The 72089-nt window shown below is 39.6% G+C and overlaps 3 non-coding genes across 3 annotated transcripts; 2 read left to right on the top strand and 1 right to left on the bottom strand.

The window, feature by feature from the left end:
• Window positions 1-2540: 2540 nt before the first annotated feature.
• On the top strand, window positions 2541-2648 carry LOC130977570 (small nucleolar RNA R71). Its single transcript, XR_009085256.1, has one exon. It is a non-coding gene; the product is annotated as a small nucleolar RNA R71 (small nucleolar RNA).
• Window positions 2649-13344: 10696 nt separating this feature from the next.
• On the top strand, window positions 13345-13448 carry LOC130978445 (small nucleolar RNA R71). Its single transcript, XR_009086088.1, has one exon. It is a non-coding gene; the product is annotated as a small nucleolar RNA R71 (small nucleolar RNA).
• A 25782-nt stretch (window positions 13449-39230) lies between these two features.
• LOC130977689 (small nucleolar RNA R71) lies at window positions 39231-39337 on the bottom strand. Its single transcript, XR_009085372.1, has one exon. It is a non-coding gene; the product is annotated as a small nucleolar RNA R71 (small nucleolar RNA).
• Window positions 39338-72089: the final 32752 nt, after the last annotated feature.

Here is a 72089-nt window from a genome sequence, read left to right as displayed (position 1 = left end):
TACCACACCAAACTTAAAAGGTTTGCTCGTCCTCGAGCAAAAGAAGAAAAAAGAGAGTAGAAGAAGAAGAAATGAGGAAGAAGGAGATGGCTTATGTGTTCGGCCAAGGAGGGGGGAAGTTTAGGTTGTGTGAAAATGAAGGAATGAAGAAGGGTATTTATAGGAGAGAGGGGAGATGGGGTTCGGCCATTATGGGTGGGTTTGGGAGGGAAAGTGGTTTGAATTTGAAGGGTGAGGTTGGTGGGGTTTTATGAAGGATGGATGTGAGTGGTGAAGAGAAAGATGGGATTTGATAGGTGAGGGGTTTTGGGGAAGAGGTAATGAGGTGATTGGTGAATGGGGGAAGAAGAGAGAGAGTGGTGGTGGGGTTGGTGGGGATCCTGTGGGGTCCACAGATCCTGTGGGGTCCACAGATCCTGTGGTGTCAAGGAAAAGTCATCCCTGCACCCAATGTTGCTCAAAATCACGTTTTGAGCCATTTCTGGCGTTAAACGCCGGGCTGGTGCCCATTCCTGGCGTTTAACGCCAGGTTCTTGCCCTTTTCTGGCGTTTAACGCCAGTCTGGTGCCCCTTTCTGGCGTTAAACGCCCAGAATGGTGCCAGACTGGGCGTTAAACGCCCAATTGCTAGGCTTACTGGCGTTTGAACGCCAGCAGAATCTTCCTCCAGGGTGTGCTGTTTTTCTTCCTATTTTTCATTCTGTTTTTGCTTTTTCAATGGATTTTGTGACTTCTTATGATCATCAACCTACAAAAAACATAAAATAACAAAGAGAAATATATAAAATATAATCATTGGGTTGCCTCCCAACAAGCGCTTCTTTAATGTCAGTAGCTTGACAGAGGGCTCTCATGGAGCCTCACAGATACTCAGAGCAATGTTGGAACCTCCTAACACCAAACTTAGAGTTTGAATGTGGGGGTTCAACACCAAACTTAGAGTTTGGTTGTGGCCTCCCAACACCAAACTTAGAGTTTGACTGTGGGGGCTCTGTTTGTCTCTGATTTGAGAGAAGCTCTTCATGCTTCTTCTCCATGGTGACAGAGGGATATCCTTGAGCCTTAAACACATAGGATTCTTCATTCACTTGAATGATCAGTTCACCTCCATCAACATCAATCACAGCCTTTGCTGTGGCTAGGAAGGGTCTGCCAAGGATGATGGATTCATCCATGCACTTCCCAGTCTCTAGGACTATGAAATCAGTAGGGATGTAATGGTCTTCTACTTTCACCAAAACATTCTCTACAAGCCCATGAGCTTGTTTTCTTGAGTTGTCTGCCATCTCTAGTGAGATTCTTGCAGCTTGTACCTCAAAGATCCCTAGCTTCTCTATTACAGAGAGAGGCATGAGGTTTACACTTGACCCTAAGTCACACAGAGCCTTCTTGAAGGTCATGGTGCCTATGGTACAAGGTATGAAAAACAGGGTCTTGTCTCTTTTGAGGTAATTTCTGCCTAGACAAGTCATCCAGTTCTTTGGTGAGCAAAGGAGGTTCATCCTCCCAAGTATCATTTCCAAATAACTTGTCATTTAGCTTCATGATTGCTCCAAGGTATTTAGCAACTTGCTCTTCAGTGACATATTCATCCTCTTCAGAGGAAGAATACTCATCAGAGCTCATGAAAGGCAGAAGTAAGTCCAATGGAATCTCTATGGTCTCATTTTGAGCCTCAGATTCCCATGGTTCCTCATTGGGGAACTCATTGGAGGTTGGTGCACGCCCATTGAGATCTTCCTCAGTGGCGTTCACTTCCTCTCCCTCCTCTCCAAATTCGTCCATATTGATGGCTTTGCACTCTCCTTTTGGATTTTCTTCTGTGTTGCTTGGGAGAGTACTTGGAGGGAGTTCAGTAACTTTCTTGCTCAGCTGTCCCACTTGTGCCTCCAAATTTCTAATGGAGGACCTTGTTTCATTCATGAAACTTTGAGTGGTTTTAATTAGATCAGAGACCATGGTTGCTAAGTCAGAGGGGTTCTGCTTAGGATTCTCTGTCTGTTGCTGAGAAGATGATGGAAAAGGTTTGCCATTGTTAAACCTGTTTCTTCCACCATTATTATTGAAACCTTGTTGAGGTCTCTCTTGATTCTTCCATGAGAGATTTGGGTGATTTTTCCATGAAGAATTATAGGTGTTACTATAGGGTTCTCCTAGGTAATTCACCTCTTCCATTGAAGGGTTCTCAGGATCATAAGCTTCTTCCTCAGATGAAGCTTCCTTAGTACTGTCAGGTGCATTTTGCATTCCAGACAGACTTTGAGAAATCAAATTGACTTGTTGAGTCAATATCTTGTTCTGAGCCAAAATGGCGTTCAGAGTGTCAATCTCAAGAACTCCTTTCTTCTGACTAGTCCCATTGTTCACAGGATTCCTTTCAGAAGTGTACATGAATTGGTTATTTGCAACCATTTCAATTAGCTCTTGAGCCTCTGTAGGTCTCTTCTTCAGATGAAGAGATCCTCCAGCAGAGCTATCCAAAGACATCTTGGATAGTTCAGAGAGACCATCATAGAAAATACCTATGATGCTCCATTCAGAAAGCATGTCTGAGGGACATTTTCTGATTAATTGTTTGTATCTTTCCCAAGCTTCATAGAGGGATTCTCCATCCTTCTGTCTGAAGGTTTGGACTTCCACTCTAAGCTTACTCCATTTTTGAGGTGGAAAGAACTTTGCCAAGAAGGCATTGACTAGCTTTTCCCAAGAGTCCAGGCTTTCTTTAGGTTGAGAGTCCAACCATATTCTAGCTCTGTCTCTTACAGCAAAAGGGAATAGCATCAGTCTATAGACCTCAGGGTCTACCCCATTAGTCTTGACTGTGTCACAGATTTGCAAGAACTCAGCTAAAAACTGATGTGGATCTTCCATTGGAAGTCCATGGAACTTGCAATTCTGTTGCAGTAGAGAAACCAACTGAGGCTTAAGCTCAAAGTTGTTTGCTCCAATGGCAGGGATAGAGATGCTTCTCCCATAGAAGTCAGGAGTAGGTGCAGTAAAGTCACCCAGCACCTTCCTTGCATTGTTGGCATTGTTGTTATTTTCGGCTGCCATGAGTTCTTCTTCTTTGAAGAATTCGGTCAGGTCCTCTAAAGAGAGTTGTGCTTTGGCTTCTCTTAGCTTTCTCTTCAAGGTCCTTTCAGGTTCAGGGTCAGCTTCAACAAGAATGCCTTTGTCTCTGCTCCTGCTCATATGAAAGAGAAGAGAACAAGAAAATGTGGAATCCTCTATGTCACAGTATAGAGATTCCTTGAGGTGTCAGAAGAACAAAAAAATAGAAGAAGGAGGATAGAAGAATTCGAACTTGATTAGATAGAGTTCGAATTGTGCATTAAGAAGGAGTAGTACTCCATAAATAGAAGGATGTGGGAAGAGAGGAAGGTAATTTTCGAAAATTAAAAAGATTTTGAAAACATTTTGAAAAACACTTAATTGATTTTCGAAAATAAAAGTAAGAAAGAAATCAAGTGATTTTTGAAAAAATTTTGAAATTAGAAATTAAAAAGATTTGATTTTGTGCATTAAGAAGGAGTAGTACTCCAAATAGAAGGATGTGAAGAGAGGAAGGTAATTTTCGAAAATTAAAAGATTTGAAAACATTTTGAAAAACACTTAATTGATTTTCGAAAATAAAAGTAAGAAAGAAATCAAGTGATTTTTGAAAAAATTTTGAAATTAGAAATTAAAAAGATTTGATTGAAAACTTATTTTGAAAAAGATGTGGTTAAGAAGATATGATTGAAAGATTTGATTTGAAAACCATTTTAAAGATATGATTTGAAAATATTTTTAAAAGATTTGATTTTAAAAATTAATGACTTGCCTAACAAGAAAGATATGATTCAAACATTAAACCTTTCTCAACAGAAGGCAACAAATTTGAGATGTTCAATCAAATCATTAATTGTTAATAAGTATCTTTGAAAAAGGAAAGAATTGATTTTGAAAACATTTGATTGAAAAGATATGATTTGAAAAAGATTTGATTTTGAAAAACTTTGAAACTTAGAAAATTGATTTTGAAAACAAAATCTTCCTCCTAGCACCATCCTGGCGTTAAACGCCCAAATGTATCCATTCTGGCGTTTAACGCCCAAATGCACCCTTTTTGGGCGTTAAACGCCCAACCAGGTACCCTGGCTGGCGTTTAAACGCCAAGTCTGTCTTCTTCACTGGGCATTTTCGAATGCTCAGTTTTTTTCTGTATAATTCCTCTGCAGTATTTTCTAAATCTTCAATTCTTTGTATTATTGACTTGAAAAGACACAAATTAAAAATTTTTTTGGATTTTTAATAATCAAAATGCAACAAGAATCAAATAACAATGCATGCAAGACACCAAACTTAGCAGTTTGTATACTATTGACACTATATGAGACACATAAACACTCAAGTCAAAAAAATTCAAAGATCAGAGTAAGAAATCATCAAGAATTACTTGAAGATCCTTAAGACACATGAATGAATGTATGCAATCGACACCAAACTTAAGATGAGACACTAGACTCAAGCAAGAAACATCAAATATTTTTGGTTTTTATGATTTTCTAATTTTTTTTGTGCTTTTTCGAAAATTAAGTGGAAAAAGGTATCAAAATTCTTAATGAGAATTCCAGGAATCAGTGCAATGCTAGTCTAAGACTCCGGTCCAGGAATTAGACATGGCTTCACAGCCAGCCAAGCTTTCAAAGAAAGCTTCGGTCCAAAACACTAGACATGGCCAAAGGCCAGCCAAGCCTTAGCAGATCACTGCTCCAAAAGCAAGATTGATAAGCTCTTGTGATGACAAGTTGAAACCTCGGTCCAATGAAATTAGACATGGCTTTACAGCCAGCCAGATTTCAACAAATCATCATGAAACTCTAGAATTCATCTTCAAGAATTTCAAAAAAAAAAATAAATACCTAATCTAAGCAACAAGATGAACCGTCAGTTGTCCATACACGAACAATCCCCGGCAACGGCGCCAAAAACTTGGTGCACGAAATTGTGATCACTACTTTGTCCATATTCAAATAATCCCCGGTAATGCTCCAAAGACTTGGTGCTCAATACCATGGCATAACACAACTTCGCACAACTAACCAGCAAGTGCACTGGGTCGTCCAAGTATACCTTACGGAGTAAGGGTCGATCCCACGGAGATTGGTGGTATGAAGCAAGCTATGGTCACCTTGTAAATCTCAGTCAGGCAGACTCAATTGGTATAGTGATAAACGAATAAAGCATAAAGATAAAGATAGAGATACTTATGTATCATTGGTGAGAGCTTCAGATAAGCGTATGAAAATGCCTTCCCTTCCTCTCTCTCTGCTTTCCTACAGTCTTCATCCAATCCTTCTTACTCCCTTTCCATGGCAAGCTCGTGTAGGGTTTCCCGTTGTCAATGGCTACCTCCCATGCTCTCAGTGAAAGCGGAATTCACTGTCGGTTCTCGGTCAGGCCGGCATTGATTCTTTTGCGTCTGTCACTAACGCCCCGCCTGCTAGGAGTTTGAAGCACGTCACAGTCATTCAATCATTGAATCCTACTCAGAATACCACAGACAAGGTTAGACCTTCCGGATTTTCTTGAATGCCGCCATCAGTTCCTGCCTATACCACGAGGATTTCGGTTAAAGAATCCAAGAGATATTCACTAGAGCCTCGTATGCTTGTAGAACAAGAGTGGTTGTTAGTCACTTTGTTCATAGGTGAGAATGATGATGAGTGTCAATCATCACCTTCATCAAGTTGAAGAACAAGTGATATCTTGGACAAAGAACAAGCGGAATTGAATAGAAGAACAATAGTAATTGCATTAATACTCGAGGTACAGCAGAGCTCCACACCTTGATCTATGGTGTGTAGAAACTCCACCGTTGAAAATACATAAGAACAAGGTCTAGGCATGGCCGAATGGCCAGCCTCCCAAATGATCTAAGATAGCATAAAATTAGAAGATAGCTACCAAGATGTTCAATACAATAGTAAAAAGGTCCTACTTATAGAAAACTAGTAGCCTAAGGTGTACAAAGATGAGTAAATGACATAAAAATCCACTTCCGGGCCCACTTGGTGTGTGCTTGGGCTGAGCAATGAAGCATTTTTCGTGTAGAGACTCCTCTTGGAGTTAAACGCCAGCTTCTATGCCAGTTTGGGCGTTTAACTCCCATTTAGGTGCTAGTTCCGGCGTTTAACGCTGGGATTTCTTGAGGTGACTTTGAACGCCGGTTTGGGCCATCAAATCTTGGGCAAAGTATGGACTATCATATATTGCTGGAAAGCCCAGGATGTCTACTTTCCAACGCCGTTGAGAGCGCGCCAATTGGGCTTCTGTAGCTCCAGAAAATCCACTTCGAGTTCAGGGAGGTCAGAATCCAACAGCATCTGCAGTCCTTTTGAGTCTCTGGATCAGATTTTTGCTCAGATCCCTCAATTTCAGCCAGAAAATACCTGAAATCACAGAAAAACACGCAAACTCATAGTAAAGTCCAGAAAAGTGAATTTTAACTAAAAACTAATAAAAATATACTAAAAACTAACTAGATCATACTAAAAACATACTAAAAACAATGCCAAAAAGTGTATAAATTATCCGCTCATCATTGGGGGTGAGGAGCTCTGCTGTGTCTCGATAGATTAATGCAATTACCACTGTTTTCTATTCAATCAAGCTTGCTTCCATTCTAAGATATTCATTCGCACTTAAACATGATGAATTTGATGATCCGTGACACTCATCACCATTCTCAACTTATGAACGCGTGCCTGACAACCACCTCTGTTCTATCTTAGATTGAATGTGTATCTCATAGCCTCCATTCCGAAAGATTAGAATCTTCGTGGTATAAGCTAGGATTATTGGCGGTCATTCCTGGGATCCGGAAAGTCTAAACCTTATATGTGGTATTTCGAGTAGGATCCAGGAAGGGATGACTTTGACGAGCTTCAAACTCGCGATTGTTGGGCGTAGTAACAGACGCTGGTGGGCGAAATCGTGATCACTACAACTTCGCACAACTAACCAGCAAGTGCACTGGGTCGTCCAAGTAATAAACCTTACGCGAGTAAGGGTCGATCCCACGGAGATTGTTGGTATGAAGCAAGCTATGGTTGATGCCAAGGCATCTTAGGCTAGTTCCACTAGCATTTTTTTGTTAGTTTTAGTTGTTTTATGCATTTTCTTGAGCTTAAAGTAACTAAGAATGGTTAAATGAACAACAAAGTAATGAATCATCCAAGCAGTATAATTTTGATGCAAATTCCATGAGTTTTAGTTATATTACTTGAATGCTATGAATGGAAGATTTCTCATGAAAATTTGCAAGACTTTGATGCAATTGTTTGGATGATTTCAGGGAAGAAGAGGCTAGGCAAAGAAGCAACAAAATCAATAAAGGAAGCTTGAAGATCACATGTGCCAAGCCATATAATGCTGAAACTGGCGTTTAACCTCCAGTTTAACCTTAAACTGGAAGTTAAACGCCAGAACAAGAAATGCACCAAAGCTGAAAGTGGCGTTTAACCTTCAGTTTAAGGTTAAACTGAAGGTTAAACGCCAGAATCATGAAAGCTGAGAAAAGAGGAAACTGGCGTTTAACCTCCAGTTTAACCTCAAACTGAAGGTTAAACGCCAGAATGAGAATTGAACCAAAGGAGTATTTCCACGTTTAACCTCCAGTTTAACCTCAAACTGGAGGTTAAACGCCAGAAGCATTATGCACCCAGGAAGCCATTTCCACGTTTAAGCTCCAGTTTAAGGTTAAACTGGAGCTTAAACGTGTTCGACATTCACACTCCAGGGTTGCTTTCTTCAATTCCACGTTTAAGCTTTAGTTTAACCTCAAACTAAAGCTTAAACGTGTTCGACCATACCACACTCCATAATTGCTTTCTTCTATTTCCACGTTTAAGTTTCAGTTTAACCTTAAACTGAAACTTAAACTTCAACTTAAACGCAACCTTTTGAAAGGGTTTCTGGGCCAAATATATTGAAGTTTAAGTTAGCATTTGAGCACAATTATTAACTTAAACGTATTATGGTATGAAACCCAATTGAATATCATGGTTTATGGGATTGGGCTTGAAGAATTGATGAGTCTGGAGCATCCAATTGTTGAGTCTTGTGTCATTACTTGTTTATCACTAAGTTTGCTCAATGAATGTTACAGATTTGAATCACAGCCTCATCAGGATTATGGACCATAAACCCAAAAGCAAAAGGAATTCAGGGAAAGGCCTCAAAGCCCAAGAAACACAACAGAAGCTCAATTTAGAAAGTGTATAAATAGGATAGAATTTAAGTTAGTTGACACTTTTGACACTTCGGAACTTTTTTTTCATCTTTGTAATTGAATTCAGAGCTATGACTCACTAAACCCCTTTCATTGGGTTAGGGAGCTCTATTGTAATTCAATGAATCAATAATAGTTTTATCTTCTTCTTCAATCTTTTCTCTTGAATTTTGTTAGAAAGCTTCTCGATCTAACTCCATTGGGTAGTTGTCTTGGGAAAGAAACTACCCATAATTGGAATCCTTCGGAACCTTGGGAAAGGAATGATGGATTCATGCTAGAGAAGCTTTCTCACAGTGAATTGAATTGGGGTTTGGATGGATATTGTGACATGTAATCCTACCAAATTGTGGTTCATGAAACTGTGTGGTATAATCAGTGATCGAGCATCATCTCTTCTTATGAACATTTAAACCAAGGGATTGGGAATTTGTTTGTTTTTAGAGAGAATTGGTGAGCCAAGGGATTGGGATCCAATCATATAAGATTGCCAAGCAAAATCCAATGAATGCATTGGTTGAGTAAGAGATAAAAATGTTTTGATTCGGAGATCTCAATATCTCCTAACACCCAATGAACTCCCCATTTCTGATCTACACTTTCTATTTACATTCTGCAATTTCAATTCATGCAATCACCCCATCCCTTTTTTAATTTCAGCCATTTACCTTCTCGCACCTTAATTCTCGCAATTTAAGTTTATGCAATTTCAATTCCTTGCAATTTACGTTTCCTGCCACATTTACTTTATGCAATTCACATCTAAAAGTTGATTCCGCTCAACTAATCAAACTTCTAATTCGAATTGCTCATTCAACCAATCCTTGTGGGATTCGACCTCACTCTATTGTGAGTTTTTACTTGACGATAACCGGTGCACTTGCCGGAAGAAATTTTGCCGTTTGTGCAATTTCCTAAAATCGTAGCATAACAAGTTTATGCGCATCAATGGTCACCTTGTAAATCTTAGTCAGGCAGACTCAAATGGGTATAGATGATATATGAAAAAAGCATAAAGATAAAGATAGAGATACTTATGTAAATCATTGGTGAGAGCTTCAGATAAGCGTATGAAGATGCTTTCCCTTCCGTCTCTCTGCTTTCCTACTGTCTTCATCCAATCCTTCTTACTCCTTTCCATGGCAAGCTTATGCAAGGGTTTCACCGTTGTCAGTGGCTACCTCCCATCCTCTCATTGGAAATGTTCAACGCACCCTGTCACGGCACGGCTATCCATCTGTCGGTTCTCAATCAGGCCGGAATAGAATCCAGTGATTCTTTTGCGTCTGTCACTAACGCCCCGCCCTCAGGAGTTTGAAGCACGTCACAGTCATTCAATCATTGAATCCTACTCAGAATACCACAGACAAGGTTAGACCTTCCGGATTCTCTTGAATGCCGCCATCAGTTCTTGCCTATACCACGAAGACTCTGATCTCACGGAATGGCTGGCTCGTTTGTCAGGCGATCAACCATGCATCGTGTATCAGGAATCCAAGAGATAAACATTAGAGCCTTGTTTGCTTGTAGAACAAAAGTGGTTGTCAGTCACTTTGTTCATAAGTGAGAATGATGATGAGTGTCACATAATCATCACATTCATCAAGTTCTTGAGTGCGAATGAATATCTTGGACAAAGAACAAGCGGAATTGAATAGAAGAACAATAGTAATTACATTAATACTCGAGGTACAGCAGAGCTCCACACCTTAATCTATGGTGTGTAGAAACTCCACCGTTGAAAATACATAAGAACAAGGTCTAGGCATGGCCGTGAGGCCAGCCTCCCAAAGTGATCAAAAGATCTAAAGAACAAAGGATTCCAAAGATCCGAAGATGAAAATACAATAGTAAAAGGTCCTATATATAGAAAACTAGTAGCCTAGGGTGTACAGAGATGAGTAAATGACATAAAAATCCACTTCAGGGCCCACTTGGTGTGTGCTTGGGCTGAGCAATGAATCATTTTCGTGTAGAGACTCTTCTTGGAGTTAAACGCCAGCTTTTAGGCCAGTTTGGGCGTTTAACTCCCATTTAGGTGCCAGTTCCGGCGTTTAACGCTGGGAATTCTGAGGGTGACTTTGAACGCCGGTTTGGGCCATCAAATCTTGGGCAAAGTATGGACTATTATATATTGCTGGAAAGCCCAGGATGTCTACTTTCCAACGCCGTTGAGAGCGCGCCGATTGGGCTTCTGTTGCTCCAGAACATCCACTTCGAGTGCAGGGAGGTCAGAATCCAACAGCATCTGCAGTCCTTTTCAGTCTCTGGATCAGATTTTTGCTCAGGTCCCTCAATTTCAGCCAGAAAATACCTGAAATCACAGAAAAACACACAAACTCATAGTAAAGTCCAGAAAAGTGAATTTTAACTAAAAACTAATAAAAATATACTAAAAACTCAACTCAAACTACTAAAAACATACTAAAAACAATGCCAAAAAGCGTATAAATTATCCGCTCATCACAACACCAAACTTAAATTGTTGCTTGTCCCCAAGCAACTGAAAATCAAATAAGATAAAAAGAAGAGAATATGCAATGAATTCCAAAAACATCTATGAAGATCAGTATTAATTAGATGAGCGGGGCTTTTAGCTTTTTGCCTCTGAATAGTTTTGGCATCTCACTCTATCCTTTGAAATTCAGAATGATTGGCTTCTTTAGGAACTCAGAATCCAGATAGTGTCATTGATTCTCCTAGTTAAGTATGATGATTCTTGAACACAGCTACTTATTGAGTCTTGGCCGTGGCCCAAAGCACTCTGTCTTCCAGTATTACCACCGGATACATACATGCCACAGACACATAATTGGGTGAACTTTTTCAGATTGTGACTCAGCTTTGCTAGAGTCCCCAATTAGAGGTGTCCAGGGTTCTTAAGCACACTCTTTTTGCCTTGGATCACAGCTTTATTTCTTTCTTTTTCTTTCTTTTTCGTTTTTTCTCTTTTTTTTTTCTTTCTTTTTTCGTTTTTCTCTCTTTTTTTTTGTATTCACTGCTTTTTCTTGCTTCAAGAATCATTTTTATGATTTTTCAGATTCTCAGTAACATGTCTCCTTTTTCATCATTCTTTCAAGAGCCAACATTCATGAACCACAAATTCAAAAGACATATGCACTGTTTAAGCATACATTCAGAAAACAAAAAGTGTTGCCACCACATCAAAATAATTAAACTGTTATAAAATTCAAAATTTCATGCAATTCTTCTCTTTTTTTAATTAAGAACATTGTTTATTTAAGAAAGGTGATGGATTCATAGGACATTCATAACTTTAAGGCATAGACACTAATGATCATAAGACACAAACATGGACAAGCATAGAGCATAAATTTTCGAAAAGCCAAGAAAATAAAGAACAAGGAGATTAAAGAATGGGTCCACCTTAGTGATGGCGGCTTGTTCTTCCTTTTGAAGGTCTTATGGAGTGCTTGAGCTCCTTAATGTCTCTTCCTTGTCTTTGTTGCTCCTCTCTCATGATTCTTTGATCTTCTCTAATTTCATGGAGGAGGATGGAATGTTCTTGACTGTGGGGGCTCTGCTTGACTCTGATTTGAGAGAAGCTCTTCATGCTTCCTCTCCATGGTGACAGAGGGGTATCCTTGAGCCTTAAACACAAAGGATTCTTCATTCACATGAATGATCAATTCACCTCTGTCCACATCAATCACAGCCTTAGCTGTGGCTAGGAAGGGTCTGCCAAGGATGATGGTTTCATCCATGCACTTCCCAGTCTCTAGGACTATGAAATCAGCAGGGATGTAATGGTCTTCAATCTTCACCAAAACATCCTCTACAAGTCCATAAGCTTGTTTTCTTGAGTTGTCTGCCATCTCTAGTGAGATTCTTGCAGCTTTTACCTCAAAGATCCCTAGTTTCTCCATTACAGAGAGAGGCATGAGGTTTACACTTGACCCTAAGTCACACAGAGCCTTTTTGAAGGTCATGGTGCCTATGATACAAGGTATTGAAAACTTCCCAGGATCTTGTCTTTTTTGAGGTAATTTCTGCCTAGACAAGTCATCCAGTTCTTTGGTGAGCAAAGGAGGCTCATCCTCCCAAGTCTCATTTCCAAGGTATTTAGCAACTTGCTCTTCAGTGACATACTCATCCTCTTCAGAGGAAGAATACTCATCAGAGCTCATGAAAGGCAGAAGTAAGTCCAATGGAATCTCCATGGTCTTATTTTGAGCCTCAGATTCCCATGGTTCCTCATTAGGGAACTCATTGGAGGTCAGTGCACGCCCATTGAGGTGTTCCTCAGTGGCGTTCACTTCCTCTCCCTCCTCTCCAAATTCGGCCATGTTGATGGCCTTGCACTCTCCTTTTGGATTTTCTTCTGTATTGCTTGAGAGAGTACTAGGAGGGAGTTCACTAACTTTCTTGCTCAGCTGTCCCACTTGTGCCTTCGAATTTCTAATGGAGGATCTTGTTTCAGTCATGAAACTTTGAGTGGTTTTGATTAGATCAGAGACCATGGTTGCTAAGTCAGAGGTGTTCTGCTTAGAATTCTCTGTCTGTTGCTGAGAAGATGATGGAAAAGGCTTGCCATTGCTAAACCTGTTTCTTCCACCATTATTGTTATTGAAACCTTGTTGAGGTCTCTCTTGATTCTTCCATGAGAAATTTGGATGATTTCTCCATGAAGAATTATAGGTGTTTCCATAGGGTTCTCCTAGGTAATTCACCTCTTCCATTGAAGGATTCTCATGATCATAAGCTTCTTCCTCAGATGAAGCATCCTTAGTACTGCTTGGTGCATTTTGCATTCCAGACAGACTTTGAGAAATCAAATTGACTTGTTGAGTCAATAATTTATTCTGAGCCAATATGGCATTCAGAGTATCAATCTCAAGAACTCCTTTCTTCTGACTTGTCCCATTGTTTACAGGATTCCTTTCAGAAGTGTACATGAATTGGTTATTTGCAACCATTTCAATTAGCTCTTGAGCTTCTGTAGGCGTCTTCTTCAGATGAAGAGATCCTCCAGCAGAGCTATCCAAAGACATCTTGGACAGTTTAGAGAGACTATCATAGAAAATACCTATGATGCTTCATTCAAAAAGCATGTCAGATGGACATTTTCTGATCAATTGTTTGTATCTTTCCCAAGCTTCATAGAGGGATTCTCCTTCCTTCTGTCTGAAGGTTTGGACTTCCACTCTAAGCTTACTCAATTTTTGAGGTGGAAAGAACTTTGCCAAGAAGGCATTGACTAGCTTTTCCCAAGAGTCCAGGCTTTCTTTAGGTTGAGAGTCCAACCATGTCCTAGCTCTGTCTCTTACAGCAAAAGGGAATAGCATAAGTCTGTAGACCTCAGGGTCAACCCCATTAGTCTTGACAGTGTCACAGATTTGCAAGAACTCAGCTAAAAACTGATGAGGATCTTCCAATGGAAGTCCATGGAACTTGCAATTCTGTTGCATTAGAGAAACTAATTGAGGCTTAAGCTCAAAGTTGTTTGCTCCAATGGCAGGGATAGAGATGCTTCTCCCATAGAAGTCGGGAGTAGGTGCAGTAAAGTCACCCAGCACCTTTCTTGCATTGTTTGCATTGTTGTTGTTTTCGGCTGCCATGGTTTCTTCTTCCTTGAAGAATTCGGTTAGGTCCTCTACAGAGAATTGTGCCTTAGCTTCTCTTAGCTTTCGCTTCAAGGTCCTTTCAGGTTCAGGGTCAGCTTCAACAAGAATGCCTTTGTCTTTGCTCCTGCTCATATGAAAGAGAAGAGAACAAGAAAATATGGAATCCTCTATGTCACAGTGTAGAGATTCCTTGAGGTGTCAGAGGAAAAGAAAAATAGAAGGAAGAAGAATTCGAACTTAATTAGATAGAGTTCGAATTGTGCATTGAGAAGGAGTGGTACTTCATAAATAGAAGGATGAGGAGAGAGGAAGAAATTTTCGAAAATTAAGTTAAAAAGATTTTTAAAAACATTTTGAAAAACTTTAATTGATTTTCGAAAATCAAGAGTGGGAAAGAAATCAAGTAATTTTTGAAGAAGACTTTGAGATTAGAAATCAAAAAGATATGATTGAAAACTGTTTTGAAAAAGATGTGATTAAAAAGATATGATTGAGAAGATATGATTTGAAAATAATTTTAAAAAGATTTGATTTTAAAAATTAATGACTTGCCTAACAAGAAAAGATATGATCCTAACATTAAACCTTTCTCAACAGAAAAGGCAACATACTTAAAATGTTGAATCAAATCATTAATTGTTGGTAAGTATCTTTGAAAAAGGAAAGAAATTGATTTTGAAAACATTTGATTGAAAAGATATGATTTGAAAAAGATTTGATTTTGAAAAACTTTGAAAACTTGAAAAAAAATTGATTTGAAAACAAAATCCTCCCTCTTGTGCCATCCTGGCGTTAAACGCCCAGAATGCTGCACATTCTGGCGTTTAACACCCAGTGCACTACCTTTTTGGGCGTTAAACGCCCAACCAGGCACCCTGGCTGGCGTTTAAACGCCAGTCTGTCCTTCTTCACTGGGCGTTTTGAACGCCCAGCTTTTTCTGTGTAATTCCTCTGCTGCATGTTTTGAATCTTCAGTTCCCTGTACTATTGACTTGAAAATAGAACCAAGATCAAATAAACAATGCATGCAAGACACCAAACTTTAAAATTAGACACTAGACTCAAACAAGAAACATAAAATATTTTTGGTTTTTTTTATGGTTTTGTAATTTTTTTGGATTTTTTTCGAAAATTATATGGAAATAGAAGATAAAGGTTTCAGAATTCTTAATTTGCATTCCAGGAATCATTGCAATGCTAGTCTAAGACTCCGGTTCAGGAATTAGACATGGCTTCACAGCCAGCCAAGCTTTTAAAGAAAGCTTCGGTCCAAAACACTAGACATGGCCAATGGCCAGCCAAGCCTCAGCAGATCATTGCTCCAACAGCAAGATTGATAGAAATCAACAAGCTCTTGTGATGATAAGTTGAAACCTCGGTCCAATAAGATTAGACATGGCTTTTCAGCCAGCTAGATTTCAATCAGATCATCATGAAACACTAGAATTTATTCTTAAGAACTTTGAAGAAAAGTACCTAATCTAAGCAACAAGATGAACCGTCAGTTGTCCATACTCAAACAATCCCCGGCAACGGCGCCAAAAACTTGGTGGGCAAAATCGTGATCACTACAACTTCGCACAACTAACCAGCAAGTGCACTGGGTCGTCCAAGTAATAAACCTTACGCGAGTAAGGGTCGATCCCACGGAGATTGTTGGTATGAAGCAAGCTATGGTCACCTTGTAAATCTTAGTCAGGCAGACTCAAATGGGTATAGATGATATATGAATAAAACATAAAGATAAAGATAGAGATACTTATGTAAATCATTGGTGAGAGCTTCAGATAAGCGTATGAAGATGCTTTCCCTTCCGTCTCTCTGCTTTCCTACTGTCTTCATCCAATCCTTCTTACTCCTTTCCATGGCAAGCTTATGCAAGGGTTTCACCGTTGTCAGTGGCTACCTCCCATCCTCTCATTGGAAATGTTCAACGCACCCTGTCACGGCACGGCTATCCATCTGTCGGTTCTCAATCAGGCCGGAATAGAATCCAGTGATTCTTTTGCGTCTGTCACTAACGCCCCGCCCTCAGGAGTTTGAAGCACGTCACAGTCATTTAATCATTGAATCCTACTCAGAATACCACAGACAAGGTTAGACCTTCCGGATTCTCTTGAATGCCGCCATCAGTTCTTGCCTATACCACGAAGACTCTGATCTCACGGAATGGCTGGCTCATTTGTCAGGCGAGCACTCGGTTGTCAGGCGATCAACCATGCATCGTGTATCAGGAATCCAAGAGATAAATATTAGAGCCTTGTTTGCTTGTAAAACAAAAGTGGTTGTCAGTCACTTTGTTCATAAGTGAGAATGATGATGAGTGTCACATAATCATCACATTCATCAAGTTCTTGAGTGCGAATGAATATCTTGGACAAAGAACAAGCGGAATTGAATAGAAGAACAATAGTAATTACATTAATACTCGAGGTACAGCAGAGCTCCACACCTTAATCTATGGTGTGTAGAAACTCCACCGTTGAAAATACATAAGAACAAGGTCTAGGCATGGCCGTGAGGCCAGCCTCCCAAAGTGATCAAAAGATCTAAAGAACAAAGGATTCCAAAGATCCGAAGATGAAAATACAATAGTAAAAGGTCCTATATATAGAAAACTAGTAGCCTAGGGTGTACAGAGATGAGTAAATGACATAAAAATCCACTTCCGGGCCCACTTGGTGTGTGCTTGGGCTGAGCAATGAAGCTTTTTCGTGTAGAGACTCTTCTTGGAGTTAAACGCCAGCTTTTATGCCAGTTTGGGCGTTTAACTCCCATTTAGGTGCCAGTTCCGGCGTTTAACGCTGGGAATTCTGAGGGTGACTTTGAACGCCGGTTTGGGCCATCAAATCTTGGGCAAAGTATAAACTATCATATATTGCTGGAAAGCCCAGGATGTCTACTTTCCAACGCCATTGAGAGCGCGCCAATTGGGCTTCTGTAGCCCCAGAAAATCCACTTCGAGTGCAGGGAGGTCAGAATCCAATAGCATTTGCAGTCCTTTTCAGTCTCTGGATCAGATTTTTGCTCAGGTCCCTCAATTTCAGCCAGAAAATACCTGAAATCACAGAAAAACACACAAACTCATAGTAAAGTCCAGAAAAGTGAATTTTAACTAAAAACTAATAAAAATATACTAAAAACTCAACTCAAACTACTAAAAACATACTAAAAACAATGCCAAAAAGCGTATAAATTATCCGCTCATCAAACGCAAAAGGATCACTGGATTCTATTCCAACATGATCGAGAACCGACAGATGATTAGCCGTGCGGTTACAGTGCACATGGACCATTTTCACTGAGAGGATGAGAATTAGCCATTGACAACAGTGACACCCTACACACAGCTTGCCATGGAAGGAGCCTTACGTGCGTGAAGAAGAAGACAGTAGGAAAGCAGAGATTCATATGACAGAGCATCTCCAAAACTCTAACCTGTTTTCCATTATTGAATCACAAGTACCTTTTATTTCATGCTCTTTTATTTTATTGCAAACAAAACCCTTCTCATTGATAATCTCCTGACTAAGAGTTACAAGGTAACCATAGCTTGCTTCAGGCCGACAATCTCCGTGGGATCGATGACGTTAGGATTTTTGCTAGTAAAGAATTTTATAAAAATAGTCGCATTGTAGATAATGATTCTAAACCAACAGAAATCCCTTCGTACAAACATTTTGGTTGTCACAAGTAACAAACCCCTTTGAAATTGATAACCGAGTATTCAAACCTCAGGTCGTCTTCTCAAGGAATTGCAGGGAAGTATGTTCTTATTATTGGTTATGGAGATTGTAAATTTGGGGTTTCAAGAGTGAGGAGTGAATATGGCAATGAATTTAAATAGCAATTAGAATAAATAAATACTGTAAAGCAAACTTTTGGTAAGGTAGGAGAAATTGGAAATCCAGACTTAGTTATTCTTATAAATAATAATGAAAGTTGAATCTTAATTCCACTTAGTTATCCTTTACTAAAGCAAAAGAAAGTCAAGGGACTAATTAGTTGACCTTCGAATCCTATTTATTTCCTAAGAAAAGGTTGGGATTATTGAAGTTCAGTCCGATTAGCAAAGATAACAGTTATCAATTATGTTGAGCTAAGATAACTCCTGAGTTACTGATTTCTTAACCAAGACCAAAAGGAAAGAAAATTGTATCTACTGGAATAAAAATTGTCTTCAGATTGGGGATAATAAAAAGGAACAATCATAAACTGAAATACCTCAAATATCATTAAATAAGAAAATCATCATGAAAGTGGCATAGGCCAAATAGGCAACATAACTAATACAAGCAATAAAGTATCTGAAAATAGGAAATAAATATAAAGTAAAAGAACATTGAACCTGGGATCGAGAGTTACTCCTAAAACTAAGAGAAGTCCTAAATCCTAAATCCTAAAGAGCGAGAGGAGAGAACCTCTCTCTCTAAAAACTACATCTAAAGCTAAAATTATGAATTATGAGAGCATGATCATGAATGGATGCATTCCCCCACTTTATAGCCTCTAATCTGTGTTTTCTGGGCCGAAAACTAGGTCAGAAACAGCCCAGAAGTCACTTCCAACACTTTCTGGCCCGTACAAGTCGCGGCCAAGTGACGCGGAGGCGTCGCCCACGCAGCCGCGCGGATTAAAGTTCGCAGATGCGATGCGTCCGCGTAAATCACACGTTCGTGTCGCCGAGCTTTAGGGCAACTATGGCATATTATATAACAAATCGAAGCCCCGGACGTTAGCTTTCCAACGCAACTGGAACCGTGTTGTTTGGATATCTGTAGCTAAAGTTATAGCCATTTGAGTGCGAAGAGGTCAGGCTGGATAGCTTAGCAATTTCTCCAACTTCTTGTATACCTTCCACTTTTGCTTGCTTCCTTTCTATCCTCTAAGCTATTCCTGCCCTGTAGTCTCTGAAATCACTTAACACACATATCAAGACATCTAATGGTAATAAGAGAGGATTAAATATAGGGAACTTAAGGCCAAAGAAGCATGTTTTCAATCAAAGCACATAATTAGGAAGGCAAATGTAAAACCATGCAAATAGTATGAATAAGTGGGTAAAGAGTTGATAAAATCCACTCAATTGAGCACAAGATAAACCATGAAATAGTGGTTTATCAACCTCCCCACACTTAAATAATAGCATGTCCTCATGCTAAACTCAAGAGAAACTATAAAGATGAAGAGGAATGGTAGGATGTATGAGATGCAACCTATGAATGCAACTAAATGCAAAATGTTTCTACCTACTTGGTTAAAAGTAAATAAATCTCCAAGAATAAATATGAACTGGATTTCACTAATTCAAATCATAAAAATGAAGTACAAATAGACTTGTAGAAGAAAATAGCTCATGAAAGCCGGGAACAAAAAATCAAGCATCGAACCCTCACTAGTAGTGTATATCACTCTAATCACTCAAGTGTTTTAGGTTCGATTCTCTCGATTCTCTACTAACCTTGCTTTCTAAGGCTTGCTCTTCATCTAACAATCAACATAAATTTAATGCACAGATACACATATCAAGAGGTCTTTTAAGGGTTGTAATGGGGTTAGGGTTAAGGTAGGATTGTATTTGGCCAAGTAGACTAAAATCTGAATTCTTAATTAACTTAAACTTTCCCACCTAACTTAAACAATCCATGTAATCATAATACAACATCTAACCATCCATTAACCATGTTTTCCACATATTCATGCATTCTAATTTCAAGTATAACTCATATGCATTGCTTTCATCACTTACTTTGGGGCATTTTGTCCCCTTTCACTTATTTTGCTCTTTATATATATATATATATATATATATATATATATATATATATTTCTCAATGCATATGATTAAATTATTGGATGCATGAATTATGTCCCAAACATTTCTTTCACATTTTTAGAAAATTCTAACATACTCAATTTTCAAACCAAATGTTTCCAAACCCACTTTTTCCCACACTTAATTCATAAGCATTCTCACTAGTCTAAGCTAACCAAGGATTCAAATTAAGGATATTATTGTTTTTCGCTTAGAGTTAATGATGTACTAAAATAAAGAACAGAGGGGTAAAAAAATAGGCTCAAATTGGTTTGCAAGGGATAATGAAGGGTTAAGGTCATATGGGTATGTAAGCTCAGTGAAACAAAGGCCTCAATCATATAAGTGCATGCATACATTAAATAATGAAAATATAGAATTAAGCAAGATGAAGATCACAATTTTAGAGAGAAAATCACACACCAAAAATAAAATATTGGTTGATAAAATACAACCAATTCAAATAAGCTCAAAATCTCACAGGTTTTGTGTGTTCGAGCTCTAAATCATGTTCCAGTATAATATTTCTTCAAACAAGTTTAATAAAAAGTTTCAATTTAAATTAGTGAATTACTCAAAAGAATTTTCTTGAAAAAGAAAATATTACTTTAACCAAGTGGTAAAATATTCACAAAATCAGATAATCATGCAAATGCAACAACTAATCTACAAAGAAGATTTAAACATTGGTGTTGAGTCAAGAAAGTACTAACCCATGGAGATTGGTATCGACCTCCCCATGATGACAAGTCATCATATACCCATTTTTCAAGCTAATTTCATTTGTTTTATTAGTCCTTATGCACTTTCTTGCATCTTAAGTAAGTGATTTGGAATGAAAATGCATAACTTCTTTAAATCAAACAACCACCATTAAATTGATGTTAACTCATGAGGTTTAAGCTAAATTTAATTGATTTTTAATTGATTTATAAGCCTTGTGAATTTAGTGATACTTTGAGTGGTTGTTTTGATTATTTAAAGGTGAAGAAACGAAGAAAAGAGGAAGCGTGGCTTAAGAAAACGTTGCCCAAGAGATAAGAAGTGTGTCGCATAGAAGGAGGAGGCAAACATTGCCCTCCACAAGGGCACACTGCCCTCCAGGAGAGCAACATAATGGGCCAAATCATGAAGAGCATCACTGCCCTGCCCACAACAAGGGCAGAGCACAATTTGATGCTAAGAACCAAAGGGAGCAAAAACTCTGCCCTGCCTTCCTCAAGAGCAATATCGGGCTTCACTCAAGAAAAATTCAAAAGGAATTCCTTCATAATGCTTCCTATGGGTTTCGAACTCAAGGACAAAGAGGAAGGGAGTAGCGCTCAAGCACAATAAAATCAAGCAAAAGTGGCTTGCTTTCATTCTCCATGAATCGAACACGGCACCATGAGGAAGCAAGGAAGTAGGCCTTACTTTGGTGCCAAGAAAACCAAGGAAAAGAAGTAGCGTATGCCTGCACCGAGTTTCGAACGTGGGGTTTCACTTTTGGAAACATTGCCCTGCCCTCCGCGAGGGCAGGGCAGCATTTTGTGGTGCACAGCCAACGCACCAGATTGGCATGCACCAAGGACTCTCGGCAGCAGCAGCACGCATGGGCAGCAGAATCTGGCGCACCAAAAAACTCTGCCCTGCCCTTCACAAGGGCAGGGCAGCATCCTGCAGCATCTTGAACGCACCAAGCACGCACGCACGAGGGCCACACGCACCATTTTCTGCCCTGCCCTCCACAAGGGCAGGGCAGCCTCCTAGAAGCAATTTTTCATGGGCTGAAAATTGGATTAAAAATCCAATTTAATTCATTTCTTCACCAAATCAAAAGCCCATCCAAATCCCAAGATCCAAGAATAGAAAGTGTATAAATAGGAGATAGTTTGATGTAATTAGGGACTTTACCTTTTACCTTTACTTTGACCTTTCTTTTCACTTTTGACTTTTGAACCTTCTTTTGATTTTTGAATTTAGAGACTTCACTGAGATTTCTGAGAATTGGGGAGGAGAATTGATCTCTCTTCTTCCTTGTTCTTTCTTGAGCATTTTTACTTTTCTTGTTTGAGTCTTGGGTGTTAAGAATTGAGGAAATTCTGTCTCAATCTCCACTCAAGAACTCTTTAATTTCTTCTCTGCATAATTAAGTTCAATTACATTCCCTTTACTGTTTCTTCTTCAATTTCTTGTTAATTGCTTTGAGAATTTGGATCTGGGAAGGCAATTGAGATCTAGACTTTGCTATCTAGTCTCTGGAGTCCTGAGATCACATTTTCCTTTTGGTTCTTCTATGAATCTCTGCTGCAACTCAATTCCATTCTCTGTTTAAATTTTAAGTATTTCCAATTCATCTTCTGCTTTATTACTTGCTGCAATTTAATTTCCATTGCTTAAATTCTGAAATCCCAATCCTCAAATCCCTTTTCATTATTGCAATTTATATTTCTTGCTCTTTAAGTTACTGCAATTTACATTTCTTACATTTTAAGTTTCAGTCATTTAATTTCTTGTTCTTTAAGATTCAGCTCTTTTACTTTCAGTTTTCTTTAATTTCTGCAATTCATCCCTCTCCCTTTACATTTCCTGTTGTTTAATTACTGTTGGATACAAAACACTCAACCAATACTTGATTCGCTTGACTAAATCAACCACTAAACTAAAATTGCTCAATCCTTCAATCCCTGTGGGATCGACCTCACTCATGTGAGTTATTATTACTTGATGCGACCCGGTACACCTGCCGGTGAGTTTTGTGTCGGATCGTTTTCCGCACATCACCCCACACTTAAAGATTGCACCGTCCTCGGTGCATGCTGAGATGTGCAGGTGGACGGGTTGTTGCAACTGATGCTTTTCTTCAAGATTTTGCAGATGGACTTGTCTGTCTCCCCATGTAAACATCTTCCGGTTCCCTTTCGGGTGGCCATCCTGAAAGAAAAAGGGAAGAAAATAAATGAAGTATGGGTGGGTTAATGCCAAATGATAATGGTCTCATTTACATGGAAGCTTCAACATGTACGTGAGAAAACAAATGAAGCCATGGCATACTAGTGGTATAAATTTGCAACATAGGGGAGGAGTGTGGGTAATGGCAGTATCAATACAAGCTCATGTCAATGCAAATGGAGTGCAAGTATCATAAAAGATTGGCATTGGCAGATAATTAATATCATCCCACAGTGTAAAATAAGTTACCAAAATAAATTAAAGAAAAGAAGCAACAGTTGAATAAGAAAAATTTTTAACACCAATGGAGAAAATAAAAAATTCAGAAAAGAAAGTAAAAATATGCACAAAATTAAAATGTAATGAATGAAATATGCAAATAAATAAAGTAAAATAAAATGAAAGATAAAAAGAATGAGAAGAGAAAGAAGGGAAGAAGAAGTAAATAAGAGAGGAGGAAGATAGAATAATAAAAGATAGAAAAAAAAATTAGGATTAGAGAAGAAAAGATAAGAAAATTGGCATTGATCTGGATAGGTTGTGCGACGCTGGCGACACGGTCGCGTGGGTGACGCGGCCTCGTGGGGCGTAATAAGTTCAGGCGACGCGAACGCATAGGGCACGCGAACGCGTGGCCTGATTTGTGCGATTGGTGCGAGTGCAGCCTTGCGTTCGCGCAACTCTCTGTTCGAAACTCTTTTTGCCAATTTTTAGGGTGATGCAGTCGCGTGGTTGACGCGATCGTGTGGGTGGCCAAGATTGGAGGATGACGCGGACGCGTGGGGCACGCGCTCGCGTGGTAAGGCTTGTGCGTCTAGCGCCAGTCCATCCTTACTCCAGCACAACTTTCGGCCATGCACCCCTTTTACGTCGATTACCATGTCACGCGGCCGCGTGGGAGGCGTAGTTCCCATGTGACGCGGATGCATCAGCGACGCGGTCGCGTGGGTCAAATTGTGCCAAAGGCACGCCTCCAGCCATGCTTTCGTGTGACTCTCTGTTCACTTTTTCTTTTCTCCTAATGCACTTGCGACGCGGATGCGTCAGCAACGCTGCCGCGCGCGTGTGTTTTTTTTTTTTAAGCAGGAATGCAAAATGCAATGCTAATATGAATGCAGATGCAATGAATGTTATGCAAGTTTCCAGGTTCAATCAAAACTCAAGGACAAACAAAATAGACAAAAGTGAAAACTGAAAAAGGGACAATCATACCATGGTGGATTGTCTCCCACCTAGCACTTTTAGTTAAAGTCCTTAAGTTGGATATTGGATGAGCTTCCTGCTATGGTGGCTTATGTTTGAATTCGTCCAGAAATCTCCACCAGTGTTTGGAATGCCAGCATCCTCCGAGGTCCCAAACAAAGTACGTAAAGCCCTTGTGTGAGTTCAAATAGGCTTGTAGGCTCCCAGAGTATTGAATGTCAGAATAGACTCCAGGATCCCAAACTTTTCTTCTACACCCGTCTTTGTCTTGATCTACATTGGTCCAATCGAGTGATGAGTAATCTGAATTCTCACTACAGTGACCAAACAGCTTCCGAGATTCTTTAAATTGAGCTTGACACCAATCCTTGCACCTCAAATTGAAGTGTGAAACCTTATTGAACCTTGCATACCAGCTCTGAGTGCGAGTCATTTCCCTTTTGCTCTTAAAGCCGCAAAGAGCTCTAAGCTGGCCATCTGTTTCAAGTAAACCATATTCAAGTGGAAAAGTAAAGATAAAAGCTAAGGATTTTACCCACTTGATGTTTGTATTGGGTGGTAGTGGCCTTGGGATAGGTGTTTTTAGTGGTTCTGCAAGCTCTACTCCCTTGTGGTCTTCAGTGAATTCCTCCACTTCCTTGCAAACCTTTTCCATTCCAGCTATCTCCTGGTCAAAGTCTTCCATATCTTCCTCATCACTTGAGTCATAAACAGGAGGTTGAGAAAAGTCGACCTCTGCATCATCTTTGTATTCACTTGGGGAAGATTCTTCTGTCTCAGAGAATTCACTTGCGGCTACAAGTTCATCACTAGGAGGACTTGACTGGTGACTATCATCATCAAAGAAACATGCGTCTTGAGTTACTCCGTCTAGTTCTTCATAAGATATTTGCAGTGGAGGCGATGCAAAATCCTCCTCAGCATCAATTGTAACATCCTTGACGGAGTTCTCCACAACTCTGGATTCAAGTGGCAGTTTAACATCTCCTGAATCTTCAACCAACTCTTCTTCTTCTGCAATGACAGCTTCCTCTATTTGTTCTAGTATGAAGTTATGCTCTATGCTATTCACTGGAGCTTTAAGCATCTTCTTTGTACTGCGTTCTTCATCAAATTCTCCACATAAAGCCATGGGGGTCTGTTGAGGGGCTGAACGTCTGGAAGATAATTGCTTTAACTCCTCAACTATTGCTTGCTCCAGTTGATGAAGGGTTGCAGTAAATTGTTTCTTTGATTCTTCAAGGCGAACCTATGTTTCTGGTTTTGATGGATACGGGTATGGTGTATGGGGGAGTGGTGGTTCTTGGGAGTAATTGGATTGGTGTTGGGGCGGATAAGGATCGTATAGTGGCGAATGGTGAAAAGAAGCTTGTGAGTGTGGTGGTTCAAGGCTATGTTGAGAGGATTGTCTATAGGCACGGGGTGGGGCTTGTTGGTAGTTACAAGGTTGTCCACCATATCTTTCAGCTGGGTATGCATTGTAGAATGGTCGTTGTCCATGATATCTTGGAGGGTGTTGTTGCCTAAAGGGTTGATTAGATCCTCTTGACTCCATCCATCCTTGATTGGTCTGACCTTGATGCATATTCCTGCTGTGGTTTCTATTTCCTTCAACAAAGTTAGAACTAAACTCAAAGCGAGAGGGGTGAGAATTCATAGTAGTTATCAGTAATAAGGGGGAAAAAGGAGAAACAAATAAACAAGTAAAAGAAAAATATTTACAATAACCAATAATAAGGCATACGTTTGCAATTCCCCGGCAACGGCGCCATTTTGACGTTAGGATTTTTGCTAGTAAAGAATTTTATAAAAATAGTCGCGTTGTAGATATAGATTCTAAACCAACAGAAATCCCTTCGTACAAACGATTTGGTTGTCACAAGTAACAAACCCCTTTGAAATTGATAACCGAGTATTCAAACCTCGGGTCGTCTTCTCAAGGAATTGCAGGGAAGTATGTTCTTATTATTGGTTATGGAGATTGTAAATTTGGGGTTTCAAGAGTGAGGAGTGAATATGGCAATTAATTTAAATAGCAATTAGAATAATTAAATACTGTAAAGCAAACTTTTGGTAAGGTAGGAGAAATTGGAAATCCAGATTTAGTTATTTTTATCAATAATAATGAAAGTTGAATCTTAATTCCACTTAGTTATCCTTTACTAAAGCAAAGAAAAGTCAAGGGGTTAATTAGTTGACCTTCGAATCCTATTTATTTCCTAAGAAAATGTTGGGATTATTGAAGTTCAGTCCGATTAGCAAAGATAACAGTTATCAATTATGTTGAGCTAAGATAACTCCTGAGTTACTGATTTCTTAACCAAGACCAAAAGGAAAGAAAATTGTATCTACTGGAATAAAAATTGTCTTCAGATTGGGGATAATAAAAAGGAACAATCATAAACTGAAATACCTCAAATATCATTAAATAAGAAAATCATCATGAAAGTGGCATAGGCCAAATAGGCAACATAACTAATACAAGCAATAAAGTATCTGAAAATAGGAAATAAATATAAAGTAAAAGAACATTGAACCTGAGATCGAGAGTTACTCATAAAATTAAGAGAAGTCCTAAATCCTAAATCCTAAAGAGAGAGAGGAGAGAACCTTTCTCTCTAAAAACTACATCTAAAGCTAAAATTATGAATTATGAGAGCATGATCATGAATGGATGCATTCCCCCACTTTATAGCCTCTAATCTGTATTCTCTGGGCCGAAAACTGGGTCAAAAACAGCCCAGAAGTCACTTCCAGCACTTTTTGATCCGTACAGGTCGCGGCCAAGTGACGCGGAGGCGTCGCCCACGCGGCCGCGCGGATTAAAGTTCGCAGATGTGATGCGTCCGCGTAGATCACGCGTTCGCGTTGCCTAGCGTCAGGGCAACTATGGCGTATTATATATCAAATCGAAGCCCCGGACGTTAGCTTTCCAACGCAACAAAAACCGCGTCGTTTGGACCTCTGTAGCTAAAGTTATTGCCGTTTGAGTGCGAAGAGGTCAGGCTGGACAGCTTAGCAATTTCTCCAACTTCTTGTATACCTTCCACTTTTGCATGCTTCCTTTCTATCCTCTAAGTCATTCCTGCCCTGTAGTCTCTGAAATCACTTAACACACATATCAAGGCATCTAATGGTAATAAGAGATGATTAAATATAGGAAACTTAAGGCCAAAGAAGCACGTTTTCAATCAAAGCACATAATTAGGAAGGCAAATGTAAAACCATGCAAATAGTATGAATAAGTGGGTAAAGAGTTGATAAAATCCACTCAATTGTGCACAAGATAAACCATGAAATAGTGGTTTATCAATCGACCATTACTTACATAAGGCATTACTTAGACGACCCAATGCACTTGTTGGTTAGTTGTGCGAAATTGCAAGTGTGATTGCAATTTCGCGCACCAGCTATTATGTTTTCAAATTTTCCAAGATTGTTGATTAGTTCTTAAACATTTAGTTATTTCCAGTTGCATTATTCGCGGCAATAGAATTCCATCTAAGATATAACATAGGATGAGATGTGCTCCTTTGTCATGTACATTATGTATGTAATTTGTACCAAAACAGTTTTTCTTTTTTCTTTTAAATTTAGATTAAGAACTTTAACGAATTAAATTTGAAAAGTCTCCTATTTTATAAATTTCATCATCTAGTCTTTTTTTTTTCTGTGTCAGATTTCCTTTTTTTCTTTGAGTTATGATTATTTTTATTTTAATTGGTATCAAATATAAGAGAATTTTAATAGGAATAACACTGAAGCTTGTTATGCATAAATGGTCCAAAACCTAGTGTGAAATTTATATGTTGCAAGAATACTGGATGCCCAAATTTTATATTTTGGAAAAAATTGGTGCTATATCTTTCCAATTCCAAGTGATTTGAATCTTTTATAACTATCTCTCCTAAAATATTTTCCTCGTTTCAATTTTTTCATAGAATTATTTTTTTTAATAAATAGGTAATAATCAACCCAAAAAGTAGTGAATGAAATGAATACAAGTTAAGGAATAAAAAAATAGAATTTTTTTTTAAAAGTTTAACAATTCAGACAAGTTACACGAGAGGTTCATAAATCTAAACTAGAGGAATTTGGATAGTATATATTACTTACTGCTGAATAATATATAAAAGAAAAATAAAATAAAATAAGGAAGAGAGAAGAGGAGAAAAAAATTACCTTAACTTTGTAGACTGAATTCCAATTCCAATATATGGTTGGTTTCGGTTTCGATTGATGGATAGAATAAGTTCTAAGAAGTGATTGTTTTGAGTAGCACAGTGATTGGGTTGCTTGATGCTTAAATATGCTCTTTACACAAATTTAGACTCTTTCAGTTGTCGCACACTGTCGTCTATCTCTGACTCTTTAGTGGTACTATGTACCAAAATGCATGAAACTTCAAAATAAAATAAAAAGATAACAATGTATTTAACATGCCACGGAAAAAAATTAATTTAGCAAGGGTTTAGCTCATGTAGTAGTTTGAAAGGGAGAAGTCTCTCACTTAATGAGATAAAAGTTCACATTGGATGAGGGTTTGAGAGTTTCGGAGATGTTAGGGCATATCATGAAAACAGAAAATGCTTAGAATTAGGAGGGGATCAAAATATTTGAGAGATACGGAGATGTTAGGGCATACAGTGAAAACGGATAATGCTTAACATTAGGAGGAGATCAAAGCAAGATTTAACCTATGGATTTAACGTTAACCATTTCAAAGCATTCATTTTTATTTTTAGATCACTTTAACTTTGTATTATAGCTACATCCCTGTTCTTTTATTCTCGCCCCAAATATTCTTATGCTTTTACGGGATAAATTTACTAAGGTTATCTGTGGCTTCTTTTAAAAATTATATTGAACTGCTTGGATTTTTTATATGGACTTAAACTGTTAGGCTAAAAAAAGCAAAGAATATCGGTTTAGTTTGAAATATTTGTTGAATTAATCAATTATAAAAATATGTGCTTCTCAAAGGTATATAAACGTGCCACTTCAATTTAATAAACTTTACTGATAAGTAATAAAATCAGTTTACACATTTTCATCACAAATTATTTTTCAAGCATCACACACCAATCTGGTTCTTTTCCTTTTGTGTTTTTCTCTAAAGATTTATTTATATTCAACTTTGAATATTTTTTATAGAGTATTTTCTCGAACTTTATAAATAGTTTTTACATAACAATTATACGCACTCCCTATGCACCTCACCTCTGTGACTGGTTTTTTTCTTCGTGATTTAATGATTTTTTTTATCTTATGAAATTGTCTTGGTTTCACACAATGAATTTGTTTTTTTTTTCAGATTTTTGAAGGCCTTAATTTTAAACATTTATCTGCGTCTCATGCATGTATTATTTGATACCCTGTTTTATACTTGTTCTAATTTTAATCTAATTTAAATTAATTTTAAAGTATTGTTTCACCATTACTGAAAATAGACCATCTTGAACACTATATATTTTTCTTTCTTTAGTAGTAGCCTTCCTCTTAAAAAAGACATAATTTTTTTATTTTCATCATCATATTTGTAAAAAAATTAGAATGTATAAAATATTAAATATGTAAAAGAAATTTTCATTTCAATGATAAATATTAAAAATCATAATAAACGCTAATTAATAATTTGAATTTTTTACCAATACAAAGATACAACTAAAAAAATAACAAAATTCAAAATAATATTAAAAAAATAGATAACAGAATTATATAATTTTATAAAAATAATACATAACATTATAATTGTTTGGAATTTAGCTTGAAACTTAAAAGATGAAAACTTTGACCTCGTATAACACTAATAATTATTGAATATCTTAATTTTGTATTTAAAAATTTCATCTAAAAATTAATAAAACTTAAAATAATATTAAATTAAATTTTTGCCAAAAGTTAATTATCAAAACCTGTTATAATCTACTATAGTAGTTTTTTTCTTTAACATGTAAGACTTCAACTAGGTAAAATGACCAAAACCTTAAATTCATTATAATAAATTTGCAATAAAACATTACCAACTGAATGAATTATGTGAGTATGGAACACACATATTTGACGTTACTGTAAATTAGGGCAACCAAATTAGCTAAGAAAAATGTTTGAAGAAGCATTACTGAAAACAGCATCATATAAGCACCGTATTTCTGAAATCAAAATATGTTCACAACATCAGACTCATAAATGGTCAAATCAATTTTCATAACTATTTCAATAGAATCCATAGAAATATTAAAACACATCAACAACATAGTAAATTTTCCATCTTCAAAATTGATTTCACCAACAGCTTTCCAAAACCAATCCTTTGAATGGATTCACATTCAAAACAAACTCAATTTAAGGAACAGTGCATGAAAGAAAACCATCAAACAACATAAAATCCAGAAACTATAACGCCACTAACCTTCAACAGAGAGCATGATGACGAAGAGACGACGGCGAGCGGAAATACAATGGCGAGCCGCAGACAGCAGCAACCGGGTGATACGGCGACGAGCGGTGAGACGACGGCGTGCGATGAGACTAAGACCAGACTACGCCAACTAGCTTGAAGCCTCAGACAGACGACAACCATGAACAACGGCTATGACTGATGTTAGGGAATTAACCGTCGATCTAGATTTTCACAAAATAGAATTCCATCGTTGAAAGTATAGTCTAGACCAACAATTAACTCCCAAATCAAATAATCCAATTCAAATCAAAATAAACCAAAATCGAGAGTACCTCAACCTCGGGTCGTTCTCCCTAGGAACTAATGCCAACGAGTGCACAATCTTGGTTATGAGAAAGCAAGGGGGATTTTTATGATGAAACAAGCAATAAAGAGATAAAAGAACAAGACAAATTTTCAATTAATAAACTAATGAAAGAACTAAAGGACTATGTATGTAATATAAACAACTAAAGGTATAAAGTAAATGACAAAGTGGTTTAAGACATAAAAGAAACCTTAACTTGGGATGAGTTATGGAATCCCTTCCTTGCCATAACCACAACTATGATAATTATCATGAGTTAGTCTTGCCTAGTCAACCCCAACCATCGCGGGGAAAGTCATGCAAGCATAATTGACCTTAATCCATAAGTCCTAGCCAACTTACCAAACTAGTTGATAAAAGGCTAGCTTTAATGGAAACAAGAGTCAATTAACTCCCCAAGAATTACAACTAAATGTTGGACATTATGACTCTAGTAATCCATAAACTCATTTTTCCCAAGTTAAGGGGTGGAAGTTGTCCCAAAACTAAGATTGGCATTTCATCAAACACCTAATGGGCATAATCATAAAACATGGCAAAATTGGTAAATTAATGAAAGCTATGAACCATAAATGATCAAACTCAATAAAAGCAATGCAAACAAACATAAAAGAGCCATCAAACATTAAATTAAACAACTAGGAATCCAAAATTGCAAAGCAAAATAAATATTGACAAGAGAGATGAAAACAAGAGAAAATGTAGAACAAGCAATGTATTAAAAGAGACAATTAAGGGAATACTTACAATGAAAGTTTCTAGAATCCAAAATCAAACTTGAAGTATAAAATGCTACAAACCCTAACTAAAACCCTAGGAGAGAATTTCCTAATCTACACTACTCCAACTTCTACTATGTGTTTTTCCTATTCTCAGATGGCTCTCTAAGCTCTTGTGTTGTTGCTCCCTTAATATAGCCTCTTGAACTAGCCTCAAGCCATCAGAAATGGGCCAAAAGAAGCCCCAAATCACGAGTGCACGTGCATTTTTAATGAAGGCACTGGGACCTGTGCGGACGCACAGACGTGTGCGTCCGCACACTTCGCCAAATTTTCACTTGTGCGTATGCACAGATGGTTGTGCACACGCACATTTCGCGATGCTCTGGATTCGCTCTGCTTAGGTTCTTGTGCATACGCACAAGTAGTTGTGCACACACACGCATGCTAATTCCTTCTGTGCGTACGCACGTATCTTTGTGCGCACGCACGCATGGCTGAGCTCTCCTCCTTTATTTTCTTCATGCTTTCTCCCTTGTACATGCTTTCTTCCACTTTTGGCTATCCATTCTTGCCTTCAAGGCCTGAAATCACTCACAAACCATATCACGGCATCGAATGACATAAAAGTTGAATTAAATTGCTTATTTCAAGCACAAAATTGCATGTTTTCACATTTACGTCCAATTTAGGGATCAAACACAAAAGTATGCAATTATGGTGCTTAAGTGTGAGTTTATGTGATGAAATCCATCCAAATCAAGCTTTTAAATACATCGTCAAATATGGACTCATCAATTCCCCCACACTTAAACAATAGCATGTCCTCATGCTAAACTAACAAGGAGAATGCTCAAAGGGAAACAACTTATTGAATGCAACTATCTAGATGCATGCAAGTATGTATATATATTATATATAACTATATAGACTATAGTATCCTATTGGGTTGGTAAAAACAAACAATCAAATTTCCAAGCAAGTATATAGACATATAGGGCTAAGTAAAGGAATAATCCAATACACTCAAGATCTAAAGAATTGATTCAACTCATCAAAATGAAGCAACTTGCAAGAATACATGATAAGAAGTATGGAAACATAAAGTCGAGTGATCGAACCCTCACTTGGTGTGTATACACTCTTAACGCTCGGTGTTTTAGGGTCAATTCACTCAAGTCTCCTCTTAATCATGCTTTCAAGGATTTGCTTTTCATCTAACAATCAATAAATATGTGATGCATGAGTGCAAGTATCATAAGGTCTTATTAGGGTTGTAATGGGGTTAGGGTTAAGGTAGGATAAATATGGCAAAGTGGACTAAGGAATTAAATCTTTGATTAGCTCAAGTGTCCAACTCAACCTATATCAACCAAGTCATAAACTATGCAACCTAACTTCCCATTCCCTTTTTATACACATTCATGCATCTTTTTCATCCAAATCCACATATGCATTTCTTATTCATCAAATTTTTTTAGGGCAATTTTTGTCCCTTATTATTTTTCTATATATATATATATATATATATATATATATATATATATATATATATATATATATATATATATATATTCTATTTCTTTTTCTTTTTCTATGACAAATGCATATGGTTAAAGCAAATTGATACATGAATGTGCACCCATTTTCCAAAATTTTTCTTTTTCAATTCATACCCAATACAAACTTTTTCATTCACTACCAATGTTTCCCAAAAGTTCCCCCACACTTAAATGAAACACACTCCTCAACCTAAGCTAATCAAAGATGAAATTCAAGGTAATTCATGGTTTTCTACTTAGGGTTGTGATGTGCTAAAAATTAGAACAAAGGGGAATAAGAGGCTCAAAAAGGGGTTAACAAAGGTAGATGCAAGGGTAGGTCCATATGGGTGAGTGAGTTTAATACAAAAATGGCCTCAATCATGCTAAATGCATTCAAAACATCAAACATTGGAAATAAAGAATCAAGTAAAATCGAGAATACAATCATAGAAGGAGAAAGGCACACAATGAACAAAATTAGTGGTTAAAGATTGTAACCACTCATTAAAGCTAAAAAACTCACAAGGTATTTTGTTCTTTCTCTCTTCTATGTTCCATAAAAATTTATTCAAGCAAGTTTAAAAACAATTTTCCAAATCAATTCAATAGAATGCCCTTAAACAAAATTCTTGGAAAATTTGTATTGTTTTTCACTAAAATTATTTCCTATATATGTATGTATGTATGTTGTGATGGATGCAAAATTTTTCAAAATTTCCTAGTTCTTTCCTAATTTTCAACAAGCAAAAAGTAACATGAACAATTAGGATCAAAATGAACTAGGCATAAGCTATTCACATCATCCAATCACAACTTCTATCTATAAATATATACCATGCAAATGATGCAAAATGCAATAGATATAAACTATGAAGAAAATGCAATGCAATAAACAAAAACACTCTAAATATCTACAAGAAACATAGCAAAAGAAAACAAAAATTAAAGTGCAAAGTGTTCAGAAAAGAAAGTTTACTCCCCTAAAAGTGGTGAATCCTCCCCCACACTTAAGCGTTGCATGGTCCTCCGTGCACGAACATAATCCGGGGAGAATGGCTCTAAGGTCCTCCTCCTCTCCCGGCTCCTTGCTGATGACAAGTCATCTTAGCCTAGTTTCACTAGTCTTTTTCTTTTGTTTCACTTGAATTATGCACTTTCTTGAGGTCTAAGCAAGCCAACTTGGGTAGATTTTCATGCTTCCTTTGATTGAATTAACTATAGATAAATTAATGCAAATTCATGAGATTTTATGCTATAATTGTTGCATATTATGATAGATTGAATATCTCATGATTTTGAGCATAGCTTTGATGTGTTTGGTTGATTAATGATAGGTGAAGAAAGCTTGGAGAAAGGTTGAAGTAAGAAGGAATGGCTAAAAGCAAAGAGAGGACAATGAAACAAGTGAAATTGAACCATGAAGTATAAAGTTGGACTTGAAGTTAGCCCTCAAACTTTTGCACAAACTTTTGGGTAAAAAGTTAGCCTCAAAGTTAGACCCCTAACTTGGAGGCTAACGTGAGAATTTGAAAAACACTCCTGGGCTACTCAACGTTTGCGCCAACGTTAGCCCCCTAACTTGGAGGCTAACGTTGGCATGAAAAATTTGTCCATAGGTTCCTCAGGTTTGCGCCAACGTTAGCCCCCTAACTTTTGGGCTAACGTTGGCGTCCTTGGTGCATTAGGAAGGGCCAACGTTGGAGCAAAAGTTAGACCCCTAACTTTTGCACCAACGTTGGCATCAGTAAATTTGGCTATCTGATATGAAACGTTTGAGCAAAAGTTAGACCCCTAACTTTGGCTCAAACTTTTACTCCAACTTCTACAAAAATCCAATCCGGTTCAATTGGTTCACTTTGGTTCCTCTCCAAACTTCAAGAGCAATCAACCAAGGCCTCTTTCAACCCAATTCCACCAAGAGCAAAGGCCCAACTCAAGGCTTGAAGATAATTTGAAGAAAGTGAAGAATTCAAGTTATTCGGGGAGCTTCCCTTTTTAGTTCATAAGCTTTTTTTTCGGTTAGAGGGCTTACTTTTACATTCTAGCATTGTTTTAATTCTCTCTCTTCTTCCTTGTTCTTGCCAAGCACTTTTTACTTTCCTTGCTTCGGATCTTAGGAGAGAATTGAAGAAATTCTGTTTCAATCTCACCTTGGATCTTGTTTATTTTTACTGCAATTGAATTTCCATTTCTGTTACTTGCTTCTTCATCTAATTTCCTTGCAATTTACAATTTCCTTGCAATTGTTCTTGTGGATCTAGGAAGGCATTGAGATCTAGACTTGGTTTTAGTCTCTTGGGTCCTGAGATCCGGATTCCCCATTTACCACTCTCTGTTTATTATTTCCATGCTCATTTACTTTGCTGTTTAAGATCCGTTCAATCCAAGCCATTTTCTAATTCTCTGCTTGTTGCAATTTTACTTTTCCTTGTTTAATTTCTGCAAATTCAACTCCCAATTCCCTTTACAATTCACGCCATTTACTTTCTTGCATTTTAAGATTTTGCAATTTACATTTCCTGCGTTCTAAGTTTCTGCCATTTAATTTCTTGTTCTTTAAGATTCAACACTTTTCTCTTTATTTTCATGCCAATTACCCATTCCCTTTACTTTCTATGCAATTTAAATTCTGCAAATCACAAATCACTCAACCAAATCTTGATTCGCTTGACTAAATCAACCACTAAACTAAAATTGCTCAATCCTTCAATCCCTGTGGGATCGACCTCACTCCCGTGAGTTTTTATTACTTGATGCGACCCGGTGCACTTGCCGGTGAGTGATGAGCGGATAATTTATACACTTTTTGGCATTGTTTTTAGTATGTTTTTAGTATGATCTAGTTAGTTTTTAGTATATTTTTATTAGTTTTTAGTTAAAATTCACTTTTCTGGACTTTACTATGAGTTTGTGTGTTTTTCTGTGATTTCAGGTATTTCCTGGCTGAAATTGAGGGATCTGAGCAAAAATCTGATCCAGAGACTCAAAAGGACTGCAGATGCTGTTGGATTCTGACCTCCCTGCACTCGAAGTGGATTTTCTGGAGCTACAGAAGCCCAATTGGCGCGCTCTCAACGGCGTTGGAAAGTAGACATCCTGGGCGTTCCAGCAATATATGATAGTCCATACTTTGCCCAAGATTTGATGGCCCAAACCGGCGTTCAAAGTCACCTCAAGAAATTCCAGCATTAAACGCCGGAACTGGCACCTAAATGGGAGTTAAACGCCCAAACTGGCATAAAAGCTGGCGTTTAACTCCAAGAAGAGTCTCTACACGAAAATGCTTCATTGCTCAGCCCAAGCACACACCAAGTGGGCCCGGAAGTGGATTTTTATGTCATTTACTCATCTCTGTACACTTTAGGCTACTAGTTTTCTATAAGTAGGACCTTTTGCTATTGTATTTGACATCTTCTGATCTTTGGAACCTTTTCTTTAGATCTTTTGATCACTTTGGGAGGCTGGCCTCACGGCCATGCCTAGACCTTGTTCTTATGTATTTTCAACGGTGGAGTTTCTACACACCATAGATTAAGGTGTGGAGCTCTGCTGTACCTCGAGTATTAATGCAATTACTATTGTTCTTCTATTCAATTCCGCTTGTTCTTTGTCCAAGATATCACTTGCTCTTCAACTTGATGAAGGTGATGATTGACACTCATCATCATTCTCACTCATGAACAAGGTGAATCTCTTGGATTTCTGATTGCATGATGCTGTGATCGCCTGACACCGAGTGCTCGCCTGACAAACGAGCCAGCCATTCCGTGAGATCAGAATCTTCGTGGTATAGGCGAGAACTGATGCGGCATTCAAGAAATCCGGAAGGTCTAACCTTGTCTGTGGTATTCTGAGTAGGATTCAATGATTGAATGACTGTGACGTGCTTCAAACTCCTGAGGCGGGCGTTAGTGACAGACGCAAAAGAGATGGATAGCCTATGCTGTGACAGAGTATCAGGAACGTATTTCCATGAGAGGATGGAGGTAGCCATTGACAACGGTGAAACCCTACACGAGCTTGCCATGGAAAGGGTAAGAAGGATTGGATGAAGACAGTAGGAAAGCAGAGAGACGGAAGAATCTTCATACGCTTGTCTGAAGCTCTAACACCAATGATATACATAAGTATCTATCTTTATCTTTATGCTTATTCATCATCTATACCCATTGAGTCTGCCTGACTGAGATTTACAAGGTGACCATAGCTTGCTTCATACCACCAATCTCCGTGGGATCGACCCTTACTTGCGTAAGGTTATTACTTGGACGACCCAGTGCACTTGCTGGTTAGTTGTGCGAAGTTGTGTTTATGCCATGGTATTGAGCACCAGTCTTTGGAGCCATTACTAGGGATTATTTGAGATGTGAAAAGTATTGATCACAATTTCGTGCACCAAGTTTTTGGCGCCGTTGCCGGGGATTGTTCTTGTGTATGGACAACTGACGGTTCATCTTGTTGCTTAGATTAGGCATTTATTTTTTCGAAATTCTGAAGATGAATTCTAGAGTTTCATGATGATTTGCTGAAATCTGCTGGCTGTAAAGCCATGTCTAAATTCATTGGACCGAGGTTTCAACTTATCATCACAAGAGCTTATTGATCTTGCTTTTGGAGCAGTGATCTGCTAAGGCTTGGCTGGCCTTTGGCCATGTCTAGTGTTTTGGACCGAAGCTTTCTTTGAAAGCTTGGCTGGCTGTGAAGCCATGTCTAATTCCTGGACCGGAGTCTTAGACTAGCATTGCACTGATTCCTGGAATTCTCATTAAGAATTTTGATATCTTTTTCCACTTAATTTTCGAAAATCACAAAAAAAAAAATTCACAAAATCAAAAAAAAATTCACAAAATAAAAAAAAACCAAAAATATTTGATGTTTCTTGCTTAAGTCTAGTGTCTCATCTTAAGTTTGGTGTCAATTGCATACATTCATTCATGTGTCTTAAGGATCTTCAAGTAATTCTTGATGATTTCTTACTCTGATCTTTAAATTCTTTTGACTTGAGTGTTTATGTGTCTCATGTAGTGTCAATAGTATACAAACTGCTAAGTTTGGTGTCTTGCATGCATTGTTATTTGATTCTTGTTGCATTTTGATTGTTAAAAATCCAAAAATATTTTTAATTTGTGTCTTTTCAAGTCAATAACACAAAGAAATGAAGATTTAGAACATACTGCAGAGGAATTATACAGAAAAAGCTGAGCATTCGAAAATGCCCAGTGAAGAAGACAGACTGGCGTTTAAACGCCAGCCAGGGTACCTGGTTGGGCGTTTAACGCCCAAAAAGGGTGCATTTTGGGCGTTAAACGCCAGAATGGATACCATTCTGGGCGTTTAACGCCAGGATGGTGCTAAGAGGAAGATTTTGTTTTCAAAATCAAATTTTTCTAAGTTTTCAAAGTTTTTCAAAATCAAATCTTTTTCAAATCATATCTTTTCAATCAAATGTTTTCAAATCAATTCCTTTCCTTTTTCAAAGATACTTACTAACAATTATGATTTGATGAACATCTCAAATTTGTTGCCTTTTCTGTTGAGAAAGGTTTAATGTTTGAATCATATCTTTTCTTGTTAGGCAAGTCATTAATTCTTAAATCAAATCTATTTAAAAATTGTTTTCAAATCATATCTTTTAAAATGGTTTCAAATCAAATCTTTTCATATCTTCTTAACCACATCTTTTTCAAAATAATTTTTCAATCAAATCTTTTTAACTTCTAAGACCTCTATCTAATCAAGTTCGAATTCTTCTACCCTCCTTCTTCTATTTTCTGTTCTTCTGACACCTCAGGAATCTCTATACTGTGAAATAGAGGATTCCACATTTTCTTGTTCTCTTCTCTTTCATATGAGCAGGAGCAGAGACAAAGGCATTCTTGTTGAAGCTGACCCTGAACCTGAAAGGACCTTGAAGAGAAAGCTAAGAGAAGCCAAGCACAACTCTCTTTAGAGGACCTGACCGAATTCTTCAAAGAAGAGAACTCATGGCAGCCGAAAATAACAACAATGCCAACAATGCAAGGAAGGTGCTGGGTGACTTTACTGCACCTACTCCTGACTTCTATGGGAGAAGCATCTCTATCCCTGCCATTGGAGCAAACAACTTTGAGCTTAAGCCTCAGTTGGTTTCTCTACTGCAACAGAATTGCAAGTTCCATGGACTTCCAATGAAGATCCACATCAGTTTTTTTAGCTGAATTCTTGCAAATCTGTGACACAGTCAAGACTAATGGGGTAGACCCTGAGGTCTATAGACTGATGCTATTCCCTTTTGCTGTAAGAGACAGAGCTAGAATATGGTTGGACTCTCAACCTAAGGATAGCCTGAACTCTTGGGAAAAGCTAGTCAATGCCTTCTTGGCAAGTTCTTTCCACCTCAAAAATGGAGTAAGCTTAGAGTGGAAGTCCAAACCTTCAGACAGAAGGATGGTGAATCCCTCTATGAAGCTTGGGAAAGATACAAACAATTGATCAGAAATGTCCCTCAGACATGCTTTCTGAATGGCATCATAGAATTTTCTATGATGGTCTCTCTGAACTATCCAAAATGTCTTTGGATAGCTCTGCTGGAGGATCTCTTCATCTGAAGAAGATGCCTACAGAGCTCAGAGCTAATTGAAATGGTTGCAAATAACCAATTCATGTACACTTCTGAAAGAAATCCTGTGAACAATGGGACTAGTCAGAAGAGTTCTTGATTGACACTCTGAACGCCATCTTGGCTCAGAACAAGATATTGACTCAACAAGTCAATTTGATTTCTCAAAGTCTGTCTGGAATGCAAAGTGCACCTGGCAGTACTAAGGAAGCTTCATCTGAGGAAGAAGCTTATGATCCTGAGAACCCTTCAATGGAAGAGGTGAATTACCTAGGAGAACCCTATGGTAACACCTATAATTCTTCATGGAGAAATCACCCAAATCTCTCATGGAAGAATCAAGAGAGGCCTCAACAAGGTTTCAATAATAATGGTGGAAGAAACAGGTTTAACAATGGCAAACCTTTTCCATCATCTTCTCAGCAACAGACAGAGAATCCTAAGCAGAACCCCTCTGACTTAGCAACCATGGTCTCTGATCTAATTAAAACCACTAAAAGTTTCATGAATGAAACAAGGTCCTCCATTAGAAATTTGGAGGCACAAGTGGGACAGCTGAGCAAGAAAGTTATTGAACTCCCTCCAAGTACTCTCCCAAGCAACACAGAAGAAAATCCAAAAGGAGAGTGCAAAGCCATCAATATGGCCGAATTTGGAAAGGATGGGGAGGAAGTGAACGCCACTGAGGAAGACCTCAATGGACGTGCACTGACCTCCACTGAGTTCCTCAATGAGGAACCATGGGAATCTGAGGCTCAAAATGAGACCATAGAGATTCCATTGGACTTACTTCTGCCTTTCATGAGCTCTGATGAGTATTCCTCCTCTGAAGAGGATGAGTATGTCACTGAAGAGCAAGTTGCTAAATATCTTGGAGCAATCATGAAGCTAAATGACAAGTTATTTGGAAATGAGACTTGGAAGAATGAACCTCCCTTGCTCACCAAAGAACTGGATGACTTGTCTAGGCAGAAATTACCTCAAAAGAGACAAGACCCTGGGAAGTTTTCCATACCTTGTACCATAGGCACCATGACCTTCAAGAAGGCTCTGTGTGACTTAGGGTCAAGTGTAAACCTCATGCCTCTCTCTGTAATGGAGAAGTTAGGGATCTTTGAGGTGCAAGCTGCAAGAATCTCACTAGAGATGGCAGACAACTCAAGAAAACAAGCTCATGGACTTGTAGAGAATGTTTTGGTTAAGATTGAAGACCATTACATACCTACTGATTTCATAGTCCTAGAAACTGGGAAATGCATGGATGAAACCATCATCCTTGGCAGACCTTTCCTAGCCACAGCAAAGGCTGTGATTGATGTTGATAGAGGTGAACTGATCATTCAAGTGAATGAAAAATCCTATGTGTTTAAGGCTCAAGGATATCCCTCTGTCACCATGGAGAAGAAGCATGAAGAGCTTCTCTCAAATCAGAGACAAACAGAGCCCCCACAGTCAAACTCTAAGTTTGGTGTTGGGAGGCCACAACCAAACTCTAAGTTTGGTGTTGAACCACCACATTCAAACTCTAAGTTTGGTGTTGGGAGGTTCCAACATTACTCTGAGTATCTGTGAGGCTCCATGAGAACCCTCTGTCAAGCTACTGACATTAAAGAAGCGCTTGTTGGGAGGCAACCCAATGATTATATTTTATCTATTTTCTTTTGTTATTTTACTTTATTTTGTAGGTTGATGATCATGAGAAGTCATAAAATTAATTGAAAAAGCAAAAACAGAATGAAAAACAGGAAGAAAAACAGCACACCCTGGAGGAAGAAGCTGCTGGCGTTTAAACGCCAGTAAGCCTAGCAGTTGGGCGTTTAACGCCCAGTCTGGCACCATTCTGGGCGTTTAACGCCAGAAATGGGCACCAGACTGGCGTTAAACGCCAGAAAAGGGCAAGAACCTGGCGTTAAACGCCAGGAATGGGCACCAGCCCGGCGTTTAACGCCAGAAATGGCTCAAAACGTGATTTTGAGCAACATGTGGTGCAGGGATGACTTTTCCTTGACACCACAGGATCTGTGGACCCCACAGGACCCCACCACCACTCTCTCTCTTCTTCCCCCATTCACCAATCACCTCAACACCTCTTCCCCAAATACCCTTCTTCATTCCTTCATTTTCACACAACCTAAACACCACTTCCCCCCTTCTTGGCCGAATACATAAGCCATTTCCTTCTTCCTCATTTCTTCTTCTTCTACTCTCTTCTTTCTTCTTTTGCTCGAGGACGAGCAAACATTTTAAGTTTGGTGTGGTAAAAGCGTTGCTTTTTCTTTTTTCCATAACCATTATAGCATCCAAGGCCGGAGAAACCTCTAGAAAGAGGAAAGGGAAAGCAAAAGCTTCCACCTCCGAGCCATGGGAGATGGATAGATTCATCTCAAGGGTGCATCAAGACCACTTCTATGAAGTTGTGGCCTTGAAGAAGGTGATCCCCGAGGTCCCCTTTTCACTCAAAAAGGGTGAATATCCGGAGATCCGCCATGAGATCCGAAGAAGAGGTTGGGAAGTGTTTACCAACCCCATTCAACAAGTCGGAATCTTGATGGTTCAAGAGTTCTATGCCAATGCATGGATCACCAAGAACCATGATCAAAGTATGAACCCGGATCCAAAGAATTATCTCACAATGGTTCGGGGGAAATACTTGGATTTTAGTCCGGAAAGTGTGAGGGTGGCGTTCAACTTGCCTATGATGCAAGGAGATGAACATCCTTACACAAGAAGGGTCAACTTTGATCAAAGGTTGGACCAAGTCCTCACAATCATATGTGAAGAGGCGCACAATGGAAGAGAGATTCAAGAGGCAAGCCGGTTCAATTGAGAAGGCATGACCTCAAACCCGTGGCTAGAGGATGGTTGGAGTTTATCCAACGCTCAATCATTCCCACTAGCAACCGGTCCGAAGTTACTCTAGACCGAGCCATCATGATCCATAGCATCATGATTGGAGAAGAAGTGGAAGTTCATGAGGTCATAGCCCAAGAACTCTATAAAGTGGCGGACAAGTCTTCCACCTTGGCAAGGCTAGCCTTCCCTCATCTCATTTGTCACCTCTGTTATTCAGTTGGAGTTGACATAGAGGGAGACATCCCCATTGATGAGGACAAGCCCATTACCAAGAAAAGGATGGAGCACACAAGAGACCCCTCTCATCATGAGATCCCTGAGATGCCTCAAGGGATGCACTTTCCTCCACAAAACTATTGGGAGCAACTAAACACCTCCCTAGGAGAATTGAGTTCCAACATGGGACAACTAAGGGTGGAGCACTAAGAACACTCCATTCTCCTCCATGAAATAAGAGAAGATCAAAGAATCATGAGAGAGGAGCAACAAAGGCAAGGAAGAGACATTGAGGAGCTCAAGCACTCCATAGGACCTTCAAGAGGAAGGAAGAGCCGCCATCACTAAGGTGGACCCGTTCCTTGATTTCCTTGTTCTTTATTCTTCTGTTTTTCGAATTTTAGTGCTTATGTTTATCCATGTTTGTGTCTTATGATCATTAGTGTCTTAGTGTTTATGCCTTAAAGTTATGAATGTCCTATGAATCCATCACCTTTCTTAAATAAAAACGTGCTTAATTGAAAAGGAAAAGAATTGCATGAATTTTGAATTTTATAACAGTTTAATTATTTTGATGTGGTGGCAACACTTTTGTTCTCTGAATGTATGCTTGAACAGTGCATATGTCTTTTGAATTTGTGATTCATGAATGTTGGCTCTTGAAAGAATGATGAAAAAGGAGACATGTTACTGAGGATCTGAAAAATCATAAAAATGATTCTTGAAGCAAGAAAAAGCAGTGAATACAAAAAAAAAAAAAAGAGAAAGAGAAAGCAAGCGAAAAAAAAAAACCGAAAAAAAAAGAAAAAGAAAGAAAAAGAAAGAAAAAGAAAGAAATAAAGTTGTGATCCAAGGCAATAAGAGTGTGCTTAAGAACCCTGGACACCTCTAATTGGGGACTTTAGCAAAGCTGAGTCACAATCTGAAAAGGTTCACCCAATTATGTGTCTGTGGCATGTATGTATCCGGTGGTAATACTGGAAGACAGAGTGCTTTGGGCCACAGCCAAGACTCAATAAAGTAGCTGTGTTCAAGAATCATCATACTTAACTAGGAGAATCAATAACACTATCTGGATTCTGAGTTCCTAAAGAAGCCAATCATTCTGAGTTCCAAAGGATAAAGTGAGATGCCAAAACTATTCAGAGGCAAAAAGCTAAAAGCCCCGCTCATCTAATTAATACTGATCTTCATAGATGTTTTTGGAGTTCATTGCATATTCTCTTCTTTTTATCTTATTTGATCTTCAGTTGCTTGGGGACAAGCAACAATTTAAGTTTGGTGTTGTGATGAGCGGATAATTTATACACTTTTTGGCATTGTTTTTAGTATGTTTTTAGTATGATCTAGTTAGTTTTTAGTATATTTTTATTAGTTTTTAGTTAAAATTCACTTTTCTGGACTTTACTATGAGTTTGTGTGTTTTTCTGTGATTTCAGGTATTTTCTGGCTGAAATTGAGGGATCTGAGCAAAAATCTGATCCAGAGACTCAAAAGGACTGCAGATGCTGTTGGATTCTGACCTCCCTGCACTCGAAGTGGATTTTCTGGAGCTACAGAAGCCCAATTGGCGCGCTCTCAACGGCGTTGGAAAGTAGACATCCTGGGCTTTCCAGCAATATATGATAGTCCATACTTTGCCCAAGATTTGATGGCCCAAACCGGCGTTCAAAGTTACCTCAAGAAATTCCAGCGTTAAACGCCGGAACTGGCACCTAAATGGGAGTTAAACGCCCAAACTGGCATAAAAGCTGGCGTTTTGTAACACCCTAATATTCAAATCCTTATGCTCGAGTCATAAGTCAGTGATATTACGGTGGTACGACCCTCAGGTGGATTTTTAATATATAAATATAGGTAATTTTGAAAGGAGTATTAATCGAGAAGCCTGAAAAGAGTAGAAATAAAATCGCGAAGACGTATCACTCACGTTTCGACAACGAAAAGTTAAACCGTGAAGTCGAAAGCGATATACGGACAAGGCATAAAGGAGATTAAGAGATAGATAACAGATAGATATATATATAACATAAGTAAATAGCCACTAGTCGCGACCCGCGAAGTTTAGGCCGGCTAGGGTACAGTATGAAAGCAGCTGACAACAATATATCCTAATCTCTCCCAAAGGAAACATAAAAGCCTCTATAGGCAAGTTCCAAAAGAGTTCAGTACATAATATAATCTTTTCAAAACAAAGGTGGAGAGATTCTAAGCAAAACACAAAGTAGAGAAAATAAGGATCTTCGCCGGCTCTCAAACGAACCACAGCTCACTTCTGAGCACCTGAACCTGTATCTGAAAAAACAAGTGATATATACGGAATGAGAACCCCGGGCCCATGGGTTCCCAGTACGGTAAAAGTGCCAAATAAATACAATGCACTGCAATAAAAACTCACTAAGCATCCTAAACTCCTTTTCACCAAGTATCCAGCCTAGATTCTCACTAATCCATAAATAGGCTTCTGTCGTAAGGGGGTACTAAATCTAGTTCATGTTACACATGTTTCCCAATCCGCTGATTCCTTCACGAATCAGACTCAGAATCATAGGCAAATCATTACCAGTTGCTCTGCCTCAGCAGATCTATATCAATACATCATACCCTCGCTTGGAGCTAGTGAAATCACATCACGGCGTCTACCCAGGGGGCTCAAATGATCTCATTCAAAAATCATCATCATTATGCAATCGCATTATCAATTCATCTCATCAAGAACAGCCCCCAACATCCACCAACACCATCATGAGGGATCTCTCAGTTGTACAAACACAAGCAATACAGACAAGTAATACACAAATAAGGTACAAGAAGGACAAGTAGCATGTAATCAGGTAATATAGCATATATGATATAGAAATCCAAGACAAATAGGCAAACCCAAACAATTCAAACATATGCAAATGATGTATGCCTGCCCTATGGCTGATGATATCATCTGTCGGTTATATAGCCAACCCGACACGTCCTGGTAGCTAACCATGGACAGAAACACCCCTTGCGGAGCAAGTAGGTTTGAGCTACAACCCCCTTGCTACTACCCGCTCAACCCAGAGCCAGTGGAACAACCACTACTGCGGCTACTACCCAGGCGGGTGTTTAACAGCTCAACCTGGAGCGAGTGGATTCACCACTACTACCGCTACTACCCAGGCGTCACAATCTCTGACCTGGAGCAAGTGGGACGAACCACAACCCTTGCTACTGCCCAGGTATCTCAGCATTAACCCGGAGCAAGCGGGACGAACCACAACCCTTGCTACTGCCCAGGTATCTCATGCATATATTCATTCAATCTCAATTCATATTATCAATCCTCATTGTTATCAAATCTCAAACATTATCCTGGAGTAAGTGGGACGAACCCCAACCCTTACTACTACCCAGGTATCAGAGTTACATTCATTCAAAACTCCATAATTAACTCATTTATCATAAACATCATTTTCCGTCTCATACCCGGAGCAAGTGGACTAGCCACTGCTACTACCCAGGGAAACTCGCATCTCAGATAGTGAAAGTGCAAATCACAATTATCAATAATTCAGCATAAACATGCATGAATTCTCATCCATGGATCAACATCCATATCAGCCATCCGGCTCACGGTTAAATCCATAACCAGCCAATATTCATAGCATACACAGCTATTCCGGCTCACGGTTCAATCCAGAACCAGCCAATTCATAAACAATCACGGCCCTTCGGCCAATGGCATAACAAGCACTTCCACCACCATCCTCCACATCTCACATAATCATCAATGATCCTCATTGATTATTCATTTTCCCCTTGCTTCACTCGCAAGTTACCTCATTCACTAGCCCTTTTCTAATAGCTAGACATGTCATAATGATTTAAGACATAAGTGGTGAGATCGGAGGCCTAGAAGTATGAGATTTGGCTTTCAAAACTCAAAAATCAACTTTGGGATGAAAACAGAGCCGCGCGTACGCGCACTCCACGCGCACGCGTGGATGGCCTTAAAAACTCATCGACGCGTAAGCGTCATGCACGCTAACGCGTGGATACCAAACTTGCCCATCGGCGCGCACGCGTCAACCACGCGTACGCGCGGGTGTTCTCGTGCCCCAGGCACAACACCGGCACAGTTCTGGCATAACTCTCGGGAAAATGGCTGGGCATTGGGTGCAGCACGATCGGCGCGCCCGCGCACACCACGCGTACGCGTGGATGGCACTTTTCGGAAGATCGGCGCGTACGCGCCAGGTGCGCCCACGCGCAAGGGGTCATTCTGCTAAAAATTTTCTAAGTTAAAAGCTGCAGAATTTCACAGATTTTTACCCCAATCTTCCAACGGACATAACTTCCTCATTTTAAATCATTTTTCAACCGTTCTTCGAACGGCATGGACATCCCGGATCAAATTTCATTTCTAAACAGATTTGGTACAAAACAGAGATCCGTAGTCCAAGTTATGTTCCGCCAAAGTATGCCCAAAATCATATTTTTATACAAAATCACAATATGCCATTTTCAAAACAAACCATTTTCAACTCTTTTCAAAATCAATCAAAACATGCCAATTTCATCCCTTTTCTTTGAAATCAATCAAATGTATCAAATTCAACATCAAGCCTCCTCAACTCACACATTGACACATAACCACAATATACCAAATCACTAACTCATCATTTAGCCCACTTCACCCAAGTGGCTCAAACTCAAACATATTGACATATCATATACTACTCCTCATGCCAATTCTCAACAACATCAATTCCAATAAATCACCCTTGTACATAATCAATATCATATTCACTGTCACGTGGTTTCACCCCCAAATCAACCTTAATCATTTCTCAAGCATATATCACAACATACATATCTCTCACGCATTATCATACCATCAAGGCATCAATAATCATACTCACATATATGACCACATAATATATCTCAACCAAAATCAAACATACCCCATCTATACTATTTCACCCAAAGTTTACCAATTTCCACACTTCAACTCCTCAAACCTCATTATTCAATAACCAACCCAATCATTCATATATTCATTATATGAAATTCATCCAATCACTTGTGTCATCATACAATGCACACATCAACTTACCTTTCTTACCTTTTTCCGGCCTCCGGCCCAAAATATACGGCCTCCGGCCCAATTTCACAATTTAAATGTATAAACCACAAATTAATACTCATTACCCCATACATCAAATTTTCAATACACCAAGCATACAAGGCCACACAATTCTCAACCCAATCATCAATTCACATTACATACCAACTATGCATATTAGCATCAACCATTTACACAATCCAAACTTAATCCTAGGGGCATCTAGCCTAGGAATTCTCATCACACCACACGGTACTTAAATGAAACTTAAACCGTACCTCTTGTAGCCAAATCAATTGAGCCTCTTCTATGGAAGTCTCCACCAACCCTTAGCTCCAAGCCTCACCAAAGCTCCTCAAGCAACACCAATCTCCCAATTGTGCACCAAAACCATCAAATGCACTAACATAACCAACATTACATACATACATCAACCTAGGGCTCATTAAAATGACAAATCACAAGGGTTTGAGCACTTCTTACCTCAGCCCATATGAAGTAGGGATAGAACCCACTTAGAATCCATGTTGGAGTATCCCTAAACACCCAAAATCACAAGATTTCAACACTAACTTCCCAAAAACGTGTAACAGTGGGGAATTTCGAAAACTGGGCAGAGATGAATGGAATACTCACCACAAAACTTAGATAGAAATGTAGAGGATGAGAAGAGCGACGCGTGGCCGCAAACGGCTCGTCAATCGGAGCTCCGTAGCTCAAGTTATGGTGGTTTGAAGATCAAAGAGAGTTAGGTTTTCTCTCTTCTCTTCTCTCTTCTTAATTCAGCGCCCCAACCCTTCTTTTTAGGGTAAAATGAGCTGAAATGCTCATAACTAATGTTTATATATGTTGGGTCTTGGGCCCACTTAGGCCCGGTTCACTTATTTTTGTCCGTTGGCCCAATTTTGGACCAAAACCTTTAAGATTAGCGCTCTAAATCGCACTTCAAATATTTCTACCTCCCCTAATTATAATTCCTCATTTCTTAATCTTATTTACTCATAATCAACTTTCTCAGCTGCATTACCAGACAGGTCTCAGTTGGTACTACCGGTCAAAATTCCACTGCGCACTTTTACGCAGAAAACTATGTCTTCCGACTCGGAAAAATTCACTGAATCCAAATATCATATTGAAATCATCAAATTCCAATTGCCAAATCTTCCAACCATAATCGCTCCTACTTACTCATTATTTAATTAATTTCGGTTAGACCGGGTATTACATTCTACCCCCCTAACAGAAATTTTCGCCCTCGAAAATTCCATCCATCACTACGAGTACGCGAGCATAGTATGCCTTTATATCAAACACATAACAGTTCCAAGGTCCCTTTTACTCTGCGCGCTTCCGTTGCCGCGCTCTGATTTCTCTATTTCTGAGGATCTCGGTCATTCGTTCCTTACTTTTACCGTCTCATCAACCCACACCCTATTAAATCTCAAATCATGACATCAATAATATTGCCATCATCGTTGATCATAGCCATCATTCCATATCACTATAATCAATCAAAGATCATTCTCGAAACTATAACCAACACATCCTCGAATTATTGAAAAAAAACTCGACAGTACCTCTCCTAAAAACTGGAGTCTACCACCCGTCACGGGTTTCCTCAAACCAATCTAAGTACCACATCAGCATTTCAATTTAGTGGTTTTCACATTCGCCTTTCGAAACCGATCATTATAAACCTCAATCTAATCCAAGGTCACCATGACCAAACATCATAGCACTCATCTCTCGAACACGACAACTTGCACTCAATCATCATCTAAATCCGACTATGCATCAATGGTAATTTCCTCATCCATTTCAGAACCATTAAGGCTCACCGTCGCAATTAATTCCAATTATCGAGAATCAGTATCTGTATAAGCTCACTAAACTTTTAAGTACTCAAAGCATAAAGCATTTTTAATCATATCCCACTTTTCCTTATTATTACCATACTATGCTAACGCTTTTAGCAAGCTTCCGCCATGCCACTTTGATTTCTCGTCAAGTATTAGCTCCATCACTTATTTCCTCAAGTACCCAACCACAACTTAGTATGACTGGCATTTCAAATCAACGTGTCCAAATCCCTCATTTAGGACAATCCCTTATCTATTTAAATCCACGGAACTAAAAGTCACGGGTCAATCCGTTTTACCAAAATCTAGAGATTAACCAACTATATAACAAACACAACACATCATTCTCAACAGAAAATTATTTACATCACAGGCATTTATCCATTTGTATTAAGGCAATTCCTTACTCGGACCATCCGGTTTGCTTCTCAGTCTAATATTAAGCTTGACATTTCCAGTTTTACTGTATAGGCGGTATTATAAAATCACACACTGCCATTTAAGCTTGATTATTGCAATTACCTCAATCTTACTGTCGCAATCGGCCCGCATCCTGACTCTCTCCTTGTTGGCAATTTCTTGATACATGCCCTGGTAACCCGCACTTGTAACATACGCCTAACCCCAATCGGCATGGCCTATTTGGGTGATGACTTCCACACCTCTGACAGCTCAAAACATTAGAAGCAGTCGCTGTTCGCTTTCCCTTACCGTTTCTTTGGGACTCCTCACGCGTTGTAAAGTTATTCCATCCTTGGGGAAAGTGTTGTATGTATTCTCTCTCCTTAAACTCTCGACCCCTTGTTGGGTATTCTTGATTGTGCTCCCTGCGGTGGGACTCCCGACGGTCATTCTTTGCCTCAACAGCCTTCCTCACACATTCTTCAGCAATACGGCTCTTGTTCACAAGTTCAGAGAAGACCCTAATCTCCATCGGTCCAACGGAGCTCAGGATTTCACTTCGAAGTCCTCCCTCATACTTAATACACTTCCATTCCTCGAAGTCTCCCGGAGCTCCCTGACACATGCGGGAAAACCTGAATAGCTCCTCAAATTTGTCTGTATACTCAGATACGGACATAGCACCTTGCTTCAGCTGTAGTAACTCCAATTCCTTGGCCGTCCTGGCGGAATTTGGAAAGTACTTCCTATAGAATTCCACTTGGAAGGCACCCCAGGTGATAGGATCATTCCCCTGCTGCAGGAGACGTCGAGCCCCTTGCCACCAATGCGATGCTTCCCCCGTGAGCAGATAGGTAGCAAATTCAACACACTGCTCTTCAGGCACCAACTGCGCTTGCAGTGCTCGCTCCATGGCCTGAAACCAAGTGTCAGCCTCAGTCGGATTAGTGGTTCCCTTGAACTTAGGTGGATTAACCTTTAAGAAAGTTGCCAGTGTCATCGGGCCTTGAGCTCCTCTTCCACCATTGCCATTATTGTTTATCTGTTGCCCAAGAGCCTCCGCAGTGGCTTGCATAGCAGCAGCCATATTCTCCAACGCCGCCATAAGGTTTACCGGGTTATTCGGGTTAACTTCCGGTTCCTGCGTGCTAGTACGATCTCTCTCACGTCCCTGACTGGGTCCACGAGGCGCCATCTGGTTCCTATACACACCAAACAATCGATATCAAGTTGATCAGTCTCAATATCGGAAGTATAGTGCTTCAAAGTACCAAAGGTACACTCATGGACTTCATGCTAGATGTATCGGTTAGATACCCTAACTAGCACAGGCACAGACTCAGAGTATGCATTGAAGCATAAGCAGTTCCATCCCTCAGGCTCACGAGGACGAACTGCTCTGATACCATAATGTAACACCCTAATATTCAAATCCTTATGCTCGAGTCATAAGTCAGTGATATTACGGTGGTACGACCCTCAGGTGGATTTTTAATATATAAATATAGGTAATTTTGAAAGGAGTATTAATCGAGAAGCCTGAAAAGAGTAGAAATAAAATCGCGAAGATGTATCACTCACGTTTCGACAACGAAAAGTTAAACCGTGAAGTCGAAAGCGATATACGGACAAGGCATAAAGGAGATTAAGAGATAGATAACAGATAGATATGTATATAACATAAGTAAATAGCCACTAGTCGCGACCCGCGAAGTTTAGGCCGGCTAGGGTACAGTATGAAAGCAGTTGACAACAATATATCCTAATCTCTCCCAAAGGAAACATAAAAGCCTCTATAGGCAAGTTCCAAAAGAGTTCAGTACATAATATAATCTTTTCAAAACAAAGGTGGAGAGATTCTAAGCAAAACACAAAGTAGAGAAAATAAGGATCTTCGCCGGCTCTCAGACGAACCACAGCTCACTTCTGAGCACCTGAACCTGTATCTGAAAAAACAAGTGATATATACGGAATGAGAACCCCGGGCCCATGGGTTCCCAGTACGGTAAAAGTGCCAAATAAATACAATGCACTGCAATAAAAACTCACTAAGCATCCTAAACTCCTTTTCACCAAGTATCCAGCCTAGATTCTCACTAATCCATAAATAGGCTTCTGTCGTAAGGGGGTACTAAATCTAGTTCATGTTACACATGTTTCCCAATCCGCTGATTCCTTCACGAATCAGACTCAGAATCATAGGCAAAATCATTACCAGTTGCTCTGCCTCAGCAGATCTATATCAATACATCATACCCTCGCTTGGAGCTAGTGAAATCACATCACGGCGTCTACCCAGGGGGCTCAAATGATCTCATTCAAAAATCATCATCATTATGCAATCGCATTATCAATTCATCTCATCAAGAACAGCCCCCAACATCCACCAACACCATCATGAGGGATCTCTCAGTTGTACAAACACAAGCAATACAGACAAGTAATACACAAATAAGGTACAAAAAGGACAAGTAGCATGTAATCAGGTAATATAGCATATATGATATAGAAATCCAAGACAAATAGGCAAACCCAAACAATTCAAACATATGCGAATGATGTATGCCTGCCCTATGGCTGATGATATCATCTGTCGGTTATATAGCCAACCCGACACGTCCTGGTAGCTAACCATGGACAGAAACACCCCTTGCGGAGCAAGTAGGTTTGAGCTACAACCCCCTTGCTACTACCCGCTCAACCCAGAGCCAGTGGAACAACCACTACTGCGGCTACTACCCAGGCGGGTGTTTAACAGCTCAACCTGGAGCGAGTGGATTCACCACTACTACCGCTACTACCCAGGCGTCACAATCTCTGACCTGGAGCAAGTGGGACGAACCACAACCCTTGCTACTGCCCAGGTATCTCAAGCATTAACCCGGAGCAAGCGGGACGAACCACAACCCTTGCTACTGCCCAGGTATCTCATGCATATATTCATTCAATCTCAATTCATATTATCAATCCTCATTGTTATCAAATCTCAAACATTATCCTGGAGTAAGTGGGACGAACCCCAACCCTTACTACTACCCAGGTATCAGAGTTACATTCATTCAAAACTCCATAATTAACTCATTTATCATAAACATCATTTTCCGTCTCATACCCGGAGCAAGTGGACTAGCCACTGCTACTACCCAGGGAAACTCGCATCTCAGATAGTGAAAGTGCAAATCACAATTATCAATAATTCAGCATAAACATGCATGAATTCTCATCCATGGATCAACATCCATATCAGCCATCCGGCTCACGGTTAAATCCATAACCAGCCAATATTCATAGCATACACAGCTATTCCGGCTCACGGTTCAATCCAGAACCAGCCAATTCATAAACAATCACGGCCCTTCGGCCAATGGCATAACAAGCACTTCCACCACCATCCTCCACATCTCACATAATCATCAATGATCCTCATTGATTATTCATTTTCCCCTTGCTTCACTCGCAAGTTACCTCATTCACTAGCCCTTTTCTAATAGCTAGACATGTCATAATGATTTAAGACATAAGTGGTGAGATCGGAGGCCTAGAAGTATGAGATTTGGCTTTCAAAACTCAAAAATCAACTTTGGGATGAAAACAGAGCCGCGCGTACGCGCACTCCACGCGCACGCGTGGATGGCCTTAAAAACTCATCGACGCGTAAGCGTCATGCACGCTAACGCGTGGATACCAAACTTGCCCATCGGCGCGCACACGTCAACCACGCGTACGCGCGGGTGTTCTCGTGCCCAGGCACAACACCGGCACAGTTCTGGCATAACTCTCGGGAAAATGGCTGGGCATTGGGTGCAGCACGATCGGCGCGCCCGCGCACACCACGCGTACGCGTGGATGGCACTTTTCGGAAGATCGGCGCGTACGCGCCAGGTGCGCCCACGCGCAAGGGGTCATTCTGCTAAAAATTTTCTAAGTTAAAAGCTGCAGAATTTCACAGATTTTTACCCCAATCTTCCAACGGACATAACTTCCTCATTTTAAATCATTTTTCAACCGTTCTTCGAACGGCATGGACATCCCGGATCAAATTTCATTTCTAAACAGATTTGGTACAAAACAGAGATCCGTAGTCCAAGTTATGTTCCGCCAAAGTATGCCCAAAATCATATTTTTATACAAAACCACAATATGCCATTTTCAAAACAAACCATTTTCAACTCTTTTCAAAATCAATCAAAACATGCCAATTTCATCCCTTTTCTTTGAAATCAATCAAATGTATCAATTTCAACATCAAGCCTCCTCAACTCACACATTGACACATAACCACAATATACCAAATCACTAACTCATCATTTAGCCCACTTCACCCAAGTGGCTCAAACTCAAACATATTGACATATCATATACTACTCCTCATGCCAATTCTCAACAACATCAATTCCAATAAATCACCCTTGTACATAATCAATATCATATTCACTGTCACGTGGTTTCACCCCCAAATCAACCTTAATCATTTCTCAAGCATATATCACAACATACATATCTCTCACGCATTATCATACCATCAAGGCATCAATAATCATACTCACATATATGACCACATAATATATCTCAACCAAAATCAAACATACCCCATCTATACTATTTCACCCAAAGTTTACCAATTTCCACACTTCAACTCCTCAAACCTCATTATTCAATAACCAACCCAATCATTCATATATTCATTATATGAAATTCATCCAATCACTTGTGTCATCATACAATGCACACATCAACTTACCTTTCTTACCTTTTTCCGGCCTCCGGCCCAAAATATACGGCCTCCGGCCCAATTTCACAATTTAAATGTATAAACCACAAATTAATACTCATTACCCCATACATCAAATTTTCAATACACCAAGCATACAAGGCCACACAATTCTCAACCCAATCATCAATTCACATTACATACCAACTATGCATATTAGCATCAACCATTTACACAATCCAAACTTAATCCTAGGGGCATCTAGCCTAGGAATTCTCATCACACCACACGGTACTTAAATGAAACTTAAACCGTACCTCTTGTAGCCAAATCAATTGAGCCTCTTCTATGGAAGTCTCCACCAACCCTTAGCTCCAAGCCTCACCAAAGCTCCTCAAGCAACACCAATCTCCCAATTGTGCACCAAAACCATCAAATGCACTAACATAACCAACATTACATACATACATCAACCTAGGGCTCATTAAAATGACAAATCACAAGGGTTTGAGCACTTCTTACCCCAGCCCATATGAAGTAGGGATAGAACCCACTTAGAATCCATGTTGGAGTATCCCTAAACACCCAAAATCACAAGATTTCAACACTAACTTCCCAAAAACGTGTAACAGTGGGAAATTTCGAAAACTGGGCAGAGATGAATGGAATACTCACCACAAAACTTAGATAGAAATGTAGAGAATGAGAAGAGCGACGCGTGGCCGCAAACGGCTCGTCAATCGGAGCTCCGTAGCTCAAGTTATGGTGGTTTGAAGATCAAAGAGAGTTAGGTTTTCTCTCTTCTCTTCTCTCTTCTTAATTCAGCGCCCCAACCCTTCTGTTTAGGGTAAAATGAGCTGAAATGCTCATAACTAATGTTTATATATGTTGGGTCTTGGGCCCACTTAGGCCTGGTTCACTTATTTTTGTCCGTTGGCCCAATTTTGGACCAAAACCTTTAAGATTAGCGCTCTAAATCGCACTTCAAATATTTCTACCTCCCCTAATTATAATTCCTCATTTCTTAATCTTATTTACTCATAATCAACTTTCTCAGCTGCATTACCAGACAGGTCTCAGTTGGTACTACCGGTCAAAATTCCACTGCGCACTTTTACGCAGAAAACTATGTCTTCCGACTCGGAAAAATTCACTGAATCCAAATATCATATTGAAATCATCAAATTCCAATTGCCAAATCTTCCAACCATAATCGCTCCTACTTACTCATTATTTAATTAATTTCGGTTAGACCGGGTATTACATGTTTAACTCCAAGAAGAGTCTCTACACGAAAATGCTTCATTGCTCAGCCCAAGCACACACCAAGTGGGCCCGGAAGTGGATTTTTATGTCATTTACTCATCTCTGTACACTTTAGGCTACTAGTTTTCTATAAGTAGGACCTTTTGCTATTGTATTTGACATCTTCTGATCTTTGGAACCTTTTCTTTAGATCTTTTGATCACTTTGGGAGGCTGGCCTCACGGCCATGCCTAGACCTTGTTCTTATGTATTTTCAACGGTGGAGTTTCTACACACCATAGATTAAGGTGTGGAGCTCTGCTGTACCTCGAGTATTAATGCAATTACTATTGTTCTTCTATTCAATTCCGCTTGTTCTTTGTCCAAGATATCACTTGTTCTTCAACTTGATGAAGGTGATGATTGACACTCATCATCATTCTCACTCATGAACAAGGTGACTGACAACCATTCTTGTTCTACAAGCATACGAGGCTTAGTGAATATCTCTTGGATTTCTAATTGCATGATGCATGGTTGATCGCCTGACAACCGAGTGCTCGCCTGACAAACGAGCCAGCCATTCCGTGAGATCAGAATCTTCGTGGTATAGGCGAGAACTGATGGCGGCATTCAAGAGAATCCGGAAGGTCTAACCTTGTCTGTGGTATTCTGAGTAGGATTCAATGATTGAATGACTGTGACGTGCTTCAAACTCCTGAGGGCGGGGCGTTAGTGACAGACGCAAAAGAATCACTGGATTCTATTCCGGCCTGATTGAGAACCGACAGATGGATAGCCTATGCTGTGACAGAGTATCAGGAACGTATTTCCAATGAGAGGATGGGAGGTAGCCATTGACAACGGTGAAACCCTACACGAGCTTGCCATGGAAAGGAGTAAGAAGGATTGGATGAAGACAGTAGGAAAGCAGAGAGACGGAAGGGAAGGCATCTTCATACGCTTGTCTGAAGCTCTAACACCAATGATATACATAAGTATCTCTATCTTTATCTTTATGCATTATTCATCATCTATACCCATTTGAGTCTGCCTGATTGAGATTTACAAGGTGACCATAGCTTGCTTCATACCACCAATCTCCGTGGGATCGACCCTTACTCGCGTAAGGTTTATTACTTGGACGACCCAGTGCACTTGCTGGTTAGTTGTGCGAAGTTGTGTTTATGCCATGGTATTGAGCACCAAGTCTTTGGAGCCATTACTAGGGATTATTTGAGATGTGAAAAGTATTGATCACAATTTCGTGCACCAGTGAGTTTTGTGTCGGATCGTTTTCCGCACATCAAGTTTTTGGCGTCGTTGCCGGGGATTGATTAGATTGACAATGATTAAGTGAGGTGGTAGTTTAGATCAAGCACTTTTTCTTTATTTTTGACTAACCCACTAACTGTTTGAAGATTTGCCTCTATTAACACGCTAACTGTTTGAGGATTTTAACTACACTCTATTCTCAAAAATACCACTGTGTATTCCTTGTGATTGATTTATATGTCACAGGAAAGAAGAGCAGCCAGAGGGAAGGATATCATTGAAGAAGGAGTTTCTGAGAAAGAAGAACACCACGACATGAAACCGCAACTCATCACACTAATCAAGAAAAATTGTTCCTACGGTGGAAACCCATTGGAAGATCCTAAACAGCATATATCCAGTTTCCTAAGGACTTGTGATGCTGTCAACCCCGATGGTGTAAATCATGACACCTTTAGGCTCTTGTTATTTCCCTTCTCACTAAGGGATGAAGCTGCACAATGGTTCGAAACCTTTTCCCAAGGAAGTATTACTAGTTGGGACGATTTGGTTACCAAATTTCTGGCCAAATTCTCCTCATCCCAACAGACCATCAAGTTGAAAGAGGGAGAACATCTATTCACACAAAGAGAAGAAGAATCACTCTTCATGGCATGGGGAAGATTCAAGAAAGCAACTGACAAAGTGGGTATTCGAGCTTTCTATGAAGGATTGACCCCAGAAACAAGAAAAGCAGTGGACTACTTCTCAGATGGCCTACTCAAAGCAACATCAATTGCCCAATGAACTGCAAACTTCAAGGACAAAGAAGTCAATAATCAACACTCGTCTGAAAAACAAGAGAATGAAATTTTAGAAAAGGAATTAAGGAATCTTGAAGGAGTGAAGGCAATCATGAATCAAAACAAGCAGCTGCACGATCAAACTCAGCACCAATTGGAGTTAATATCTAGAGAAATTGATTTTCTCCACTCTGCTACAGTGAAGGCACAATTTCCACCATGGAAGCCACATTCTTATCTAAGAATGGGGGAATCTCAACATCAGGAACAAAGGGACTTCAACCACAACAACCCCAATCTCCCAACCCTGCAAAAACACCACCATACCCACAACAATCAATACATACCACCACACTGCCCACCCTTCCAGCCCCCAACTCCCAACAATCAACCAATCTCACAAGACTCTCAGAGGATCACTAATATAAACATCATAGTAGAGAGAATGATGAAACATCAAGAGATGATAAGCAAGAACCATGAGGCCTCATTCGGGAGAATTGAGAGGCAAATGGAACAATTAGCTAGGAACTTCACAGAAGTGAGTGAGAAGAAGGCTAAAGGAAAAGAATCACTCACCCAGGATGAACATCATAAGGCAAAGTCTCACTTAGGAGGACAAGGGGACAAGGAGAAGGAAGCACAGAATCTGAGCTGAACAAGCACAGAGGATGTCAAGCTAGTGACAATAAAAGAGCGCTTGTTGGGAGGCAACCCAACCAGAGGTAACCATCTTTCCATATTCAATTCAATAAAACTATTAATTAGTTTTATCTAGATTGCAAGAAGCTAAGTTTGGTGTTGCACACCAAAACAATCTAAGGGAGAATGAAGAATTCTAAGTTTGGTGTTCCACCAAAATCCCATTATAACACACATTCTCACCTTATGCATAATATGGGCTTCAAGCATACTAGATGAATTAGTTAACTATTTTGCTGTTTTCTAGTATTCAGCCTTATTACTTTTGAGAAAAAGAATTTCACACATGGTTAATTAAAACCTTTGGCAAGGTACTAAGTTTGGTGTTCCCACACCAAAGTAAGTTCAAAAAGCCCACAAATAAATCATGCAGACTAACCACTGTTTCTAAGTGCTTGGGGAACAAGCAACTTCCAATGTCACTGTAGAATATCATACAAACTTTTGGAGATTTTTAGCATCATCAACCAAAGATGAGAAAGATGAACATGAAAGTTAGCATTGATGATGATGAGAAGAAGGAAAGCAAGTGAACACCAACAGGTTGTATTGTTAAGTGATAATTGTACATCAAATATTGCTGTAATTGAAAGTTGGATTGTATCCTTATTTGTCCTGCCTGTCTGCATAGTATAGTTTCCTTTATATACCCCTGCCTACTTGCATAGCATAGTCTTTCTTTATAATTCAATAAGCAAGATGCTTGATTATTCACAACATTCTTATCTTCAAAACTTGTTTGCACTCAATTTTCAAGAATGCATCACTTGAAAGTTCTTTGAAACGAAGGATTGAGGAATTAAACAATTTTGAGGTAAGCAAAAGATTAGGAGAAGTGGTGGTTCTAGTTGTATGATTATGTACTGAGGTTGCATACTTGTGAAAACTTGCATGGGAGCTCATAGGCAGGATATGAAGTTCAAAGAAGTATTGTGGAGATTCTCAAAAATCAATTGATCCGAGAAGCAGCAAACAAAACAAAAAGAAAAGTAAAGAAAATACAAAAACAAAAAGAACATGGCCCAAGGCTCTGAGCATCAATTACTAGGCAAAAAAAAGAAAGAAAGAAACAAAAACTCAAAGAGTTGCTATCCTAGTAAATGCTTGTGGTTGAAGTGTGTCAAGGAAAGAGGCTTGAGCAAGTAAATCCTTAGGGGTGCTTTAACACCTAATACCTTAAAACCAACTGGTTTAGGAGTATTGATTGAAAACTTATTTAAAGAGCCGCCTTGAGACATGACACTTAGAGTCGAGGTCAAAGCACAGAAACTATAAGCTGCTTCAAGGTGATTACATATAAAGAGATCTCCATGATACCATTTGGATGAAAATCCTAAGACCTACGACTCCCAATATGTGAGGACTAGTGAGCACTGAAGCCCTTGCATGAGTATATGATTTAGAGTTCATCCCACTGTTACTTGATCACTTCACTCACTATACTTTACAAGTGTTCCTCAATCCATCTTAATTGAAAGAATCTCTGAGCATAATTCATTTCTTGCTTGGGGACAAGCAAGCTTTAAGTTTGGTGTTGTGATGACAAGTCATCTTAGCCTAGTTTCACTAGTCTTTTTCTTTTGTTTTCACTTGAATTATGCACTTTCTTGAGGTCTAAGCAAGCCAACTTGGGTAGATTTTCATGCTTCCTTTGATTGAATTAACTATAGATAAATTAATGCAAATTCATGAGGTTTTATGCTATAATTGTTGCATATTATGATAGATTGAATATCTCATGATTTTGAGCATAGCTTTGATGTGTTTGGTTGATTAATGATAGGTGAAGAAAGCTTGGAGAAAGGTTGAAGTAAGAAGGAATGGCTAGAAGCAAAGAGAGGACAATGAAACAAGTGAAATTGAACCAGGAAGCATAAAGTTGGACTTGAAGTTAGCCCTCAAACTTTTGCACAAACTTTTGGGTGAAAAGTTAGCCTCAAAGTTAGACCCCTAACTTGGAGGCTAACGTGAGAATTTGAAAAACACTCCTGGGCTACTCAACGTTTGCGCCAACGTTAGCCCCCTAACTTGGAGGCTAACGTTGGCATGAAAAATTTGTCCACAGGTTCCTCACGTTTGCGCCAACGTTAGCCCCCTAACTTTTGGGCTAACGTTGGCACATGAAGTTGTAAGGCTAGGGGGCAAAAGTTTGCGCCAACGTTAGCCCCCTAACTTTTGGGCTAACGTTGGCGCCATTGGTGCATTAGGAAGGGCCAACGTTGGAGCAAAAGTTAGACCCCTAACTTTTGCACCAACATTGGCATCAGTAAATTTGGCTATCTGATATGAAAAGTTTGAGCAAAAGTTAGACCCCTAACTTTGGCTCAAACTTTTACTCCAACTTCTACAAAAATCCAATCCGGTTCAATTGGTTCACTTTGGTTCCTCTCCAAACTTCAAGAGCAATCAACCAAGGCCTCTTTCAACCCAATTTCACCAAGAGCAAAGGCCCAACTCAAGGCTTGAAGATCATTTGAAGAAAGTGTATAAATAGGCTAGAATTCAAGTTATTCGGGGAGCTTCCCTTTTTAGTTTTCATAGAGCTTTCTTTTCGGTTAGCATTGGGAGCTTACTTTTACATTCTAGCATTGTTGTTTTAATTAAAGAGAATTTGGGAGGAGAATTGATCTCTCTTCTTCCTTGTTCTTGCCAAGCACTTTTTACTTTCCTTGCTTCGGATCTTAGGGAGAGAATTGAAGAAATTCTGTTTCAATCTCACCTTGGATCTTGTTTATTTTCACTGCAATTGAATTTCCATTTCTGTTACTTGCTTCTTCATCTAATTTCCTTGCAATTTACAATTTCCTTGCAATTGTTCTTGTTGGATCTAGGAAGGCATTGAGATCTAGACTTGGTTTTCTAGTCTCTTGGGTCCTGAGATCCGGATTCCCCATTTACCACTCTCTGTTTATTATTTCCATGCTCATTTACTTTGCTGTTTAAGATCCGGTTCAATCCAAGCCATTTTGTAATTCTCTGCTTGTTGCAATTTTACTTTTCCTTGTTTAATTTCTGCAAATCCAACTCCCAATTCCCTTTACAATTCACGCCATTTACATTTCTTGCATTTTAAGATTTTGCAATTTACATTTCCTGCGTTCTAAGTTTCTGCCATTTAATTTCTTGTTCTTTAAGATTCAGCACTTTTCTCTTTATTTTCATGCCAATTACCCATTCCCTTTACTTTCTATGCAATTTAAATTCTGCAAATCACAAATCACTCAACCAAATCTTAATTCGCTTGACTAAATCAACCACTAAACTAAAATTGCTCAATCCTTCAATCCCTGTGGGATCGACCTCACTCCCGTGAGTTTTTATTACTTGATGCGACCCGGTGCACTTCCCGGTGAGTTTTGTGTCGGATCGTTTTCCGCACATCACTTGCCAGTATGTCTCATCCTCAAAAGAATGAATAAACTATAATTAGGAATCATAGGACAAGTAGCGCACTTGCGCAAAAGGTAAAGGGGAGAGTAAATAAGCATCTAATTGAGAAATTTGGCATAGCGGTATGGAATACACACAACGGCCGGCTAACGTGGCATCCACACAAAAAAGTGAGCATATGTTTCTCAATAAGATAACCTAAGTTGCAAGTGGAGAATGAGAAAAACTTAAGGCACAAGCAACCCTAGGTAACTATGAAAGTGAATTCCGTGATTAAGATATTGGCTATTGTAATTGTGCAAGTCAAGATTGATATAAAATAGCACAATGAACAACAACCAATTCAATAATGAACAGAAACTCCCTATTCATCACGAAGCGTAATGAAAAAGTCACATGGAAGGGTACTTATTACAAAAAGTGATAAGCTTGATAATAACAAATGCAAAGCATTAACAAGGAACAAGTACTCGACATGTGATGAATTTGATATGAAAATCATGATGAACAGGTAATTTTAACTCAAATCTCTTAATCCAATGCACTTATATAATTTGTCCTAGTGGTATAACCAAAACATGAGTATTCAAAACCACTAGGTACTTGCATATTAAAGCAAAGTATAAGTGCATTGTATTTAATCAAGAGGCAACCCTATCACTAACAAACAAACACTTGCAAATTATTTAATAACAACTAGAGTAAAACTAATATAATTACTAAAACGAAAATGAGATGCAATGAAAACTAAGTAAAATAAGTAGACAAACATGGAAAAAGCAAGAAAAGGGGGTAATGGAAGGGGTGGGAGTGCATTAGGGCTTAAGGAGAAATGAAAACAAAAATTGCCCAAAACAGCACCTGTGTGTACGCACACACACAGGTATGTGTGCGTACGCACACACACAGGTATGTGTGCGTACGCACACTTCATGAGAAAGGGGAGGTGTGCGCTCGCACAAGCTGTGCGAGTGCTTTAGACAGAGAGGGAAACAAGGCGTGTGCATGCGCACGCACAAAACACTTTTTTTGGTGGAATGATCATGTGTGCGAGCGCATACAACTCTGTGCGCACGCACAAGGGCGAAATGGGGTGGGTTGAGCAGATGCAAAAGGCATGCCGTCACTCCCACCAGAGGGGTTTTCAAAGGGTGTGCAGACGCACAGGATTGTGCGGCCGCACAGGTGATGAGAAATGCGGATTTGTGTGCACGCACAGCATGGTGTGCACGCACAGATGCCCTGTTTTCCAAAATTTTTTCTTCAAAATCTAGGGCATCCCAGCTTAGCTCAACACATTTTTCAACCCCAAACAAGCAAACATTTCCAAAATCATGATCCATACAAAAACTTAACCTACCAAACTCAAAATTAAACTAATCCTAAGCTAACCAAGATAAACAAAAAATGCAATACCAAGACTATAAACAAAGAGAAAGGGTAAGAAAGATGTTACCATGGTGGGGTATCTCCCACCTAGCACTTTGGTTTATAGTCCTTAAGTTTGACTTGTTGAGGAGACTCTTGCTAGGGTGACTTGTGTTTCCACTCCTCTTTGAACCTCTATCCAAGCTTGGTTCTTAAGGCTCCTCCGGGATCCCATATCCTAGGTGTCCGGTCACCTTCTTGTTGATCACAATGCTCCAAGCTCGATGAATGATGAGCGGATAATTTATATGATTTTTAGCATTATTTTTAAGGAGTTTTTAGTAGGATCTAGCTACTTTTAGGGATGTTTTCATTAGTTTTTATGCTAAATTCACATTTTTGGACTTTACTATGAGTTTGTGTGTTTTTTTGTGATTTCAGGTAATTTTTGGCTGAAATTGAGGGACCTGAGCAAAACTCTGATAAAAGGCTAACAAAGGACTGCTGATGCTGTTGGATTCTGACCTCCCTGCACTCGAAATAGATTTTCTGGAGCCACAGACCTCCAAATGGCGCTCTCTTAACGACGTTGGAAAGTAGACATTTAGAGCTTTCTAGCAATATATAATAGTTCATACTTTATTCGTGACAAGGAAGAAGTGGTGGAAGACTTAGGAGATGCGGAGCCTCCATGGGAACATAAAGTTGAAGAAAACCCCTCCAAGATGATTGAAATTGATGCTAGGGAGGAAAGTGCACACCTTCCAAGGCATATTCCATATGAAGACTTGGATGGGATAGAGCAAGAATTAAGTTCCCTTGGTAATGAAGATCAAGCACCAAGTCTTAGTGGTAAAGAATCCTTTGAACTTGAAGAACCTTCTCCCAGTGCATATGAAAGCGTTAAGGAGGTAAATTTTTCTCACCCTCCCTATTATGATTTGAGTAAAGGAAAAGGTTTAGATAAAATTGTTGAACAAAGGATTGAGATCAAGAGATCTTGTGAAGAGGTGGAAGTCCCTAGAAATAGAAGAACGAGGGTTGGCTATGCTTTGTCAAGATCTTTGGAAGCATCTTTGCCTAGGTTGTCATCTACACCTTCATTTAAGTGGGTGAAATTCATTTCTATTAGCTTTATTATCCCACTTGAATATGGTTTGCTTGAAACGGATGGTCAACTTAGGATGTTTTGCGGGACGAAGCGTAAGCGAAAGATGTTTCGTGGTTGGCGTTGCAAATCAAGGCTCATCATGGTTGATACATCAAACATGAGATACAAAGGATGGAGTAGTGCTCAAATAGATGGGTCTAGAAGGATTGTTAGGCACTTCATAGAGAATTCATCTTGTTCACCACCCGGATGGACCAATAATGATGATCAACTTCAAAATGGGTGTGAAGACAAAGTGTGGGACCCCGGATCACAAGAAGAGGATCAACCTTGGGAGCCCCAAGCTTGTGAAGAACTCCATCAACACTTGGCTCAATCCATGAAGAATCTTGGGGCACAATGGAGAACCAAGCATTGGTGGGAGTTCCAAGATGAATACAAGCACAAGCCACCTTGATAAGAAGCTCCCCATAAGTCCAACTTAAGGACAATAAATAAAAGTGCTAGCTGGGAGACACCCCACCATGGTAAACTCTTTCCATACTCTTTTAGTTTGTTAATAAGTGAATAGAGTTGCCATTGTAGGTAGATTCTCATTTTCATTTTTATCTTTTGTAAATATTGGTAGAATTAGCTTAATTTCTTGTTTTTGTTGTTTTATTGAGTTTAGTTAGTAGTATAGTATGTTGAATAAGGTTTTAGGGTGTTTTGGTAGCCATTTGGAGGATTGAAAGGCTTGGATTGGTGTAAGAACTTAGAAAAATATTTTTTGAAAAACAGAACACCATCCACGCGTGCGCGCACATGACGCGTACGCGCACCGGAGCATTTTTCGACCACCCACGCGGACGCGCACTGCACGCGTACGCGTGGATGCAAATAATTCACCTCCAGCCAAAAACCCGAGAGTTAGGCCTGCGCTGTGCGAACATTGGGCCTAAGGCACAAGTCTATGCACGCGTGCGCGCACCTGGCGCGTACGCGCACATGATCTTGAATTCGCAATGTGCGCGCACGCGCACTGTGCGCGCGCGCGTCGATTGCACAATCTGCACTCTCGGTACTTTTACCCGAGAGTTGTGCCAGACTTGGGCCGACATTATGCCCCCGGCCTAACTCGATGCACGCGTGCGCGCACCTGGCGCGTACGCGTCCTTCAACCAATATGCACATCGACGCGTAAGCACGCATGACGCGCACGCGTCGGTAAAAAAAAAAAAAAAAAGAGTTTTTTTTTTTTCTCATCTTCCATTTTCTTTTGCTTATCACATTCGCATACTTCTACTCTACCCATTTTCATTTAGTTTTTGTATCATGTTTTCATTTTTTTAGTCGTTTTAATAATGGTGTTGCATCTTCCTACTCAATTGTTGAGAATTCATTGCATTACTTTGGTGCTTCTTGACTTGTTTCATATTGTTGGGTGATGTTTCTCTTCAAATCAATGCTCAATATTTTATGCACTTGTGTTCTTTGTGCATTGATATGACCTTCTATTGTCTTTCATAGCCCACTCTCTCTTGTTCGAACTTGATGCTCATCATGCTCTTCATGCTTTGACCTTACTCTTGCATCAAGTATCATTGATATGCCATTTTCTCTTATTGTTTCCTCCTCTACATGTTGTAGCTACCATGTAGTGTGAGAACCATACCTTTATTTGGCATTAGCCCCCGCCTATATTCTAATTGCTTTGATATCTTTGTTATAGGCTTAGCTTTCTTTCCTTTTCTATCCTTTTAGGTTGGCCACCAAGGAGGGAGAAAGGGAAAGTTTCTAAATGGGGCAACAAACAAGTCATCCGCACAACCTTTTGAAGGATCTCATCAATTGTAGCAACCCGTCCACCTTGCTCTTCTTTGCATGCACCGAGGACGGTGCAATCTTCAAGTGTGGGGAGGTCGTTCGACCGATCTCCATGGGTAACAATTTCCTTTTCAACACCAATTCTTAGTTTTTCTTGTTAGATTAGTTATTGCATTGCATAATAGGTTGCATGTTAGTTAGAATTTGCATATATTTTACCACTTCTCTTTCTTATTAGGACTACTTGGTTAAAGTGATGAATTCTTTTCCGAGAAACCGTTTTAGGGCAACCTACCAATTTGAAAAATTTTTGTTGAACTTGCTTGAAAGAATGTATTTTGGAACATGGTTTTTGAGCTAAGAACACAAGCAAGTGAGATTTGAGCCTAATGATGTGGTTACATCTTATAACCACTTATTTTCCCTTCTTGTGTGCATTATTCTCTTTCTATGATTGTAATCTTTGATTTGTTTGATTCTTTATATCCATTATTTTGTGTATTCATGCATTTATATGATTGAGGCCATCATTTCATTAGCTTACTTACCCAAATGGCCTTACCTTTTATCTTCCTTTGTTAGCCAACTTTGAGCCTACGCTTAACCCACTTATTCTTATTTTAGCACATTACAAGCCTTAAAGCGAAAAACAATAAATGTCCTTAATTTGGATCTTTGATTGGCTTAGGCTAGTGTGTGTGAGTATCACTCAAGTGTGGGAACTTTGGGACATTGGTTGGGATAAAAGGGTGTTTGTGTTTTGTATTTTTATATTGGGGAATTGGGTACATACTCATGTATTGATTAAATGTATAGACCGTATGCATTGATGTTCTTGTATATAGTTTGAAAGAAAAAAAGAAAAAAAAATGAAAAGAAAAATAAATAAAAGTGAAAAAAAAAAGAAAAGAAAAGAAAAAATGTATATAGAAAAAGAAAGAAAAAGAAAAGCAATAAAGGGGACAAAATGCCCCAAAGTGAAGCTCAATAAGAATCAATGCACAAGTGTTGTGAAATGAAAAGGGATACATGAGTATGTGAAAAAGTGAGAAATGGGTAGTTAGGTTAGAACTCAATTGTATAGGATGTCATAGGTTAGGTGGGAAAGTTTAAGTTAATCAAAGATTCAAATCCTAAGTCCACTAGCCATATATGATCCTACCTTGACCCTAGCCCCATTACAACCTAAAGAAAAGACCTCATGATACATGTATGCATAGTAGGGGTCGACTACTCGGCCCTTCGCAAAATGGGGACTTGACCTACTCGGCCCGTTTCCCCAAGGACCGGGGCAAGTCAAATACCTCATAGTAGGGGTCGACTACTTCACAAAGTGGATCGAAGCTGAACCCTTAGCCACCATTACGGCTCAGAAAAGTCGCAAATTCCTATACAAAAATATTGTCACAAGGTTCGGAGTCCCCTACTCCATCACAACAGACAATGGAACACAGTTCACGGACACAAGTTTTCAGAACTTGGTGGCCGAACTAAAAATCAAACAGCAATTCACCTCAGTCGAGCACCCACAAGCCAATGGACAAGCAGAGGCTGCAAATAAAGTCATCTTGGCCGGGTTAAAACGGAGACTCCAAGAGGCCAAAGGGGCATGGGCCGAAGAGCTCCCCCAGGTGCTATGGGCATATCGGACAACTCCACACTCTACAACGGGAGAATCGCCATTTCGACTAGCTTACGGGATGGAGGCAATGATTCCTATAGAAATAGATGAAGGGTCACCCAGAGTCATCTTCTACAACGAAGAAGGTAACCCGCAGGCACAAAAGGAAGAACTCGACTTCCTCCCCGAGGTCCGAGAAAGAGCCCGGATCCGAGAAGAAGCCTTAAAACGGCGAACGGCCCTCAGATACAATCAGAAAGTAATAAAACGAAGCTTTTCCACTCACGACCTAATTCTAATCCGAAATGACATCGGAACACAAAAGTCGGGAGAAGGAAAGCTGGCTGCAAATTGGAAAGGACCCTACAAAGTAACAGAAGTCTTAGGAACAGGCTATTACAAGATATCCGACCTAGAAGGCAATGAGCTGCCCAGAGCCTGGCACGCCTGTAATCTAAGACGGTACTACAGCTAGGAAAATTTGACCCGAGGTGTACTCTTTTTCCCTACAAGGGTTTTTTAATGAGACACCCGGTCAAGTAAGGCACCCGACCTAGTCAAGGGTAAAACACTCTGTAAATATTCTTTCTTTTTTAATAATAATCAAATTTCTCTATTTTCTTTTCTTCTTCCCCATGATGAAACAAATCAAAGTACCCCGCCAAGGCGCATTAATTTATGCTCGACAAAACGCAAAAAATCATTTGCCAAAAAGACCGCACAAGGTCGGCAAAGATAAAGCGACGAGGTTCAAATTAATGTGAGAAGTTATAAAGTAACTCTGAAAAGGCTCAAAAGCCAAATAAAAAGAGATTACAAAAATAACTTAAAAGGCCGACCAACGACAAGGTCGGACCCAACAAAGGGAAGTACTCGAACACCCGAGGTCCGAGGAAAAACCCGGATCCAGGAAAGAAGCCTTAAAGAGGCAAAGCCAAGATTTCGAAAACGCTTACTAAAAAGTTGCTATACAAAAACAACTAAAAAGTACAAGCGAAAAAACGAAATCAAAAGGCAAAGCCAAGATTTCGAAAACGCTTACTAAAAAGTTGCTATACAAAAACAACTAAAAAGTACAAGCGAAAAAACGAAATCAAAGGAAGAGGCAAAGCCAAGATTTCGAAAACGCTTACTAAAAAGTTGCTATGCAAAAACAACTAAAAAGTACAAGCGAAAAAACGAAATCAAAGGAAGAGGCAAAGCCAAGATTTCGAAAACGCTTACTAAAAAAGTTGCTATACAAAAACAACTAAAAAGTACAAGCGAAAAAACGAAATCAAAGGAAGAGGCAAAGCAAAGTTTCAAAACGCTAGCTAAAAAAGTTGTTATCCAAAAACAACTAAAAAAGCATAAAAGTGGAACAAAAGTCAAAACACGAATAAAACACCGCATAATAAAGCTAAAAAGTTACTACAAGTAGCTAAAAGCAAAAAGGTGTCCAAAGCGTTCACAGAAACCATCCAAAAGCAAAAGAGCCCACAGGCCGGGCAAAAAACTAAAAATAAAAGATTACAGAGGATCAAGGTCCTTTCCGGACTCCACATCAACAGAAGGCTGCGGAGGAAACATAGAAATCGGGACTGCATCAACGGCACCGTCATCCCGGCTTGAAACCTCCACGCCAGATCCATCCCCGACCAAGGGTGAAGTCGGGTCCGCAACCGGAACCTTAAGGTCGGACACCGGAACCTTGGGATCGGACACCGGAACCTCATCCTCATTGGGAGCAGGAACAATCTTTCCCTCCACAACGACGTTATCCGTACTAAATAAGCTCAGATCCAGGTCAGGAGCAAGAACCCGGACCTGAGCCTTCAAATTCTCGAACATAGCATCCATACCCTTAGCCACATGGCCTTCCAGCTCGTAAAAATCATCCTGAGCAGATTGCAACTTCTCCCTTGTCTCCACAAGCTCGGCATATATCCGAGTATAATTCTCCGTCGCCGCCTTCGCCATCTCCTCGGACGCTTTCGCTGCCGCCACAGCCGCGGTAGCTTTAGCTTTCTCCTTCTCCAAAGAGGCCTCCAGCTCCGTAATCCTAGCAGCCTTCAGCTCACTAATCTTCTCGAACTCGGACTGAGCCTTCTCAAGTCGGGAGCTGGTCGCGCCAATGGGGGATTTCTTGAACTCCCGGGCAATAGCAGCATGAAGACTGGCCATCCGAACACAACTCCGCGCCATATACTGAAAATGATGCTCCATAGACACGTCATCAGTAGAGATAAAAGTCTGAGGGAGAATATGCTGTTCAATCCAACCGAGAGCATCGAAATCCTTATCATTAAAACCCGCAAGCTCTTGAGAGGTCTTCTGCCGAGAACGGGGGAGGAGAAGAGGTAGCAGGCCCAGAGGTCGGAGGATCCTGACTTATAGCTCGGAACTGGGGAGTCGGAATAGTCTTCGACCGAGTCTGAACACCCACGGTAGTCTTCTGCGGAGAAGATCGGGCAGAAGCCTCAGCCTCGATATTTCGAGCAGCCACAGACTTCTTCGTCCGACGAAGGAACTTCATGGAATCCGCCTGAGAAGACATCTCTGCAGAAATAAAAAGAAAAGGATTACCACAACAGAAATTCCACCAAAAACAAGCAAAACCAAAATACTAAAGAAGAAGAATCTCAGAGAGGTCGGGAAACTACCTAACTCGGAACGGAGAAGGCTTGGATCTCCCAACATTTTCTTCGTATCCAAGTGAGGTGCCCGACCCCATAAACTGCTCACCACACCCACAAAAGCCTGCTCAACCTCATCTAGACTCTCAAAAGTATACTTAGCAGACACTACATTCTCCTGCCAACAAAGAGGAAAAGAAGGCTCCCCACTCTCATCCAGAAAGAAAGGTCGGACGTCTCCAGTAGCCCGGACCTTGAAATAAAAGTTCTTGAAATCATGAAAGGACTCATCATAAAGGGTACAAAACTTCCTCCCCTGGTTAGCCCTAAAAGAGACCCAAGACACCTTACCTCCACCCGAACCCGGCTTCGTCAACACAAACAAGTAGGAAAAAAGAGAAATAGAGGGAGCGACGCCCAAAAACTGACACAAAAGTTGAAACAGCTTTAGAAACGCCCAAGAATTTGGATGGAGCTGCGTAGGGGCAAGGTTACAAGACCACAACACCTCGGACTCCAGGTCGGTAAAAGGAAGTCGGACACTCAGCTTAGAGAAAAAACAATCATAAGCATAAAAGAAGAGCTTCTCGGAACTATCTAAGGGCGGGAAGCAAACTCTCTCCTCGGAATCCGGGGCTACTAGTTCATAATCCCTCTCAGACTCTCTATTCTCACATATGCTACAGTGCCTACGGAACCTAGCCAAATATTCAGAATCTACCACAGAAGGGACTTTTAGAGGAAGAGGGTCTACCCAACCAAGACCACTTGGAATCTTGGTCGACATCGCTTGAAGAACCTTTCGAGACATAAAACTCTTACCTACAAAGAAGAAATACAACAGCAAGCAAAAATCACATAAAGCAGACAGCGAAAACCCGTTCAGCCAAGCAAGAAACAAAAACCCAAAAGAAAATGCGGCAACCCGGAACAAAGTACCAGAAAAACAAAAAGAGCCCCCCCATATACAAACAAAGCAATGGCGGTGCCTCTTTTTGGGGCAAACCAGGCATAAAGAAAGAAGAAACAGACAAAGAGCCACACAAAGGAACAGAAAGCATATGTGCACAAAGAAAAGAGACGGGAACAAACCTGGAAAAAAGAAAGAAGACGACGAGCTCCGAAGCAAGGAGAACGAAACGGCGACACAAAGAAAACCTCGGAAAGACGCACGGAAAGATAAGGGGAAGAAGAACAAAGAGAAAGAAGAAGCGGTGCTCGAAAAAAAAAGATGGCAAAAACTTAAAAAAGCAGGAAGGAACAAGAATAAACGAAAGAAAAAGGAAGGGAGCAAATAAATAATGCCTTCACAGAGCCCGAACGGAAATCGAGGAGAAACGGTAAAATGCAATAAATGCAGGAACGACCATTTTTGAAATTTGAAAAAACAACTATGCCCGAGCTCGACCTCCCAAAAAGGACGAACTCGGGCAGGGGCACTGTTCATACCCTGACCGAGCTCCTCCAACTCGGCAAATCTATGAAAGGTCCGACCTCGTCCTAAGGCCCACGCCTAGAGGTCGGACCTCGGACAACAAAGCAAGGAAGGCCCATCAAAAGGAACGCAGCCCAAAACCCAAAGGCCGAAAAGGCCTA

This window comes from Arachis stenosperma, chromosome 4, assembly GCF_014773155.1.
Source record: "Arachis stenosperma cultivar V10309 chromosome 4, arast.V10309.gnm1.PFL2, whole genome shotgun sequence".
Taxonomy (NCBI): Eukaryota; Viridiplantae; Streptophyta; class Magnoliopsida; order Fabales; family Fabaceae; genus Arachis; species Arachis stenosperma.
This window is presented reverse-complemented; position numbering and strand designations above follow the sequence as displayed.